A 68,838-nucleotide genomic window follows, 5' to 3' on the forward strand; every position below is an offset into this window, starting at 1 on the left:
AAGCGACGATTCTTCTTTGTTAGGAGGGATACCATCCCTAATGGGAAGGATCTGCCCAAGGAGTGGGCTACTCATGGTAGGATAGAGGATCCTGGAAGGATCACCATCAGACTTGTCTCTTATGATGAGGATCACTAATGTCTTCTTTGTCTTTTGTGTTTTTTCAGCTATATCCGTTGCTCATCTCAAGTTAACCCCTGCTGCAAGAGAGAGGGTTCTAGCTTTCAAGAAGCTTGATCCAGAAATCAGAAGTTTTCAAGTTGCCATTCAAGATTCACAGGAAGTATCCTCCGCATCTGCCACAATGTCAAGTAAGTATCCTCATTAAAAAGTAGTTCTATGTAGGATTTTTAAATTAGTTAAAGTACTTATCTTGTTTTGATTGTGTAGGCGCTGGGAAATCTGTCAAGTCTGCCTCCAAGTTTGGTATTGATGAACTCGCCAATGTCAAGCCTTCAAGGAAGAAGACCCCTGCTGCTAGTCCCTCTGCTTCAGCCCCTAAAGCTCCTATTAGGGGTAAGGGAAAGAAGAGAAAAACTTCTGAGGATCTTCAAGGATTCCCCCTGCTCCGCCAGCAGTTTCTTGATTACGTTAATGAAGTAAGGATCATTGCCCCTGTTGGTTATCCTACTTAAATATCCTGCTCGAATATCATGCCTGTATATCCTGCCTGTATATCCTGCCTGCTTCTTTGAGGATCACCTGGTCCTGGACTTACCTTTTTCCCTTTCCGCAGAAACTTGCTGAAATAGAAACCTACCTTAGCCACGTCGAGGATCAGGATCGCCAAATCGCCGACCTCCATGAAATGGGCGTGTTGAAGGATCTCAAGATAGTTGATCTTGAGAAGGAACTCCGGGCTACGAAGGATGAAGCTGCTCAAATGCTGGTCAACATGGATGGTGAGAAGCAGGAGATCACCCAGGATGCCAAGGTCTCCGCCGCAATAGCTATGTATAAGATACAACTGCAGATGGCTGAGGAGGCTCAGGATCCTGCCTTCGATAAAAGCTCATGGGACGTGGAGGGTTGGAAGGCAAGATTGGCAGAGCTGGAGGATGAGGACGAAGCTGAGGAGATCCCAATGCTGGAAGGTGGTGAGGCTAGCAAGGATCAGGGTGGAGATGGAGCAGCAAAGGTTTGAGCTGCAGGATTGGGCGATGATGGATATTTCGAGACTAGGCCGGAGCCCAATTTTTTAAGTTTGGTAGTGGTTTTTTTTTTTGTGGTTGTGATGTTTGAAACAATCTATGGTCTGTAACTTAAACAATAGTTTTTAGGGTTAAGGATCCTGGATCCTTTGGACAATAGGTAGGATCGCAAATGGTGGAGGGATCCTCTGTTTGGGGGATGAAGCCTTTGTGATCCTGCCGCCTTTAATTTCCTGCACCTGCTAAGACCGCATAGACAATGGAAACCCTTTGCCAACCCATGTGGATGGGCCACGTTTTGCTGGTAGAAACGTGGGTTGGCAATTTTGACAACTTTTGAAAGGGTTTAAGATCCTTTTGTTAATAAAATAACCTTAATCTTTCTGGTTTATCTTGTTTTGTTATCCTTTATTTATCTTCTTGTTTTCCAATTGTTTTAGAAATAATTTTGTTAGAGTAACAAAAGTTGAGCAGATCATGTTTAATAATTTAGGATATGATCCTAGATCAAATATCCTATCATTGAAAATTTTCGAGTAGTCTATTTCAAGGATCATAGGTTTAGTTGTCAAAGTGTAAGGGTTATTCAAGTATAATCAAAATAGTCAAGGATCATACCTGAGAATCCAAGTTAGGATCCTAACCTTTAATCAAGATAACCATAAGTGAAATTTTAACGGATAATAAGGATTAAGGATCCTTATTTGTTTAACTTCGAGAACCTGAAAAATGGAACATAACTTGGGACTAAGCCAATGTAAAAGATAAATTAATAGCTGGGGTCATGCCCAAAGGATAACTGGGGACAAGCCCAAAGGATCACTGGGGACAAGCCCAAAGGATAGCTGGGGATGATCCCAAAGGATAACTGGGGACAAGCCCAAAGGATCACTGGGGACAAGCCCGAAGGATAACTGGGGACAAGCCCAAGGATCGTATGTAAACTGGAGTATGGCCCTTACTGGCGACTATCCAATCTTAGTGGCATGAAAATGCCAAAACCTTAGCTAACGTGAAAACGTTAGAAACCTTAGGAACGAATGTATGGTACGTCTACCATTATACGTAGGATCCTAGGTATAGCCAGTACGATGAGGTTGTCAGCCCCGAAAGTGGGTACTGGTCCCAAAGACGTGAACTATACCAGGATCATCATGCGCTACTGGCGAAAACTGGGGACAAGCCCAAGGATAACTGGGGTTGAACCCAAGGATCTGTGGTGCTTTTGAAGATCTTTAACGATATGCTGAAGATACCTGGACTATCATAACTCAAATGGTCCGTGAGAAGAGGATGAAGGATGCATGATCCTTATCCTTAGGTAAAAATAAGAAAACGTAAAAGTTCTGAGATAAGGACTTTACCAGAGTAAGGATCACTGATATCGTCGGGATCCTTCGAGGATGCTTCCAATGTAAGGATCATATGCTTGGAGGATCCTGTTCACATGAAATATTTTTTTAAGTGAACGGCATTCCAGGCTCTTGGTAACAAATTTCCTTCCATGGTTAGCAATCTGTATGCCCCCTTTCCTGCTTCGGCTTCGATCAAGTAAGGGCCTTCCCACTTTGGTGCTAACTTCCCGTCAGCAGGATTGATAGTGTTTTGGAATGCTTTTCTCAACACCATATCCCCGACTTGGAACTTCCTTATCCTGACATTTTTATTGTAAGCACCAGCCATTCTTTGTTGGTAGCTTGCCATCCTTATCCTAGCCAAATTCCTGATTTCCTCAATAGTATCCAAGTCTTGAGCTAAGATTGCAGCATTCTCTTCAGGATCACGAGTACTTGTTCTAGCAGTTGGAACTACCATTTCTGTTGGGATCACTGCTTCAGCCCCAAATACTAAGGAGAAGGGTGTTTGACCAGTGGCATTCTTGGGAGTTGTTCTATCAGCCCACAGCACATAAGGCAATTCCTCTGCCCACTTCCCCTTCTTGGATCCTAGCTTCTTCTTCAGATTGTTGATGATGATCTTGTTGGATGATTCTGCTTGACCATTGGCTTGTGGATGGACTGGTGTTGATGTTATCATCTTAATTCCCCAACTGTCACAAAAGTTAGTGGTTCTGCTCCCAATGAATTGGGAACCATTATCACATACAATTTCAGAGGGAATGCCAAATCTAGTTATAATGTTTCTTTTAATAAAGGATATAACTTCCTTTTCTCTGACTTGGGCAAAAGCTTCAGCTTCTATCCACTTAGAGAAGTAGTCGGTCATGGCAAGCATAAATACTTTTCCACCAGGTGCTTTAGGGAGCTTGCCGACTATATCCATCCCCCATCTCATGAATGGCCAAGAGGATGGTATTGGATGCAAAAATTCAGCAGGCTGATGAAGGATATTGCTGTGTCTTTGACAAGGATCACATTTCCTAGCATATTCTACAGCATCCCTTTTCATGGTTGGCCAGTAGTATCCTGTTCTAAGGATCCTTGAGAACAATGCCCTGCCCCCAGTATGGTTTCCACAATCTCCTTCATGGAAGTCTCTCAACACTTCTTGAATTTCAGGATCCTCGATACATCTTAAATATGGTCCTGCAAGAGATCGTTTATATAATATATTATTTAAGATTGTGAATTGAGATACCTTTATCCTGAAAGCTCTAGGATTTTCTCCCATAGGAATCTCCCCGTGTTGTAAGTATCTCATGATTGGTGAGATCCATGATCCTGGGTAAGATTGAGTTTCTTCACTAGGGATCATTGCAGTATCCTCTTCTATTTCCATGGCCACCTGATTTTCAATAGCAGGAGCTAGGATATGGATGATGGGGATACTTATATCCTCTGGGATCTTCAAGGGTGATCCTAGATTGGCCAATGCATCAGCTTCTGTATTTTCCTCCCTTGGTACCTGTGTTAAACTGAAGGAAACAAAAGAGAGTGCCAATTCTTTGACTATCTCTAAATATTTGGTTAGTTTTTCTCCTTTAACAGCATAGGATCCATTAAAGTGATTAGTGATTAGTAATGAGTCTACATATACTTTAAGATATTTCACCCCCATATCCTTAGCAATTTGCAAGCCAGCAATTAAGGCTTCATATTCAGCCTCATTGTTAGTTGCTTGGAACTCACAGGCTATGGAGTGGGGTATTATGTCCCCCTGTGGCGATTTTAGTAGTATCCCGAGCCCTGTGCCCTTGACATTTGAGGATCCATCAGTGTGTAGTATCCAAGGATCCTTGGTCTCATCCAGCTGCTGGACTTCCAATTCTGCTTCCTTTTGTAGATCACTACTGAAATCAGCCACAAAGTCAGCTAGTGCTTGGGATTTGATGGCTGTTCTAGGCTCATATCTTATATCATGGGCACTAAGCTTTACTGCCCACTTAGCCATTCTTCCGGACATCTCTGGTTTCCTGAGGACATTCTTGATTGGAAAATTAGTTCTAACAACAATAGTATGAGTTTCAAAATAATGTCTTAGCTTAGTAGATGCCATAATTAATGCAAGAATAAGTTTTTCAAGGTGTGAATACCTGGATTCGGCATCAAGTAAACTCTTACTTACATAGTAGATAGGATGTTGTGTACCTTCGTGATCCTTAACAAGGACTGCACTTACAGCGGTTGAGGATACCGCTAGGTATAAGGATAACACATCACCTTTTCCGGGTTTCATTAATGCTGGTGCTGAGGACATATATTCTTTAAGGGCTTGTAAAGCATTCTCATGCTTTTCAGTCCATTCGAATTTCTTGTTTTTCCTTAGGATATCATAAATTTGTTTACATCTTTCTGAGGATTTTGATATAAACCTGTTCAGAGCTGCTATCCTGCCTGTTAGCCTTTGCACATCCTTAGCATTGGCAGGGGACTTGATATTTAATAGTGCTTTAATTTGCTCTGGGCTTGCTTCAATGCCCCTCTGAGTTACCATATATCCTAGAAATTTACCTGCTTTAACACCAAAGTGACATTTTGAAGGATTAAGCTTCATGTTGTAATTATCAAGGATATCAAATGCTTCCTCCAAGTCCCTTAGGTGATCCTCAGCTTTCTTTGACTTGACTACCATATCATCAATGTATACTTCCATAGTTTGTCCTATTTGATCTTTGAACATCATATTCACCAGCCTTTGATATGTTGCACCTGCATTTCTTAGTGCAAAAGGCATGGCAATATAACAATATAAACCGGTTGGGGTCATAAAGGCTGTATCCTCTTGGTCAGATGGTTCCATCTGAATTTGTTGGAATCCAGATGATGCATCCATAAAGGTTAACAGTTCATGCCCCGCCGTTGCATCCACCATGGAGTCAATGTGGGGTAATGGGAAAGGATCCTTGGGACATGCCTTATTCAGATCAGTGAAATCGACACATACCCTCCACTTTCCGTTTTTCTTTTGGACAACAACCACATTGGCTAACCATTTTGGATATTTTACCTCTCTGATCATACCTGCTCGAAGTAGTCTCTCTACTTCTTCCTGGATAATGGCATTCCTTTCTGGTGCAAACTTCCTCCTTTTTTGATGGATTGGTTTGATCGACCTGTCAATGCCAAGTTTATGAGTGATAATATCCTTAGATATACCTGTCATATCTTCATGTTTCCATGCGAAGGTAGATTTTCTTCTTTTGAGGAAGGATATTATGTCTTCTTTCAACTCGCCAAGGATCCCTGATCCGATATAGATTTTTGATTCAGGATCACTAGGATCCAAAAGGATTTCGTCCACATCCTGTTCCCTTGCCTCCAAGACATTCCTTGGAGGATACTGTAATTGCTATTGTTCCCTTGGCTTCGAGGTTGGCTTCATGGATGAGGTATAACAATCCTTAGCCTCCTGCTGATCACTGTCGATCTTGATTATCCCCCATGGGCTAGGGAGTTTCACACATTGATGGTAGGTGGATGGGACTGCTTTCATATCATGTATCCAGGGCCTGCCAAGGATAACATTGCAACAAGATAAACAGTCAATAACACAAAATTTTTGGTAATTATGTAATCCTTCCACGTAGATTGGGAGTTTGATGTCCCCCAGAGTTTTCTTCGTTTCTCCACTGAATCCCACAAGCACGGAGGATCTTGGTGTGATGTCTGATTCTAGGATACCCATTTTCTTTAGAACATCGAGCTGGATAATGTTTACTGAGCTTCCTCCGTCGATAAGGATCCTGCGGACAAAATGGTTAGAAATAAAGAGAGTAATAACTAAACTATCATGATGAGGATCCTGGATGTTAATGCGATCATCCTCATCAAACGTTATCGTCTTTCCTTCCGAGACACTTGATGTTCGAATAGGTCTTTCTCCATTATCCATTTTTGCTTCCTTTGCATGCCTTTTGGCTGCCGAGAAGGATGTACCACAAATATCTGATCCTCCGGAAATAAAGTTGATCACTTGTGCATTCGCCGGAGGGGCTGGAGCCTTTTCAGGGATCCTTGCAGGATCTTGAGTCTTTTGCTTTTTTCTTCCCAACAATTCTTTCAAATGTCCCTTGCTTAGCAGATATCCAATTTCTTTTCTTAATGCTATGCATTCTTCAGTTAGATGCCCGAAATCCTCGTGGTATGCACACCACTTTGACTTGTCTTTAGTCCCGGATGGTTTGTCATTCTTTCTGGGCCATCTGGCTTTTTCTCCTAGATTCTGCATTGCAAGGATTAGTTCATGATTGTCAACAGAAAAACAATATTCAGAAATTGGAGGATAATCCTCATCATCCTCTTCTTGGTCAACAGCATGCACGTTCTGGTTGTCATTTCTATGGTAGGATTTGAATTTATTGCTCCTGAAGGAGGATCCTTGCTTCTCCTGTTTTGAGGATCCTACTTGTCTCTCCTGGATCCTCTTGTCATCCTCTAGCCGGATGAACCTGAGTGCCCGAGTTCTTACTTCATCTAAGTTCCTGCACGGTGTCATAACAAGATCATCATAAAACAACGAATCCTTAAGCAGTCCCATTTTGAAGGCCTCAACAGTCGTGGCCATATCTAAGTTGGGAATGTCCAAGGATTCTTTACTGAATTTAGTTATATAATCCCATAATGATTCATTATGACTTTGAGTTACCCTATATAAATCACTAGTTAATCTTTCAAATTTTCTACTACAAGAGAATTGGTTATTGAATAAATTAACTAAATTAGCAAATGAAGTGATAGAGTAAGGGGGAAGACTTAGCAGCCATTTAAGAGCTGATCCAGTAAGGGTGGATCCAAATCCTTTACATAGGCATGCTTCCTTTAACTTTTCTGGGATTGGATTGATCTCCATCCTCTCCCTGTATTGTGCTATGTGCTCCTCAGGATCCGTTGTACCATCATACAGCTTCATAGTAGGGATATGGAACCTTTTGGGTACCTCTGCAACACAAATTGGTGGTGCAAAACGAGATACCCTATGGCTCCCATCTGCAATCTCCGGGATAGGCTTGACTACCCCTGGAACACTTGAGATCATATCCTTCAGCTTCTGTAACTCCCTGGCCATAGCATGATTGATACCTGTATCCTGCACGAATCCATGGTTAGTGGTAGGATAATTATTTAAGGTGTTACCTCCCATCAGGTTCAAGTTAGGAACATTGGGTGTGAATCCATATTGCTGGGATTCTGGGATAACGGAGGGACCAGTGGAAGCAATGGTCTGCATTGGAATGAAGTCCCCTTGATGGACATCTAGACTTCCTGTTTGCAAACTTTTTAGGGATCCTGGCATCTGGAAGGATCCTGGTATCTGAGACGATCCCGGAACGAAGGAGGATCCTTGAACCTGGGATGATCCTGGAACAAAGGAGGATCCTTGAACCTGGGATGATCCCGGAACGAAGGAGGATCCTTGAACCTAGGATGATCCAGGGACAAAGGAGGATCCTAAGCTCATGAAGGATCCCGAATGCTGGGCGTAGGATCCCGCCGGTTGAAAATATGATCCTGATGCCTGAGTCATTGTTGTTGGGCTGAAATGCACTCCTCTTGATCCACCCATATATTGTATGTCTGGGACCTCTGTTGGCTGAGAAGTAATTATTGGAGTATCAAAATTCAAAGATTTGGGCATTAGTGGGGAATGAACCTCTGCCGTTTTCTTTTGCCTTTTGAGATCTCCGATTTCTCTGAAGATCCTGTCATTAGTTTCATCTTGCTGCTGCATACGATCCCTCATCTGCAAAATCAAAGTAAATATATCACTAGTACTGGGAACAGAAGAAGTTAGAGCAGAAGATGATGGTTTAGAAGATATAGAAGTTGGTCTCTTCTCAGCATTTTTCTGAGATCCAGCTGGTGGTGGAGGCAAAGGTGGAATGCCAGTAGATGAATTGACTGCCGACATCGCTGTGGATGTATTCTTCAATGACGAAGCCATGTAACTCTTTGAAATGATTTCGAACAGAAAGTTTTCTTATGAATGAAGCACCAATTGCCCCACGGTGGGCGCCAAACTGTTTTGGTCAAAAATCACACAAGGATAATGCAACCAAACTCTAAGTAAACGGGGAATTATGCTTGGTTTGTTGAAAAAGTAAAGGATCACTTTAGTAAGAAATATGCAAATGACACAATGATTTATACGAGGAAAAAGCCCTTGATCAATGTATGATCTCCGGCATAAAAAACCTCGGGTGATGGCAACTACCGATCACCAACTTCAATATATCAAAATATGGTTACAACTTCGGATGATAATGAGCTGAGTACAAGGATCACTATCGTAATGTGTGTCTAAGCGTGTGAGACTTGTGTTGTATGTCTTCCGAATGGGGAAGAGTGTTATATATACAAGTGTAGGTGGCCTATTTTAGGTAAAAAGACTAATAATCAGCTCATTACCCCTTTAGAAATAAAAGCAAATCTAGCCCAAATTATCACCCTTAAATCATGCCAAGTTTCCATATCCTTCACAACGTCCATCTCCGATTAAGCACATGCTATAGTTGTAAAGACGCGTCCTTTGATTGTGATGCTAAGAGCGGATCCTGCTAGATGTGTGACAACCCTCACAAAACCAGGTATCCGTACGACCTAATTAACTATTAATTATTGCTTAATTACTGTGCTTTACTGTGTTTGCTGATAAACTGCTACTTGATTTCTGATAACTGTACATGTCTGCATCATACTTTGATTTCCGTCACTACATTATTTATTTACTGAACCTTAGTGACAAACATGATGCACAAAAGCACAGTAGCATTTGAACGGATAACCTATTGAACATGCTGATATAGCCAGCATCAGGCAAACACTGCCTCTAAAGGCCTGAATGAGCCAGAATTATTTTACTACACCCATAGTGTGTGTAGAGATACAAGGGTTGTATAATTGCGTCTCTAGGAATAAGATACAGAGATTGGATGTGCCTAAAACGTACTTTAAGCACGAAACACAGCACTTTTACCAACATACTAGCTTCTAGCTAATTAATAAAGTGCCAAAACATGAGAAATTATTCCTGACACTTTGCAGAATAAATTGTGTCGCTAAAAATATTATTTACAACGCTTAAAGGATATCTTAAGCACTTTAACGGATTCCTATCCGACCGAACAACCGGACAATACCCAGAACATAAAAATATTGCCAGGATTGTTATTGGTATTTTTCTGAGCCAGTTAGGGTCTCTGATTTCCCTAACACCCGCCTTTTAACGCATTAAACAACTAACGGGGTTAGACCTTAAAGTTAACTCACTTAACTTAACTAAACAGTAACTGAACGATCGAGACCCAACCGGGCGACCCCACCCCCCTTGGGCCGGTTCCATGGGGATGGAACTAGATGGTACACCTTTTTGAATTTTATATTGGAGTTGTGGATATCTAGACGTCTCGAGAACCGATGGACGAAAGCTTTGATTTTCTCTATATATACTCACACTCTCACACACACAAACACACACACTAAATCAACAACACTCTCTCTCTCTCTCTTGTGCTCTCTCTCTCGGCCGAACATAGCCACAACCACACATCCATTTTTCGGTTCAAGTCTTGCCATTCCAAGTGCACACTATTGTCGGGGATCACGTACAACGAAGCTTGGAGCAAACGGAAGCTAAAGAACCTCGTGCATTTGCTTTTATCCACGCCGTTTTCGACTAGATTCTTCCCTAGCCTTGAGCTAGAGGTATATTGTTTAAAACTCGTTTTTAATCGTATCTAAAGTGGTTAAAAGGATTTTTGACGGTTAAAAGTCGGTAACCCACTTCTTGAATCTTTAAAGTCTACTAAAACCCGAATATCGTTGGTTAAAAGCATATAACGCGTGTAAATGTCGTAGTATTTGAATATGTTGATTGTTAAAGCCCGATCTATGATGTGGTGGCTCTCATCATCATTTAACCCGACTTTGTTAGGATCACGTATCTTAACATAAGCTTGTTTCTAGCGGTGCGAGGGTTAAAAGGTGAAACTCCACCACACGGGAAACATGAACTTGTGTAAAAGTGTTTTAACATGAAAAATAGTATTTAAAACGAGCCGATCTACGTATGTACAAGTGGTATATTCGTAGGACCGGGTGTCGAGAAAATCATGTTTTACAAAAGTGGATAACATGTTAATAAAAGATGATTTCTATAAACTACAAGTGTAAAAACACTTGTGAAACGAAAGATCCGACAAAATAACAATTTTTATAAAAATTGTCGGAAGTTGTAAAGAGTGATTTGTTCCAAAAACGGGGTTTTTGCAAGACTAAACTATTTTATACATAGATCCACTAAATATAACGAGATCTACATAATAGTTTTAGAAAAACTACAAGTTCATGTAATATTGTGATTTTACATACTAGTCTACGAGTTTAATGTGTTGAAACTAGTCTGAAGTATCGGAAATTGATTTGGTTGATTTGAAGAATTGTTGAAATGATTTTGTAAAAGAAAATGATACGCTTGAAAGCGTGGCCACCTCCAGTTACAGGGGAAACTCTGGCGAAATTTTCTAAAAATATAACACTTAGGATTATTTACAAGTGTTAAACTATTTTGAGATGTTTTCAAACTATATTTCGCCATGACTTTATTTATTAAATAATCGGAGGTGGGATTTTCACAAAAATAAACGTGATAAATATTTATTCGATAAATATATTTTTCACAACACTGTTTATGATTATTTTGTGAAAATGTATAAATATTATTTTTCAAGTAAAGAAATAATATTTACTAACTTTGTCGAACCCAAAATAATAACAACGCCTTCACGACAAACATATAAGTTACAACGGTAATTACTATTACCACTTAATCGCCAAAACGTAACTTACGCTTTATTCGGAAATATTCATAAACGCATGTATTGTCAACGTATTATTTTGGAAAGTATTATATGAAGAGAAAATATATTATTTTTGAGAAAAATAATTATATTTTGGGAATGAGAAATAAAATATATTAAGTGAGACTTAATGTTATAAACACGCATGTATTAATTCTCCCATCCTTGGGAAGGAGATTTTCTACCAAGTATATACACGGAACGGTTGTCTAACCGTTTCCCAAAAATTAAACTATAAAGCTAAGGCACGGCCATCCGTCTAATAGAATTAGCACATGTAGGTCGTTGCGCAGCAGTTGGATATTTGGATTACTTGGTATTGTGACGCACTCACTGTGAGTTCATGTCCCCCTTTTCTCTTAACTGTTTTCAGTTTTATAAACTGCGGGGGTGAAATACATGTTACAATGATTATGATTACTTTACACATGGTATGGTTAGCGTAAGGAGGGTTACTTTTAGATCATGTGAATGGGTAGGCGTACACTTGAGGTCATTAATCCTCAGGGTAGGACCGAGGGGCAGGAGCGGTAGATCTATTTGGGTGTAGCGAGCCCAGTCCCAGGTCCAGCATAACGGACCTTGGGATGACTTTGTTCCCGACGCATAAATTTGCTAGGTTTGAGCCTTCCTACTTGCATTTACATATATCAATGGCCTTGCAAACCGTTGGTGATCTCTTTTTCCTTATTTGCTACATACCAGGGTTTTTGATAAAGATAAAGGTTTATTTACTCATTTTTCGCATGAACTCGCTCAACATTATTGTTGATTTTTCAACTTACATGTATTTCAGGAAATTAACGATCTGGCGCGGTATGGCTTGTTTTCCGCTGCATTAGGCCCGAGGTCATCCAGGGTTCGAGGCTTGTGACTCTTTCCTGGACAAGTCACAGTCCTTGAATCATGTTTATGTTAAGTTTGCATTTGTAATGTTTAGACAAGTCATGATTGTTGGGTGTTACACCCGTTAAGACAATGTTTTACTATTTTATTTTCAATGGATGATCTTGCATATTTTATTTCATATAGCTTGTTATGATTAAGCTATGGTATTAAGAAGTCACACCAAATTAACCACGCTTCCGCAAAGCCAGGGTGTGACAGCTTGGTATCAGAGCTCTGATCATAGCGAACTAGGATTCCTTCTCGAGTCTAGACTATGATCACTAGGGCTCTCACGAAAACATTTTCTGCATACCACTTAAGTCCAGATCCAAAACGTTTTTACAAACAAATGTTGAGCACATTTCATTTATTCATTATTAGGCTCAGTCCTGAAGACTGAGGCTCGGTCTTGGAGGCCGAGGCTCGATCTTAGAGATCGAGGTAGATGTTATTTATGTTAGGCTCAGTCTTGGAGGCTGAGGCTCGGTCTTGGAGGCCGAGGCTCGATCTTAGAGATCGAGGTAGATGTTTGTTGTTTTAGGCTCAGTCTTGGAGGCTGAGGCTCGGTCTTGGAGGCCGAGGCTCGATCTAAGAGGTCGAGGTGGATGATAGAGCAGTCTTAGAGACTGGGAGGAATTTGGCTAGTGGGACTAGGAAGGTCAGTCTAGGAGACTGGGAGGCTAGTGGGACTAGGAAAATTATTTGATTGTTTATTGTTGACTTACATGTCTATATGAATATATGATTGATTATTATACGTATGTGTGTTTGTGTTACACACGGCATGCCTTCATCATGTACTAGAAAGATGGACACTACGAATCCCATGACCATAGTATTAGACGACATAGTTTCATCGGAGCACGAGGTGTACGTTCCCGATACTACCGGCACAGACGATGACGACTCTCAGCCCTTTTTGCGCCGCCTGAATGTCGTAGTAGAGCCTACTGATGGCCATCTTGTTGGGAATTTACCCTTCGCGGTGATCCCTGTTCCTGTGCCCCTTGCCGCTTACCCTATTGTTGATATGCCCCCCTGGCGTGGCCTCTGACGATGATAACGATCTACTAGAAAGAGGACCCATTTGAGGGCGAGGCCCTATTGCTGCTGGAATTAACCTACTGCTTGCGGACGCTCCTGCAGGGGAAACTTATGCCCATTCCCCTGTGCCAGAATCATTTGAATTTCTGACATCCGCATTTTCGCATATATAGGGAGTGCAGCACCATTCACTCGACGCCGACCCTGATACGGCATCATCAGCTGCACCGGTTCCCACACACAGCTTGAGTTTGATCACAGTATTGAGGGTGATCTTGTTCTTCCACCTGGTGTTGATCCAGACCATGACCTTGAGTTCATACACTTAGACCAGCCCTTGGGGGATCCTGTAACCCCCTGTGATGGTTAATCCAGCTGATTTTGAGATGGAATTTGTTGATTCGAAGCCAGCCATGGCCCCTGAGCCAGGCGTTGCTCCTAACACCGCATTGGAGCATGACCTTGTTCATGCCAATGCACCTGCTGTTACTCCTTGGTTGATCATCTGCTTGGACGAGAGAAAATTTGGGGTAACTGTGCAAGATAATTTATTATTACGGGGGCCCACGTAATATCGACTTGTAGTGCACAGAAATCCTGGTGGACTCTGCGGGTCAAGCTAATGAAAACCAATGTAGCAGGAAATAACTCAAACACGAATGACCAAGGCGATGAAGCCTCGAGTTCATTCTATTTCAAACAACAAGCCAAATTGGCAAGCCTATGTGAGGGCTCAGAAAATTTATTTCCCCACCCATACATAGAGTATATTTATGTGTAAAATTGGGTGAGTACATGATGGCTTACGGTGCTATGCATCTTATAGACAATTGGAAAGTTGTCTAACCCACTTCATGCCATTCCGGCAGAAGAGAATGCCACCCAGGCGTGACACAAACACCAGTATGTTGCCAAGGATAGGAGCCGAGCTGCAAAAACGCAACTCACAGGCAATTGCACGACATGAAGCTCTCCGTTTTTAGCACGACAATGGCACTATTGGAAATAATCCCTAGCTGACCGCACCTATAAGCAGTTCCTAAACTGCAAGCCTTTGAACTTCGACGAAACAGAAAGCGCCATTGCATTTGTTCGTTGGCCCGAAAAGATTGACTCCATTCTAAGAAAGACAAACTGTTCGCCCCAAATGGAGTGATACCTTTACCTCCAGGTCATTACTAGATGGCAGACTCTCATGGTGGGACCATCATGTTCAGGCCCTTAGCACGGATGCTACTTATGCACTGAGCTGGGACGAGCTCAAGGAAATGATTGAGAAGAAATGTTGTTCTTGGACTGGAATTCAGAAGCTTAAGGTGGAGTTCTGGAATTTGAAAATGGAGAGACCCGAGATTCCTTAACATGTCCAGAAATCACACGACTTGCCTAGGGTCGTCCCCTACTAAGTCACTATTGTTGTATGATACAGTTATGTACATATAAGCTTGACATTGTGGTCTCGATTTGTGGTAATGCAATCGTAGTATTCTCATCACTTGTGATGTTTGATCTATGGTTTATGTTCTATGACATGAGATGTTATGTGGCTGATTTATTGATAGCATGAGATGTTATGTGCTGATATTGTTGAATACATACGTACATTTTACCTGCTACGACCTAACCTATGTGAAACATCTTTTAGAAGATGCCACCAAGACGCGAAATGCGCATGCCCACCTCAGAGGCGGAGCTTCAAGAGATAATTGCTGCAGCTATATCACAGCACGAGGCCCTACGCTCCGAACCTAGCAGAGGCACCTCAGAAAATAACGGTTGTTCCTACTGGCACTTCCTCAATTACAAGCCTCCGAAGTTCGATGGCACTCATAGCTTTTGTGAAATGGATTGAAAGTCTGGAATCCATCTTTCGAATGAGTGGTTGTACGCCAGAACAACAAGTCCCATACGTTTCTGAGTTGTTTCACGATGGAGCTCGATTATGGTGGAATCTTCAAGTTCGAATAATGGGCCTAACTACAGCATACGCGTTAACTTGGGATGAGTTGAAAGGAATAATGCGTAAGAAGTATTGCAACCAAACAGAAACACAGTGGTTGGAAGGTGAATTCCAGAGCCTGATAATGGAAGGTCCGAAAATGTTGGAATACATGCAAAGACTTCATGATTTGGCACGAGTAGTTCCGTACTTGGTGGAACCAGAATTGAGGAAACTAGGACATTTCATTTGGGAATTGGCACCTCAAGTCCTGAGCTTAATGACAGCATCTACGCCACCAACAACTATGGCTGCAAGTAAGATGGGCTTGGCACTCGTTACGGAAGCCATTAGACTAGAAAAACTTGCAAACCCTGATAGGGAGACTCAGGTAGAGTCATCTAGAAAGAACAAAAGGAAGCTTACCGAAGATACCCGAACAAATAATGATGAACAAAGATCTATTCGAGGTTGTTTTGACTGCGGAGACAAAGGGCATTTCAAGAAAGATTGCCCTAACAACAGACAGGCCAATGATAAGGTTTGCTTAGAAGCTAAAGCAAGACGTGCTGGGTGCAAATATCACCATGAATGTGGATGTCGGAAGCCTAGGTGCGGGAGGAAAAGGCATAACAAGGATGGTTGTGGGATGAAGAGTCCCAAACAAGGAGAAAATCGTAACAACGCTCAAGGTGGAAGCAGGAAAGGAAATGGCCGAGTGCTAGGATGCTTCCATTGTGGGGACATTGGACATCTTAAGAGAGAATGTCCGAAGTTGAAACAAGACCGTGAAAGAACACCCAGCATCGGAGTTTGTGAAGCATGCCAGGATCCAGGCGTGATTACTAGTACGTTCTTTAACAACCAAAACTTTTGCATCTATTTTGTTTGATACTGGTGCCGATCATAGCTTCGTGTTACTAGAATTTAAGAATATGCTTGGTTTAGCCGCTAGTAAGTTAGATACTCCGTACTCGATTGAATTGGCGAATGGGAAGTTAGTAGAAGCTAGTGAGGTGATTCGAGGTTGCGTAATCGAATTGGGAGAGCGTGAGTTCGCTCTAGATCTACTACCAGTCCAGTTGGGAAGCTTCGACGTGGTAGTAGGAATGGATTGGTTATCGAGTAACAAGGCCGAGATAGTTTGTCATGAGAAGGTCGTTCGTATCCCGACCGAAGATGGTGAGACCATTGTTGTTCACGGAGAGAAGCGTGAGACGCCGTTGAGGATTATTAGCTGCCTGAAAGCGAGAAAGTGTTTGCAGAAAGGATGTGTTGCTTTTCTGGCACACATTGTAGATAAGAAGGCTGCTGAGCCAAAGATCGAAGACATCCCTGTCGTAAGGGAATATCCAGAAGTCTTTCCTGAAGACTTGCCTGGATTGCCACCTCAAAGGCAAGTGGAGTTTCGCATTGACTTAGTTCCAGGCGCCGCGCCAGTGGCTAAGGCACCCTATAGACTTGCTCCGTCTGAGATGCAAGAACTGTCGACACAACTTCAAGAGTTGTTAGACAAGGGTTTTATCCGACCAAGCTTCTCGCCTTGGGGAGCTCCAGTTTTGTTTGTGAAGAAGAAGGACAGTAGTTTCCGTATGTGCATTGACTACAGAGAATTGAACAAGCTGACGATCAAGAATAGGTATCCTTTGCCAAGAATCGATGACCTATTCGACCAGCTTCAAGGTTCAAGCTTCTATTCAAAGATCGATCTTCGATCTGGGTACCATCAACTACGGATACAGGAAGAGAGTATTCCGAAGACAGCCTTCAGAACTCGATATGGACACTACGAGTTCCTCGTTATGCCGTTTGGGTTGACAAACGCACCTGTTGTGTTCATGGACATGATGAAACGAGTTTGTAAGCCATACCCGGATAAGTTCGTGATTGTATTCATCGACGACGTCTTGATTTATTCAAAGACGAAGGCTGAGCACGAGCAACATCTTAGAACTATTCTAGAGTTGCTGAAGAAGGAACAGTTGTACGCCAAGTCTCTAAGTGTGAGTTTTGGCTAAGAGAAGTGCAATTCCTTGGGCACGTGGTGAATGGAGATGGAATCCACGTGGACCCCACCAAGATCGAGGTGATCAAAGATTGGGAAACGCCAAAGACGCCAACCGAGATTCGGCAATTCTTGGGTTTGGCTGGCTATTATCGAAGGTTCATCGAGAACTTTTCAAAGATCGCTCAACCGTTGACACTCCTCACGCAGAAGGATAAGAAGTTTGATTGGGGAATCAAACAGGATGAGGCGTTTCAGATATTGAAAGATAAGCTTTGCAACGCGCCAATCTTAGCTCTACCAGAAGGCACTGACAATTTCGTGGTATACTGCGACGCATCGCGTCAAGGATTGGGTTGTGTGTTGATGCAACGTCAAAAGGTTATCGCCTACGCATCACGCCAGCTGAAAGTGCACGAAAAGAACTATACCACTCATGATTTGGAGCTAGGCGCAGTGGTTTTCGCCTTAAAGATCTGGAGACACTACCTTTACGGTACAAAGTGTACGATTTTCACAGATCACAAGAGCCTCCAACATATATTCAACCAGAAGGAGTTGAATATGAGGCAAAGGCGATGGGTCGAGTTGTTGAACGATTACGACTGCGAGATCAAGTATCATCCAGGGAAGGCGAATGTGGTCGCCGATGCCCTAAGTCGTAAGGAAAGGATCAAGCCCATAAGGGTTAGGGCTATGGAAATGATAATTCAAACCGACCTTTCCTCGCGCGTTCGTGTAGCACAGAAGGAAGCTCTCAAGGAGGAGAACCTTGAGGAAGAATATCTCCGTGGGATGGAGAAGATTTTAGTGCTAAACAGGGAAGGAACGTTGTGTTTTGAGAAAAGGATTTGGGTTCCTCTGTTTGGTGGTTTAAGAGAGGTTATCTTTGATGAAGCTCACAAGTCGCGGTACTCTATCCACCCTGGAGCGGATAAGATGTACCAAGATCTTAAAGATTATTACTGGTGGCCTAGAATGAAAGGCGATGTTGCTATTTACGTGAGCAAATGTTTAATTTGCGCCAAAGTTAAGGCGGAATACCAGAAGCCTTCGGGACTTCTGCAGCAACCAAAAATTCCCCAGTGGAAGTGGGAAGAAATCTCCATGGATTTTATTACGAAGTTGCCAAGGACGCCAAGAGGCCATGACACTATCTGGGTGATAGTGGATCGCTTAACGAAGTCAGCACACTTCTTGCCTATCCGCGAGAAGGATAATACAAGCAAATTGGCTGAGATTTACATAAGAGAGATTGTTACACGCCATGGAGTACCTCTCTCAATTATTTCTGATAGAGACGGGAGGTTCGTATCAAGGATATGGCAATCCTTCCAGGAAGCGTTTGGCTCAAAGCTGAATATGAGCACAGCTTTTCACCCGCAGACCGACGGTCAAAGCGAGCGGACGATTCAGACGTTGGAGGACATGCTGAGAGCATGTGTTATGGATTTAGACGGTAGCTGGGATAAGCATTTACCCCTGGTTGAATTTTCATACAACAACAGCTACCACACCAGTATTGGTGCCGCGCCATTCGAAGCTTTATATGGGCGCAAGTGCAGGTCGCCGCTCTGTTGGTCTGACGCAGGTGATAGACAATTGGTAGGTCCCGATGTAGTTCAGGAAACTACAGATAAGATCGCGCAAATCCGAGATCGCATTAGTGCGGCTCGTGACCGTCAGAAGACCTACGCAGATCTGAAAAGGAAACCTCAGGAGTTTGAGGTTGGGGAGATGGTTTTGTTGAAGGTATCACCCTGGAAAGGTGTGGCACGCTTTGGGAAGCGTGGGAAGTTGAATCCGCGCTACATTGGTCCTTTCAAAGTTTTAGAAAGAATTGGAACCGTAGCATACAAGTTGGAACTACCTGCCGAGCTGAATAATGTTCACGATACATTTCATGTATCCAATCTGAAGAAAAGTCCAACTCAAGTTAACGTTGCTATTCCTACCGACGAAATTCATATAGACGACACGCTCCACTTTGTTGAGGAACCTGTCGAGGTCACAGATTGGAAAATAAACAAGACCCGCTGGAGCAGTGTCAAGCTCGTCAAAGTTCGCTGGAATGCTAGACACGGTCCTGAATTCACCTGGGAGCGTGAGGACCGAATGAAGGAGAAATACCCTCACTTATTTCCTGAGAACCCTGCTTCTACAAGCAGAATTTAAAATTTCGGGACGAAATTTATTTAACGGGGGGAGAATGTGACAACCCTCACAAAACCAGGTATCCGTACGACCTAATTAACTATTAATTATTGCTTAATTACTGTGCTTTACTGTGTTTGCTGATAAACTGCTACTTGATTTCTGATAACTGTACATGTCTGCATCATACTTTGATTTCCGTCACTACATTATTTATTTACTGAACCTTAGTGACAAACATGATGCACAAAAGCACAGTAGCATTTGAACGGATAACCTATTGAACATGCTGATATAGCCAGCATCAGGCAAACACTGCCTCTAAAGGCCTGAATGAGCCAGAATTATTTTACTACACCCATAGTGTGTGTAGAGATACAAGGGTTGTATAATTGCGTCTCTAGGAATAAGATACAGAGATTGGATGTGCCTAAAACGTACTTTAAGCACGAAACACAGCACTTTTACCAACATACTAGCTTCTAGCTAATTAATAAAGTGCCAAAACATGAGAAATTATTCCTGACACTTTGCAGAATAAATTGTGTCGCTAAAAATATTATTTACAACACTTAAAGGATATCTTAAGCACTTTAACGGATTCCTATCCGACCGAACAACCGGACAATACCCGGAACATAAAAATATTGCCAGGATTGTTATTGGTATTTTTCTGAGCCAGTTAGGGTCTCTGATTTCCCTAACACCCGCCTTTTAACGCATTAAACAACTAACGGGGTTAGACCTTAAAGTTAACTCACTTAACTTAACTAAACAGTAACTGAACGATCGAGACCCAACCGGGCGACCCCACCCCCCCTTGGGCCGGTTCCATTGGGATGGAACTAGATGGTACACCTTTTTGAATTTTATATTGGAGTTGTGGATATCTAGACGTCTCGAGAACCGATGGACGAAAGCTTTGATTTTCTCTATATATACTCACACTCTCACACACACAAACACACACACACTAAATCAACAACACTCTCTCTCTCTCTTGTGCTCTCTCTCTCGGCCGAACATAGCCACAACCACACATCCATTTTTCGGTTCAAGTCTTGCCATTCCAAGTGCACACTAGTGTCGGGGATCACGTACAACGAAGCTTGGAGCAAACGGAAGCTAAAGAACCTCGTGCATTTGCTTTTATCCACGCCGTTTTCGACTAGATTCTTCCCTAGCCTTGAGCTAGAGGTATATTGTTTAAAACTCGTTTTTAATCGTATCTAAAGTGGTTAAAAGGATTTTTGACGGTTAAAAGTCGGTAACCCACTTCTTGAATCTTTAAAGTCTACTAAAACCCGAATATCGTTGGTTAAAAGCATATAACGCGTGTAAATGTCGTAGTATTTGAATATGTTGATTGTTAAAGCCCGATCTATGATGTGGTGGCTCTCATCATCATTTAACCCGACTTTGTTAGGATCACGTATCTTAACATAAGCTTGTTTCTAGCGGTGCGAGGGTTAAAAGGTGAAACTCCACCACACGGGAAACATGAACTTGTGTAAAAGTGTTTTAACATGAAAAATAGTATTTAAAACGAGCCGATCTACGTATATACAAGTGGTATATTCGTAGGACCGGGTGTCGAGAAAATCATGTTTTACAAAAGTGGATAACATGTTAATAAAAGATGATTTCTATAAACTACAAGTGTAAAAACACTTGTGAAACGAAAGATCCGATAAAATAACAATTTTTATAAAAATTGTCGGAAGTTGTAAAGAGTGATTTGTTCCAAAAACGGGGTTTTTGCAAGATTAAACTATTTTATACATAGATCCACTAAATATAACGAGATCTACATAATAGTTTTAGAAAAACTACAAGTTCATGTAATATTGTGATTTTACATACTAGTCTACGAGTTTAATGTGTTGAAACTAGTCTGAAGTATCGGAAATTGATTTGGTTGATTTGAAGAATTGTTGAAATGATTTTGTAAAAGAAAATGATACGCTTGAAAGCGTGGCCACCTCCAGTTACAGGGGAAACTCTGGCGAAATTTTCTAAAAATATAACACTTAGGATTATTTACAAGTGTTAAACTATTTTGAGATGTTTTCAAACTATATTTCGCCATGACTTTATTTATTAAATAATCGGAGGTGGGATTTTCACAAAAATAAACGTGATAAATATTTATTCGATAAATATATTTTTCACAACACTGTTTATGATTATTTTGTGAAAATGTATAAATATTATTTTTCAAGTAAAGAAATAATATTTACTAACTTTGTCGAACCCAAAATAATAACAACGCCTTCACGACAAACATATAAGTTACAACGGTAATTACTATTACCACTTAATCGCCAAAACGTAACTTACGCTTTATTCGGAAATATTCATAAACGCATGTATTGTCAACGTATTATTTTGGAAAGTATTATATGAAGAGAAAATATATTATTTTTGAGAAAAATAATTATATTTTGGGAATGAGAAATAAAATATATTAAGTGAGACTTAATGTTATAAACACGCATGTATTAATTCTCCCATCCTTGGGAAGGAGATTTTCTACCAAGTATATACACGGAACGGTTGTCTAACCGTTTCCCAAAAATTAAACTATAAAGCTAAGGCACGGCCATCCGTCTAATAGAATTAGCACATGTAGGTCGTTGCGCAGCAGTTGGATATTTGGATTACTTGGTATTGTGACGCACTCACTGTGAGTTCATGTCCCCCTTTTCTCTTAACTGTTTTCAGTTTTATAAACTGCGGGGGTGAAATACATGTTACAATGATTATGATTACTTTACACATGGTATGGATAGCGTAAGGAGGGTTACTTTTAGATCATGTGAATGGGTAGGCGTACACTTGAGGTCATTAATCCTCAGGGTAGGACCGAGGGGCAGGAGCGGTAGATCTATTTGGGTGTAGCGAGCCCAGTCCCAGGTCCAGCATAACGGACCTTGGGATGACTTTGTTCCCGACGCATAAATTTGCTAGGTTTGAGCCTTCCTACTTGCATTTACACATATCAATGGCCTTGCAAACCGTTGGTGATCTCTTTTTCCTTATTTGCTACATACCAGGGTTTTTGATAAAGATAAAGGTTTATTTACTCATTTTTCGCATGAACTCGCTCAACATTATTGTTGATTTTTCAACTTACATGTATTTCAGGAAATTAACGATCTGGCGCGGTATGGCTTGTTTTCCGCTGCATTAGGCCCGAGGTCATCCAGGGTTCGAGGCTTGTGACTCTTTCCTGGACAAGTCACAGTCCTTGAATCATGTTTATGTTAAGTTTGCATTTGTAGTGTTTAGACAAGTCATGATTGTTGGGTGTTACACCCGTTAAGACAATGTTTTACTATTTTATTTTCAATGGATGATCTTGCATATTTTATTTCATATAGCTTGTTATGATTAAGCTATGGTATTAAGAAGTCACACCAAATTAACCACGCTTCCGCAAAGCCAGGGTGTGACAAGATGTCCCTGCAAAATAACATTAAATTTAATGAAAGCAACTGTTAGCATGAGGATCCTATGACGGTCCGTGATCCTGATCCTGGAACTCCGCTGAGGATCACTATCTGCCAAAGAAACAAGGATCACTGGTTAGGATCACGTGTAAAGATCATGTATTATAAAAATCCAGCCCTAACACTAACGATTGTTCTCTTTGAATTTAATGTTGTTTTGCAGGGATTACGAGTTGGACCTGGTCCTGGCAACGTTATTAAGGAATCTTTCACGTAAATCTCGCACATACATCACCGGAAATAGACGTTGTGGAGAATATGGAAACTTAGCACATTTTACGGGCAATTAGTTAGGCTAAATTTACTTCTATTTCTAAAGGGGTAACGAGCTAGTAGTTAGGTGACTTGCCTAAAATTCAACCACACACGCTTATATAAATGGCACTCTACAGCATTCATAAGACACAACACATTTATCACACGCTCTAACAGACGATACTATAGTAATCCTTGTACCTAGCTCGTTACCATCCAAAGTTGTAAACATTGTTTGTTATATTGAAGTTTGGTGATCGGTAGTTTCCATCACCCGAGGTTTTTTATGCCGAAGATCATTCATTGATCAAGGGCTTTTTCCTCGTATAAATCCTTGTGTCACTTGTGCAATTTTCATTTAAGTGATCCTTATCTTTGTTCATCATATCAAGCATCATTCCCCATTTACAAAGAGTTTGGTTGCATAATCCTTGTGTGATTTTTGACCAAAACAGTACCTCTCAAGGATATAGAGGTAAATGAACAACTCAAATTTGTAGAGAGACCTCTACAAATTGAAGATAGGAAAATTAAGAATCTCAAACATAAGAGATTAGTTCTGGTCAAAGTGAAGTGGGACTCCAAAAGAGGACCTGAGTACACATGGGAACTTGAATCAGAAATGCAAAGGAAATATCCACACTTGTTCCAGTAGATCTCGAGGACGAGCTCTAAAACAAGGTGGGGAGGATATAACAACCCTCAGTAAAATCGATGTCCTCCTAATAATTTTTACACCCTAATATATCTTAAAATGTCTCAACATGTCTTTATATGCACCCGTATGTGAAAACCGAATCCAAAATACAAATATAACATATAAAATAAATTAAAAACAATAATTATTAAGTTGAGGCGGGCCGCATTGACCTCACCTCAACTTAACGCGGGCCGCATCAGGGTATAGCCAGACTTCGCCAAAACCTTAAGTTCATGCGGGCCGCATATGATCTCGCTTAAGTCCATGCGGGCAGCGAGTGCCCTGAATTGTGGCACAGCCCTGGGCCGCCACGTGGCCCAACACACGGCGAAGCTATACGATGACCGGGCCAAGCTACGCAGTTGACCGGAGTCAATGCGGGCCGCGTAAGTCCAGCCCATATCCCACGCGGGCTGCGAGGAAGACTGATTTCAGCCCTATAAATAGCACGCATCGGGTCTTCAGTCCGATCGCTCAAATTCTTTCTTTCTTTCTTAATTTTCTGTAGTGGCGTTACTATACCCGGGCATTATACCCCCTAAAATAGCGAGGTTCTGCTACGATGTAAGTATTATAACCCCTGGAGACGTATTAGATACGCTGCCCGATTGATCTAGGGTTCCGTAACGGCTGTCGTGGTTCTGCCCGACGTAGTCGTTGGAATGCCGTCTCGGGGAGGGTATTACTAATGTTAAAAAGGGTTATTATACTAACACACGTGCATTTGTGTAAATTATAGATATTCACCAGGAAACCCTAAAGAATAACCTAAGACAGCAATGTGAGTAATCTCCTTTTTGTTAACAGTTTTTACAAAACCTTAACCTTTTTACAATGCAATTTAGCAGTGATTGAGTCTTTGTAATTCTACAATTACTGCCGGTATGTTGGGGTTTTGTATACAAAATGTGAGTAACGTTACCATTGGACGAAGAGTTAGCCAATGTGTAATATGACCCACAAGTCAGGATTGACAGTACTGAATGAGTAATTGGGTAGATATAAACATTGTAATCGCCCTCAATACTGTTTAAATTAAATTAATATTTCTTGATTAAACTAGGATTCACTCACCAGTATTTCCCACTGACAAAACCTTTTTAAAACGCGTTTCAGGTAACACAATGTGAAAGTCAATTAGAAGCCAGCTGGACAGCACTGAAGGCTTGGAAAAGTGGCTATAAAAGTTACCTAAATAAAAGAAAGCGTTTATTTCAATAAAGTGGGATATCCCTGTAAATCAGTTTGTAATAAAAAACTTGGGTTTTACCCATTTGTTTAATATTATAAAATATGGTGGTTTACTCTGATTTAATATTTCCTAACTACGGTCCTGATGAAAATTTTCGATGCCAAATAAGTAATTAACATGATACCACCGAAACTGGCTCACGGCCGCCCGTTCCCGGGAACTAGGGATCTGGGGCTGTGACAAAAGTTATGGAGGCATCGAGTTTCTTAATCATCGTGTGAAACGACTATTTGATGATAATGACACTTTTCATAGAATATCTTGTCCATACACTCTCCAATAAAATGGACGTGCCGAAAGAAAGCATAGACATATTGTTGAGACGGGTTTAGAACTCGTTTTTAATAACAATCTTTCTCCATCATATTGGGTACATGCTTTTAGTATCGCGGTCTATATTATTAATCGCCTACCCACCAATATTTTGGAAGATAAATCACCCTTTGAGGTGTTATTTCTCAAGCGACCAATTTATAATAATTTTCGGGTTTTTGGTTGTCGTGCTTATCCTTATATTCATGACTACTCGACACACAAATTAGCTCCGCGGAGCTTGACATGTATTTTTATCGGCTATTATACCCAATACAAAGGCTTCAAATGCCTTGACCCGAGTACCTCGCGCATTTATATCACCCGTCATGCTCGGTTTGATGAGCACACCTTACCATTAAATGGGGATACCTCCACCTCAGACTTATCTTCCCTACCTTATCGCATCCAGATTTTCCAACCACCATTCTTTGTCGTTAAGATTGTTAAAAAAATAGTCAGAGGGAGTTTCTTGTTCTTCTTTCACCACTACATCTACTGGATGAGGAGTTTCTTGTATCTTCTCTTTTTTTACTGCTACATCTACTGGAGTAGGTTTGGCTCACACATCTTAATTACATGTGGTTACATGATCCATCTTCCATTTTGCTCTTTGTCTCATCCATAACAGCTTCCTAATTTCTTTATAAGAGAAGTATGAACAAGTGAGTAAAAATGACCAAAATGTGTGAATTAATAACATAAAAAATGTGTTGTAAAAATATATATCTATGGGTAGGAGTTGGCTACAAAGCCTACTTTTCCTACAAAGTGTAGGACATGTTCTCCTTGTGACATGTGCCATTTAGGTATTTTTTTACTAAAGGGCATAATGTAATTGATTAATTAAATTATTTATGGAAGATTATCTTTTAAACAAAAAATGAGATTTTTAAGGAAACAAGATATCTCAAATCAATTCAAAATTCGGCACTTACTTTAAACTACGAAGATCGATTTCTGATGCATATTTTATTCGTTTTTTTCTTGTTTTTTTTCAGTTGAATTTACGGATCAAATAAATGGTGATGTACAATGCAATGGTTGATTGCGTTTTACTGGTTACAGGTTCATCACAATGTGTTATAGCTTTCGTTTTTTTGCTTGTTAACGAATCATGTACAAAACATTTCTTGATGATATGTTTTACCAGTTACAATCTTTTATGAACAATTTCTTGACGATGTATTTTACCAGTTACAAGTTAATTCACGATGTGTTATAGCAGTTTATGTTTTTAGGAAAGAGATGTATTTGTAATTATTGATGTTGTGTTTTTTAGGAAGGATATATTTTTGTAATTTCTTGATGATGTGTTTTACCAATTATAGGTTAATTCATGATGTGTTATACCGGTTATTATTCACGAATGACATGTTTTTTTTTTATGTTTTCTTGACGTTGTGTTTTATAATTTTTGGGTTTCTTCACAATGTGTTATATTGTATAACACACCACACAAGTTAAATAACGTTGTGTTATATTGTATGATTCACGATGTGTTTTCTTGGATTTCTTCGCGATATGTTATATTGTATGATTCACTATATGTTTTCTTGACGTTGTGTTTCTTCATGAAGGTAGAGAGAGAGAGACGGATGGGGGGGGACTTGCGAAAAAGGTGGAGAGATTTATGGTCAAGATCAGTTATTTATTTAAAACAAGCTAAATGACACATTTACCCTCAATCAATTAAATCATTCAATTTTTAAGACACACATAGTACCGAAATGTCACCAAGATGATCTAAACCATCAAACACACTCATTCAATGGTTAAGATTGTAACGCTTCCCATTTTAGTATTTTCCTTATTTAGAAAGTATGTTTGTATCTCTGTTTTTGGAAACTTGGAATTCCATTGTATTCGTATTTCCTTTTCAAATGTTGTAATCCGAGGCGTTAATCCTAATAAAACTCGATTATTTTATGCATCATCTTATACATACTTGTGTTATACATGCAACTTGAATACATACTCAAATATGCAAACTCATACTTGGAATACTTACAATATTAGTTTATACATGCATTTTACTTATACTTATACCTAAACATCACACTCGTATGCTTGAAATACTTAAAACCGGTTGAAATGCGTGAAAACGGTCAAACTTAACCCCTTCAAGCGACTGGACATGTCTCTTCGTGCGACTGGACAGGTCCCTTAGTGCGATTGACTCACTCGCACCAAACACCCTTTGCCCCTATAAATACGAACTCATTTCCTCACTTGTCACTTTCCCACATTCCAACTCTCTCTAATATCTCTGCACTTTCAGATTTCGGACAAGGCATTTCAGAAGCTCTTAAGTGAGTCTTAGCTCAATAACTCATCATTTTTCTACTTGATTTCTTATACTTTTCTTCTATTTTCATCTACTTTTCTTCAAATCTTCACACTTGGCTAACCTCTTGGATGTCTTCACAAGGCTTGCCTTGGCAATCTAATGATGAAACTCAGCACATGGGGGTCCAAGATAAAGGTTGAAGTTCTACTTTATTCAAACTATTACACTTTTCTGTTTTGGAACTTGGTGAAATCTTGAACCCACCGAGCTCCCAGCTAACTCTATAGCTGTGGGTTAGTGTTGTGAACATTCGGTTATCCGTTTACGTCAGTTCTGAGTTCTTCGTTGCTGATTCTAATGGGCAAACCAGGACCCATGAAATCACAGTAACTTAGTGTCACAACGAGTGCCTAAAGAGGATATATTTTCGTGTTTACATATATACTTTTTATACTTTCATCCCGATCCGAATCCTCCATTCAACTCCAATGACTCACACCTACGTTTACCCCTTGTAGGGTAACCTCGGTGTTCCAACGTTCTCAACCTCTGACTCGCGGATCTTAACAAAGGAAACTTTGCAAAACCATGAGTATACTTGACCCCGTTTTACTTTTTACACATTTTGGGTGCAACATATTCATGCTATTAAACTCACACATACACACATACTTGATGCTTATTCACAAACAAACAAACAATCATTCATACATGCTTAATACGTTATACTTTAATTCATACTTGCTGGAACATTCTTATGTGGTATACTTGTCATTAACTTTGTACAACCCTCCCTTCACATGTATAGTTCTATAGGAGTAACGCACTGTTAGTTTCATTTTTAGGCACGTTTTATAGCATATTAATATTAAAAATTCACCACATATCATGCATGTTTCGTAGTCATACCTCGTTATTTTGTGAAACGCTTGTTTTTTGTGGAATGGAATCTACTGTGGTTGTTTTTGGTTGATACTGTAGGTGTGGAGCGCTTGCTAAGGATGACAAAAGTTTCGAGACGAGACAAGCTAAAACAAGTGCGGATTGAAAAAAAAAAGAGAGAAAGAAAAGAAAGTTGTTCAAATCAGAATGGCTTAAAAGTGAATTAGAAAAGTATAAAAAAAGTTAAATACTTTGGCAACTTTAGTGGACGTTGGATTTCATACAACATTCTAATCTATTATTGATGGGCTCGAAAAGTTGATTTTCATAGGCTAATTTACATTGAATTTGGACTGGATGATTATTGTGAGAAGTGGGCTTATGAAGAACCAGGTCATATGAGTTTGGCAAGTGGAGATAATATATCATCATCACCAACAACTTTCAGAGAGAATCGGGACTGGATGGCTGGAACGAAGATCGCAAGAAAGCATTTTTTTTCTTTTGTGATTTCTAGAACATCAATTAATTCGTCAGTCATTATTTCGTAAGTTTGAGTTTTTGATGATTAGTTTCATATTAATTTTATTGTTCTAGCCACCATGTCCGGCTAGACTTTTATAATTTCAGCATCGGGGCGTATTTTCTTTGTTTTGGTTTATGAACTTATGTGAAACAGTTATTTTAGATTCTATGTTTTAATGGTTTGTTTATATGATTCTTGTTTTTATACGGATTTGATCCAGAAAATATTAGATTGTTAGTAAACTTGATCAACTTATTAATTTTTCTAATAACGTTCAATCAATTTTTAGAACTTTGATAAAATTTTAATTTTTGATACTAGGAACAAAATAATATTTTGAGTTTGTCTATGAACCCAAATTGTTATAGAATTATATAATATAGGTAAAAATTCTGAACCGTGTGTGTGCTTGATTATAATCGACACTTCTATCACGCAACCCGCATGCTAAAATCCGAACTGCGTGAGCTTAGAGTAGCGGGTTGGCTTTAATCAACGAACGGATTTTGGTTAGACATAAAATAGAGTGGAGGTCCGAACTGTGTGACGTCTAATGTCGATACAAACTATTATTCAAAAAGGATCATTGCACCGTGACCGTTAATGATCGTAAGTCGTACCGAATTAAGAAATTGCCCTGATGTTGAAATTAGTTTTTAACATCTGAATTTTATATTCACTTAAATTATAGCATTTCTTTTTATTCCTACAAAATCTAAAATTAAATATTGATTTTACATACCAGTTTAAACTAAACCCTTCCCCCCCCCCCCTTTCAAAATAACTGTATTTGTGTCTAAAACATTTTGGCATAATTAATTAATTAATCTGTATCCCTGTGGACACGAACCTGACTTCCATTCATACTATTTTTAGTGTGTCTAAGTAGGTTTATTTTATATTTATTTGTTGGATTCGACACCCAACACCACCTGTATTCTTGAGGTCATGTTAAGTTAAAACAGAACAGTCCTATCGTTGCTACGATAGGATTACGCTAGCGGTAATCTCTGGGTTGACAATTATAGTTGCATGTTAGCCGTATGTTAATTTTAGATAACAGATTTTGCCATGTTGATTGTTTAAACATTTTTATACTTATGCTATTAGACAAACTTGTATACTCGCCAATGCTTTTGTATTGAACTATACTTTGAAATGTGTTTCAGGAAATTGAGGACGATGATGATGAAATCTACTAGGGATGACTAGATACACACTTTAGAAATCTAGTTTTGTTGTATAAGTTTCGAGAATTATGTTGTATTTGTTTTATGAACTTGTTGCACTTTCTGATTCAAATGTTGTACTTGACTTTTATCTATGAAATGAAATTTTGTTCAATTAAATATTGTCGCAAATAGTGTTATGAAGTCTCGAGCAATCTTGTTTTCATCTCACACCGATGTTTCCGCCATCGGTTGAGGTGTGACAAAGATCACTTCCTACACTTTGTAGGAAACACACTTTGTATAGTATTTTTCACCCATATATCTATAATGTATTTGCTTAAACCATATAATGCATTAAAAAATTATTACATTTAGATTCAAAAGCAGTTCGTCATCCACAACGCAACATTTCCTAATAAACAACATTTCAGGTGTATACTCCGTCTTGTCTAAAATTTTTGGCAGAGTGTACTAACATTTTTTGTATTTTCGTGTGATATTTCTCTTGATAATGCCACATAAAGTTGACCATACGAAAATACAAAATCCGGAAGATAAACACCAACATGGGGAATCATTTGACACTAAGATTCGTCTATTTTAATGGAAAAGTTGAGATGAATTGGAAATTGTTTTATTTTCAGCTTGAATGAGAACATGTTGTTCTCAGAAAGATACAAAGGTATTATTTGCAAAAATACTCACTTTCTTGTATGATGCCAGACAACTATGTCTGCATCAATAACATTGCATTGAAAGCCTCTACATATCAATCTTGTGTCATGTGATGGATCGATATTTCTTAACAATATTACGGGGCAACGGCTTTTTTTAAAAAGTTTATGAGGTCACAAACCACTAACAATTAGTGTGTTTAAGAACTCGAGCGAATATAAGTTATGGTTGGATGCAACTTTATATGTGTGCGCATGTGAACCGTAGTTCTAATAGGTAGATTAACGTTTGTTTGCATTTTTGTAGGGAAACCATAGAAAAAAAACTAATCATACTAAAAGGTTACATACCTATCAAGAATCGATACTGATTGGAAGCCATCCGTAGAGTATTTTAAAGTTATTCGATACAAATGAAGTAAGATAGATATAGATTGTAAAATCCTACTACAAAACTAAATAGGAGGAGGTCGTGTGTTATGTGGGCTAATTTGAATATTTGACTAATAAACAAGAAAATAGGATGGCGAGGGTAGCTTGCTAATTTAAATATCCAAATACTAAAAATAAATGTAAGAAGTCGTGCGTTTATATAAACAACTTCTAAAATTATTTACATTTCCTAATAATCGTTAAATATTACATATTTAAAGATATTTTTTGTTACATATGATTGTTTAATGTTTTATTATATATCCTTTGTAAATACACACCACTAATCCTAATTGTATATATATATGATCAAATGGGATAATAGACTAGATTTAATATTTGAAGTTTGACAAATCCTAACTAGTTAAAGCTATTATCATTAGGATTTATTATTGAGTATACTTGTATCATTTATACAACTAAATCGAATCATAATCCTCTGTTAGGATCTGAGTTTCCATTTATGTGCTTTAGGTTAACAATTATGGATGAATGATAAAATAATATGGAGTTTTAGCGGAACTATATGATCACTGGAGAGTTATACCAAAAGTGTTTTATATTGATAATCAAAAGATTACAATTACAATAATGATAATACAAACTCTTCCTCAGCTTGATCACTCAAACTGTTCGTACAAAAGGATGTCAAGTGATGTGATGAAATAGATCTCTAATAGGTGAGATCTATTTATACTAAGTATAAACATCTGTTTGCTATCAAGTCTAACGTTACCCTAATAGTGGCATCTAACATTCCTAACAGAAGATTCCACGGATGTTAGAAACATCTGATCGAATTTACAACTGTTCTAATATAGCTAATATTCATTCTAAACTAACACTGTTACATTGAAAGGTCTGTTCTTCAAACTGTTGTTGACATGTTCTAAACATTTGTTTAGGCCTAATAGATGTTTGGCTTCTCCTCTAGTGCTTTGTCTTCAACAGGGCTTTGTTCTTCTTCGATAGAGCTTTCAAGTCTTCAAACTGATCTTTGCTAACGTCAAACAAATGTTCTAATTAGTGGTTCAAGATTCACTATCTTTGGGAAGAGTATGCATCATTATATGTTTGTTTCTTGATCTGATTAGCATGTTTTGGCTTTCAGAAATCATCTGTTCTTTTGTAGGTCCAACAATCTCCCCTTAGACCAGATGATGCCAAAACTCAACTTTAATTGATCAATCTTTGTTTCTCATCAGCTTCTCTCTAATCTGCCCTTTGAATTGTAACTCAAAGTTTAGTAAGTAGCTATCTTCTGGATCCCTTTCAAGTTGAGGACCAAGTAGGTCTTGCAAATCTTCATTCTTAAGGCCAAAAGCACTATTCATGGAGATCTTTTGAACTTCTCCATTAGCCCTTAGCAGAGTTAATTCATGGTTTGTCTTATCAGACTTCCATTTTAGAATTTTAAGGCTAGATGGATTCCCCGAGCCAAAAGTTATTGAAGATGAGTTTGGGGAAACTGGTCTTCCCAATATTTTTACCAAGTAGATCTTCTGGATTTGCATCTAGATGCCCATACATAACTCATTTATGATTCCTTCTTTCCTGAGCTCATATTGATACATTTTCATATCTTCTTTTGACATCTCTTTTTTATCTCTTGAGATAGCTTCTTGCAGCTGTTGAGATGTTCTTTGCATATGGAAGCTCTGAAGGACCAACTAAAGTTTTTATGGGGAAGTCTATTTGTTCATAATCTGGCTTTCTTGGGATTGAGGGATCTTTTTCTTTTTAATTCTTAAGCTTCTTGTAATTTTTTGTGATTGTTGGCTCATCCTATTTTGCCATTGATTTCATGGTGCCAAAGTTGGCTGCAACCATTTCTTCCGTCATCCTCTTCAACTACAGGGTCTTTTTGTCATTTGGCCTTTTTCCTACTTTCCACTTGGGAGGTGTTGGTTTGAGTTCTAGATTGAAGGGCAACTTTTCAATCCTTAGCATTTCATCAAGTAAGGATTTAGTTGACCATCCTGCAAATTGTGCTCTTGTTGCTTTATATGGCTTCTTTTTCATGATATGATCAAGATAGTCTTCTCTTAATAACCTTCTGAGATCTGGATCTTCTACAGGCGCATGAGACAAATTATTGCAGACATCTTTAGCATAATCTTCTAAGGCATTTACCTTTTGGAATTCTTCAAACAAGATAAATGTTTATTGGTTCTATACTTTTATTTCCGAGTTCAATTTTCAACTAAAATACGGTATTCATTGTGCATTTACATGACATTCAGATATAAACTTTATAAAAAACAAATAACATTAAGAATAAGTTTTATTTCTCATGAAATTTTGAATACGGATATCCATGTTCAATCCATATATTCATTGGAATCATCTATTTTAAATGAAATTAATGTGTGACACATGTCATCCATTGAAAGCGTCTACTTTTTCATTTTCCCGCCTTTTTCTACTTATCTTATATTAATTAAATAAATAATAAATTGATATTCAGTCTTATTCTAATTTGAATGTCGAATACAATCCTTCTATCTTTCTAATAAAACATAATCCTCAAATTTAAATTGTTAATTTAAGATAATTGTAAATTAAACAAATTATTTATCACGAAAACTAAATTGTGTATTACTATATTATTTATTTTTGTTTTCATTATTAAAAAGAATTATTATATCGATCTTCGCAATCACCATATCCATCGCATATCGAGTATATCCTTTAGTTTTATTAAAGATATAACCTTTTTTATTATTTGGTATACAAAGTTAGGGGTAAATTACATTTTTCATCCTTTATGTTTGTATCGGATTGCAATGGATGTCCTTTAATTTCATAATTACAGTTACAATCCTTTATTTGTAAAACTCATTACATCGTACGTCCTTTAGCCCCAAGTTGTTTAAAAATTTCAATTAAGTTTGATTAGTTAAGGTTAGTTTAGTCATTTACCAACTTAATTAAAGAAAAAATTGAAACCCACTTCATCTCTTACCTTTTTCATTCTTTCTCTTTTCCATTTCTTCTTTCACCATCATGGCACCACCACCAAATCCAACCGCCACCATCACCAAATCCGACTCCCACCACCAGCAGTCGAGCACCACCACCATCCAAACCCCTCCCTATCTCTTTATAATCTCTCTTCACATAACATCATCTTCCCCAAGCCAAGCTAAAATCATAAATCTCCATTAAAACCCATTACCGAACCTACAAATCTTCATGTATACACCAAACATAAATTAAACATTTTATCAATATATATAAATACCACCTATACTCCTCTTAAACGCTGTAATAATTACACATAATTTCTAAGGTTTCGGTTTCTAATTCGATACTCCAGAACGTTAATTACACTATCGAGGGTTTTCACGTCATGATTTGACCTAATTCGTACATCAAGTGTCTGATCTGTTAGAATTTTGGTTAACAAATTTAGGGAAAAGATGACGTCAACAAGTGTTATTGCAATTAGTCCACGTAATGAGGACTCAATTTTGCTCTCATATGTTAATAATCAAGATGAGATTACGATTCATTTGGCTATATCTGGTAAAGTGGTTCCTATGTAGGTTTCAGAGTCAGATTCAAGTGCGCTGGTGAAGCTTCAGATTCAAAGTTATAAGGGGTTTGTTGTTAAGAATCAGAAGTTGGTTTGTGGAGGTAGAGAGCTATCTAGGAGCAATTCTTTGGTTAAAGATTATGGTGTTAATGATGGGAATGTTGTACATTTGGATTTCGGATATTCAAGTGATTAATGTGAAGACGTCGTGTGGGAAAGAGTTTACGTTTCAAGTTGGGAAGAATCATGATGTTGGGCATGTGAAAAGGCTGCTTGCGAAAGGGAAGGAAGGGTTGGTTGATGTTGAGGAACAAGCAAAATATGATGTTACAAGATGTTTGTAGTGTCTGATTCAAGCTTTTAGAGATTAGAGATTAGAGAGAGAGAGAGAGAGAGAGAGATAGAGAGAGAGAGAGAGAGTAAGAAGGACAGTAAGCTTTTAGAGAGAGAGATGGGGAGGGGGGTTATTTACATTTGTGTTTAAATATTATATTCTATTATTTATTAAATACTATAAAAATAAAGTAAAAAAGACTAAACTGCCCTTGTCTGAATAGACTTAACTGAAAATTTTAACATGGTTAGTGCTAAAGGACTAACGATGTAATGGTTTTTACAAATAAAGGATTGTGCTTGTAATTACTGAAGTTAAAGAACATCTATTGCAATGTGATACAAGCATAAAAAATGAAAGTGTAATTTTCCCTAAAATTAAATTCACTCAACCCGTGTAATAAAAGGAGTTTTTTTTAAAGATGTAACTTTTTGTTATTTACTATAAAAAATTACGTTTATGCAACCCTTGTAACACACGAGGTTTTTAAAGATATAATTTTTTTTATTATTTGGGATATAAAATTAAATTTATTCAATACGTACAAAACATGAAGTTTTTAAATATATAATTTTTTAATTATTTAGTATATATAGTTACATTTATTTAATTCATTTAACACATATAGGGTTTTAAAGATAATTCTTTTTATTATAGGTTTTAAAGATACATTTTTTAATTTGAAATTGACAATGTTGCAAAGAGAGAGGAGAGGAAAAACTTGACACATGTTTTTTGAGTCACTTATAGAAATGTGACTTCCATCGAATTAAAATTTACGCTCGTTTAAAGTTAGTTTCCTTCGGTTTGCTAGATTTTACTAGTTTCATAGTCGACACTCGACAAGTGACTGCCGATAAGTTAGGTTCTTCACTTTAAAAAAATAATTAAGATGGAAAGTAAAAAAAAAAAATAATAATAATAATAATAATAATAATAATAATAATAATAATAATAATAATAATAATAAACCTCACTTAATCACCTACTTTTGTTTTATTTTTTTTTTTTTTTGTCTTTTGATTATATATTCATTTCTTTTCATCATATTAAAGTTTGAACTTAGTAAATTATTCAATCACATTCAATTATGATGCGATTGGACACCACTTCTTTAGTGTATGCATGAAACAACGTAATCAATTTCAAATAACGGTCATATTTATTTTTTGAATTTGTATCCACAGGGAAACAGAAAACAATGAAAAAAATTAGAAATATTTAGACACAACTTAAAGATAAATATGACAATTTAATCGATAAATTGCTATGTGATACTTAAATTACTAGGTTGATCGAAGTTTTTAACCTTGCAAGTTATGAATGTATATAAAAAACCTCAAAGGGAAAACAAATATTTCATTTTTTGTTTAAACAAAGTTAGACCCCTAAATTACTCCCCACCTCAAAATATGAGTTTTGGTCACTCTACATCCAAAAGAGGAAAACCCTCTTGACCACTGCCACATGCCTAAGAGGTTGTTTGTTTACTTCTTAAAGAGACTCTTAATGGTTCAGACCTATTACTGGTTCCATGGGCGTAGCTTTGTGGGGGCGGAAGGGGGCGGCCGACCCCCCGAACTTTTCGTTCTTTAGTGGAGAGTATGTAGTTTTCGTATAGAATTTTTTTGGTATATATGTTTTTGACCCCTCGATTTTACAGAAATTTTTGGTATATACGTTTTCGACCCCCCGGTCGGAAATCTCAAGCTTCGCCACTGACTGGTTCAGCACTTAATGGTTCAGATTGTTTGTTTCGAAAACAGATGTCTGAATGGTTCAGAGATTTGCCTCTGAATGGTTAAGCATTATACAGAGTCTGAATTGTTAGGAGCTCTAATCTGAATTGGTTAAACATTTGTCTTTGAACGATTAAACATTATACTGGCTTTTAATGGTTTAGACCTCTTACTGGTTCACCACTTAATGGTTCGGACCTCTTAATAGTTCAGCACTTAATCATTCAGATATTACCAAATAGCCCCTAAGTAAACATAGGTTGGGTCACTCCTCATGAGGAAAACCCTCTTGACCTATATATTTCATATTTAAAATGCATTTTGCTCCATGTTGGGATCTATGATGGGAATCTAATCTTTCATTTATTTGTTTTTTTAATTCAAACTCATTCCCTAACTTTTAGTTATTATCATCGGTTTGTGGGTATAATTGTTTATATAGTCCAAGAAAAATCACCCATTTAGACGCTTATCACCCCAAATTCCCTCTACACTCAATTTTAAAAACTAATCTTATGATTATGATTTAGGTTTTACCCATGAAAAGAAAACCCTAAATGTAGTTTTACCCCACTCCTTTCACCCCACCACCTTTCACCATCCCCTCTCTATAAATACCTAAACACTCTTAACTCCATCAACCCAACATCCCCTTCACCATGGCCACACCAACACCACCACACCTCCTCCTTCTCACCCTCTTCTTATCACTCCTCTACATCACATCCTCCACCGGCACAATCGGCATCAACTACGGCCGTATCGCCAACAACCTCCCGAACCCAACTCAAGTCATCCAACTCCTAAACACCAACGGCATCACCCGCATCAAACTCTTCGACACCGACCCAACCGTCCTCAACGCCCTCTCCAACTCCACCATCTCCGTCATTGTCGCCCTCCCCAACGAACACCTCTCATCCGCCGCACAAAACCAAACCTACACCGACACATGGGTCCAATCCAACATCCTCCCCTACACCCAAACCACCAACATCACCGCCATTGCGGTTGGAAACGAAGTCTTCAACGACCCAAACAACACGACGTCGTTCTTAATACCCGCCATGCAAAACATGCATGCCTCGTTAACAAAATACAATTTAAACTTAAAAGTTTCCACACCGGTGCCGCTAACCGTATTGGGTAATTCCTACCCACCATTAGCCGGTTCGTTTAAACCCGGAGTTAATCGAAACGCTAATCAAACCCATGCTCCATTTCCTTAGGGAAACAAACTCTTACATCATGGTAAACGCTTACCCTTTTTTCGCTTACGCGGCTAACTCGGGTAAAATCTCGTTAGATTACGCGTTGTTCCGTGATAACGACGGATACATTGACGATCAAAACGGTGTCGTTTACAAAAACTTACTAGACGCACAACTTGACGCGGTTAACTCCGCAATGGAGGCGTTAAATTTTAGTGATGTTAAAATGGTGGTTACGGAAACCGGGTGGCCTTTGGTTGGGGATCCGAATGAAACCGGTGCGGGTGAAGAGAATGCGGCTGAATATAACGGGAATTTGGTTAGGAGAGTGGTTACCGGTGGTGGGACTCCTTTGAGACCGGATGATCATTTGAATGTTTATTTGTTTGCGCTTTTTAATGAGGATTTGAAAGTGGGACCCACTTCTGAACGGAATTATGGGCTGTTTTATCCGGATGGACGGAAGGTGTACGATGTGCCGTTGAGTTTAACGGCGGTGGTGAATGGTAGCAAGGTTGGGTAAGAGTGGAACGTGTGATTGTCTATTGTAAACCTCGTACGTGTGGTAACTTGTTAGTTAAAGGCTAAAGCTCAATTTAAATTATGATTAAAATGTGTAATTTGTACAATAATTAAGTTCGTTTTATTGTGAAGCAGGGTTTGGCAGTTGCAGGTTTTCCAGGAGATATTGAGAAAGAGGGTTGAGTTCTATTGACTTGGTTTAGTCTTGAGTGGATTGATTGAATTGTTGAAGTATTTATTATTAGTTGATAATCCGTATTTATTTTTAATTTTATGTACCATTTTACACACAATAATCATGAGGAATAGTGCCAGCCAGCTGGCACCCCCTCATTGTTCGATTCATTTTGTATTTAACTTTTAAATATTCAGTTTCGTGACACCTTCTCATTGGTCGATTCATTTTGTATTTAACTTTTAAACCTTCAGGTTTGCTAATACACGGGTTCTGCTCCTCTGTTTTTAAAAAGTTTTCTTCATACAGGTTAATTTTTTTATATGCGTGTTTAGTCCTTCTGCTTAAACTTTGGTAGTGTACATGTTTAGTCCCTGTACTTTTATTCTTTTAAATAACTAATTGTTGCTTTTTATGTTTTACTTTTAAACCTTCAACTTTGTTTATATACGTGTTTAGCCCCTTTGTTTTTAGAAAAAAAAAATTTTACTGGTTAACTTTGTTTATATGCATGTTTTCCTTCTACTTTAACTTTTGGTAGTGTACATGTTTAGTCTTTCTACTTTTATTCCTTTTTGTATTTCAACTTTTAGCTTTTTCCCTTTGCTACCATAACGAATCAACCCGAGGGAATAGTGACCGTTAGCTATTGGTGGACAACCGCTGCTACTCTTGGCCTTTAATAAAGTTACTTTATAATTCCAAAACTTTATAAAAACAAAAATTCATTAACACGTATATTTTAATTTATGTCTAATTTTATTGAGTTGTGTTATGAGTAGTATGTACATGTACCGAGAAATATTCCGCTTACCGCCTCACAACGTGGGCTGGTGTAAACTAGTTATGGTACAAAAATGGACTACGGATCTCAACCTATAACGTAGAGTGTTGACATCGGTTTTGAGCTTCTTTATTTTCGGTGTTTCTTCTAAGGCTCATACCATATATGTTTAATATAATAATAATAATTTTCATTTGTGTAGGATTTTTTTTCCTTTCAAATTTCAATCATAAGTGGTAATTGGTTAAGACTAATAAATATGGATGATTATGCTAACACTCCAACACTAGAGTTGACGGGTTGAATTGTTAAATCCAACACAGTCCATATATTTGTTCATGTTAAATATATCAATCGTAAACTATGCATATCTAAAACAGTGTAACCCGAAAACAATCCTTGTAACTCGTTTACCTAAGCTAGTCAAACAATTTGTTGGGATAAATATGTTAAAATATTATAATATGTATTTTTGTTTTAATTTCAAACAAGATGACATGTAAACTATGTTGTCAAAATTGCTTTTTTTTTTAAATAAATTCACAGTAGTTATTTCATTCCAATCATTAGGGTAAATTACATAGGATAGCAAGACAAATTGCTAATATAACTTTAAAAGTGATTTTAGTTTAAAGTGCTTATTAACATATGATTTTTCTAAATATATTTTTAAAAAAAGTGTTAGGATTAACATTTGTGGTGAAAAGGGTAAAATGACCAAAAAGGATAGTATAAGCTTCCATGTTTGCTTCTTATTTTTAAGGATGAGGATAGACCGATAATTTTATGATCAAAAAGCCAAAAGTTATTTAAAAGGCCACACTACTAGAAAAAAGGGTTTTTGCTACCTCATTTTCGGTCGCAAAACGGTGGGAAAAACCCTTTTGCTACCGTTTTGCCACCAAAATTTCGGTAGAAAAAACACACGTAGCAATTGCCCTATTGCCACCTATTTGCTACCGCTTTGTTTTTTGCTACCGTTTTTGTTACAGTTTGTTTGCCACTGTTTTGCTACCGTTTTTTCTCACCATTTTGCTACCGCTCCCTTTTGCCACCGCTTTGTTACCCATTTTTGTCACCATTTTCGCTTGTTTGCTACCTTTTTTTACACCATTTTGCTACCGTGTTTTTATCACTATCACCATTTTGCCATTTATTTATTTATTATATTTGCTACCTTATATCTATTTATAAGTACTAGAATTTAAAATGTAACCATTTATGGAATTTGAAAATCATAACAAATATCCTATGTTGATCATAATAAAACATCCAAATCAAAACATCAAATATGTTGGAACTGCACTTTTGTGATGAATCATACAAGCCAAAACCAATCACTCCATATTTCTCCTTTTGATCTAGTATCAGCTACCCCCGCCCTAGCAAGAATATCCAACCATGGAGGATCGATTCCTTTCTGAATTATAACCACAAAGTTGTTATCGATTCCATTACAGGCCTGTAGACCGTCACATGTAATGTATTTTAATAAGCAATACAAAGGAAAAAGGAAAATGGAAAGTTCAAATATCAATTAATACCTTATTTTTTAGTTCGATTCTTTTTCCACTCTTTCATCAACTGCACGCCTCTCTGCAGCAACTGTCGCTTCTCTTTGCTCCGCATTTGAATAGAAAACTCGAGCATTTATTTCGCTGAAAGAACAAACTTAGTGTTGTCAAGTGTCAAAATTAGTAGCCGAAAGAGATAAACAAACGCATACGACATATCTTAACTTCTACACGGTGAAAATGTAGCAATTTTCTGCATGCCTCTTCATATCTGGATGCCTGAAAAGAATAGTAAACAAATAAATAAAGGTTAAGCTAATCCTCATTGTGAACTCGCAAAGAGAAGTTTAAAATACAAACTTACATCAGCCTTAAAAAGAATAGTAAAGTACATAGAAGGTCCCTGTAGCTGACCAAATAGTTGCAGCCAAATAGCAACTGCATGAGACAATGGAACCACGAGGCATTAGCATAGATTTCTTTTTAAGTATTTCATCAAAAAGAAGAAAAATTACCTGTTACCAAGATTGGTAAGACCTGTATACTCAGGCCCGTAAAGTGGTTCAACTTCCTGTCCACTTTCTTGAATCCGATTCCAGTCAAAATTGGTATTCTAGTCAGGTTCCTTTTCGGCAGTTGTCATTTCTGTCTGTATTATTTAAAATCACATATCAATGTCTGAATGCCATCATCCAACTACTGTTTATGAACACAGCCACCGAAACTTGAATACTCGACATCTACATTAGAAGATGTCAAACTTTTTAGCATGCAAAATGCTTTATGAAAGTATTAAGTGCAGCGAAAACTCACTTTAAAATGGGCATCGAACCAGCTACCAAACCCACATAGCCATGTGTCCTCTTTGGTAATTGCTGATGATATGCTAGCTCCAGCTTTGAGAATGTCATCAACAGTAACGGTTAAACTATCGGTCTCTTTCAAAATAGCAGTTGTTCCAACTACTTGATCTGGATCCTGGTTGTTCCACATAGAATTCTACATGTTTAAGACTAAAGGGTATGGAGAGGATGGGCTTGGAGGGGATGAGCCGCCACGTAGGCGCCACGTAGAAGTGGCTTAGAGGGGATGGACCTAGGGGGTGGGGGATGAACCCCTTTATGTATATATATGTATGTATGTATAGGTATATGTGAGAGAAGAGAGGAGAAGAAGGTCCGGCTACCCCGGCTGTGGGTGGCCGGTTGTGCCGAGCCGAGCCCCGGGGGGCGGTGTGGGGGACCGGCGCCGGTCCTAGCCGGGCCTCAGCCGGCCCCCATACCTTCTAGTCTAAATAATAGTATCCTTTAGAAATGATTAAAGCGCTATAATATAATAATAATTTTGTTTGGCAGAAGTATTGTTTAGTTAAACGAAAATGAACTACAACATATAGCTAACAAGAAACTGGTCAATTTGTTATGCGAAAATGAACTACAACATATAACTAACAAGAAAGTCAAATAATTAACAAGAAAAGTCAAAGCATACACCTACACTTTGGGCATGTTTGGGTAAGCTTTTTGAAACAACTTATTGACTTATTGGCTTTTTGAAAAGTCATAAACTCTAAAATGATGTTTGGCAAAGAGGGTATATGTGAAGGGGAAAAGCCAATAAGTCAATAAGTCACAAAATCCTGACTTTTCCAAGAAGCCAATAAGTTAATAAGTTGTTTCAATAAGCTTACCCAAACATGCCCTTTCTCATCTCGAACATGCTCTGACTTTAGAGATAAAGACTTCTCCATAGAAACTAGGCAAAGGACCTGCAATGTAAAGGGCATTTTAGACATTTGACATAGGATATAAATTAAAGAATCATGGTACTAGATTAACATTCACAACATCGATTATTTTTATCTATAATAGATGATTTTTTATGATGTCCATGATTCTGTTTTAAGAAAGAACAATTGGTATCATACGAAAGATTTATACGAACTATAATTATTATTTTATATAGATTTATATATAACAGAATATATATACACATATAAGTATATAAGATTTAGTTATACTTTCATAGTGTAAGGTTCATTGGGGAACACTAAAAAAGTGGGGAACAGCGGGGAACCGACTCAAACGAATTCCGATTGGACTCCAATCGGAGTTCGTTTGAGTCGGTTCCCCGCTGTTCCCCACTTTTTTAGTGTTCCCCAATGAACCTTCCCCTACTTTCATAATTCTATATATAGTAATTATTAATGAATATATATTTACTGTATTAATTAAAATTTACATACACCGTTTAGGCTTGCGAGCCGGCTCGAACTCGATAAGCGAAGTTTGGGCTCGCGCTCGCTACTAAACCAACTTACTTTTAGAGACTAGCTCAAGCTTGTTTAAGCTCAGCTGGTTTTGAAATGAAAACAAAAGCGTCGATCGTCTTTACTTTTCAAAGCTTATAAACATTCTCAGAGTATAAAAATCAATTTGGTATGAAGAAAAAACTAAAAGTTCCTTTTGATTTTCCCAAAAGGAAATCAAAGTTCACCAATTTGTTTATTAACATTTTTAATGATCACACACATGAGATTACACAATTGACCAGGAGAAAGTCAAAGAGTCTCAGATGCCACAAAAGAAGAGACAGAAGACACACAAGGGAACCAATAACGCCTTTTGCCCGTCGAGGCGCATAGGGACAATGTAAACAAAAAAAATAGCCAACTTCTGCAAAAACAACTCTGAATCAGTTTGGAACAACTAAAAATGACCAGGAACCTGCCTAAAGCAGACTAAACCATGTCTAAGAAAGCTAAAAATGACATGTGTACACTGTGCACCTTGCTTGTCTTGGGCCCTCGCTTTTTAAGCCCCTTGCGCTTAGGCAACATATGACTTTATGAGATATCTGGGTAAGCTAGTAATGCATGTGTGTTTCAAAGCATAAGTAGTTACTAATGTGTGTTCCTTCCCGTACACTCACAAATTACATTCACATTCTACAATACAAGCAGAAAAAACTAGATCCTCCTAATTACATGCATAATTGCGTTCCTGAAGAGGTATGGTCCCAATTCCCTGCATACATGGCAAGGACCACACCACTTTTCCATCATACATGGCACCAACATCAGCAAAATAATTCAGAAGCTTCTAGAAGCTTCTGGAAAACATCAAGGTGGCACCAAAGATGCTCCACCCGACAAAAAGGACAATACATGTCACCAGTCACCGAACGCCACATAGGCCTACGACAAATCAGGGAGCAGAACTGACGACGCCAGTACAACGTTTCCAACATGGGCAAATGTGAGCGCGCCACGTGTACCACTACACAGGCCATGGCAGAGGAGACCAAGAGCATATTCCCCTTGGTCGGACAGCTGGCGCGCAACCACAGCTGGCACGGCTGCTCCTCCCTCCTCCATCCTCCGGCTATAAATAGGACCCTTCATCATTCAGGTTGATTATCTTGCTCTCTATTCTCACGTACTCAACACACACTGTTTATTCTCCCTCAGAACAGTACTTATTCTCACGCCGGAGCCTGGTTAAGAGGGAAACCTCCATATTCCCCTCTTAACGAGACTAACGGTGTTGCTGTTTTGCAGGATTCAGGTCGTTTCTACGAGTAAGATAAGAGATTGAACCCACAGAAGAAACAACCCGGCAGATTAACCTTGGTATTACTCTGTGTTTCATCAGTTCCTATTAACATAATCAACTCATAATCTTACCAAACCAACCTATAACTACACTAAAACTACTCTTAACTATATCCTAATCATAACAGGCATTCATATCAACAGAAAGATTCTAGCATAATGGTAATCAAATTATCACATCAATACAGATCTGACAAAATCAAACCACATAACCAAACCCTAACATCAATAGTGATGAGATCTTACACCAGGGGACACCGAATCAAGTCGATCTAAACCGAAGAAGCATACCTGAAGTAACATAGATGAAACAAGTAATTACCTCTCCTTCAATTGAGATAAATCAACAACTAAAATAGAGAATTGATAAACATATATATGATCAATAAAAAAACAGGTTACAATTTTACAAATCATAAGAAGCAAATATCCAAGTATACTTTACAAAGTCGCTCTAGAACAGTAACAAACATCACAGGAAACACTTTAACCTTCATTACAATATTGCATCTCATAACCCTAACTTCAATTTGGGGAAAATAATGATAATTAACTAACCAGGTTTAACCACATGACGATTGGTTAATATAATTCCATGATTTTTATCCACAACAAACCCCGTAGCGTAGCTCTCACCAGCCAATTCGGTATCAAACGCACGACTCGCGGTGGTTCGAAGCACCACCACCGCCGGTAGCGCCTTCCGCCAGTCCTCAGCCGTAGCTAGGTTTTCTCTGAACAAAGGATCGATCTCCCTACACTATTAATCCTTCGATCCTAATTTATCTGATGATGAAGTCATCTCTAGAAGTTTCGAGATGTTTAATTGTTGATCAAGCGGTGGTTATTGAGCGGTGAATTAAGGCTAGTGTGTGAGGCGATCTGTGTTGAAAAGTTATGTGCATAAGTGGTGGTTATGAGGCGGAGTACGGTGGCCAGAGTTGGAATCTATGGTGAGAGAGGTTGGGAGTTGACAATGAGATAACCCTAGCGATGTGAGTGTATGTGCCGAAGTGTATCTTTACTCTTTTTGTTTGTGATGTTAACCCTAATTAGCGATGTGCGAGGAGAAGCGCGCTATCTGACTTTCAAAGTATCAAAATTTTGCTACCGTGTTTTTTGGTGGCAAATTTTGGTGGCTATTACCGATTATTCTAGTAGTGCCAAGTTTTTGTGGCTTTTGAAAAATAGCTTCTTACTTTTTTCAAAAAGCCAAAATGAAAAACATTTTTAGCATTGTCAAACACTTTTTTAACTTATTGGCTTTTCGGAAAAGCCGATAAGTCAATAAGTCATTTTCAAACTCAGTCCCAAACAGATTAAATGATCAAACATGACGTGTTTATTAAATGGGTTAGATATAATTAAAAAATCTAACTAATTTCTTTTCATGTTTTTTTTTTTTTTCTGTGTATCCTGGGACAAAAACATACAACCATGATAATATGATATACTTCATAGTTAATATACCCAATAACGCATATTGGGCCATGCTAGTTATTACATATAGATCACAGCATATCCAGTGGCCCAAATGACACAAGTATAATCCCTTGTAGGCTTGTACCATACTACCATCTTCTTCTTGAACTTGCGGCTTCCCAGATGTGTGTATACTCCAAAAAGGTCTCGGATATACAAGGAACTTTGCATCACCCACTTACCATGTTCCATGCCGTTGCCGCAACATAACATGAGATGAAAAGATGTTCAGCCGTTTCTTCCTTATCTCCACACATTCTGGAAGTTACTTCACCCCGGTGTATATTTCGTTTAGCAAGAGCGACAAATGTAGGTAACCGCGCTTGCTCCGCTCACCATCCATATATATTAATCTTCCTAGGCATGTAGGGTTGTGAATTCCTATACGACATAAATTTAACAAGTGGATTTAGATTTAATTAACCACACTTACTTCATTCAGTTTAAACTCACGACACATTTAGCTAAACATATCAACCTGACGGATTGACTCATTTAACTCTTATTAACTTCTAATATTATGTTTTGTGTCATAGTTAAATCGATTGAATATTATATACCACATTAAAAAGAAAGAGAAATAAGTATCGTGTTTTGTAAACTAAAAATATTTATTATTATTCATATGCTTTTATTTTTGTGTTCTCAATCGCCTGATGTGATGCGTAAAACACAATTACAAAATTTTGTGTTGGGTTCGACCAACCACATTTGAACACCGCCAATTTAACATCCTTTACATTTATTAGGCCATCCGTAGTCATAAAGCTCCTTGTGGGGCGTTATACTACACGTGTCATGCAACGTCACACGGGGGCTTTATGGGGCGTTATATCACTAGAGCCCGTAGTCATAAAGCCCCTACCTATCATTACCTAATTATTAATTTTCAATTTTATTAATTAATTATAAAAACCTTGCTTGTTTGTGATTGGTCCAAACTTTGAAAACATCCCCTATACCCGGCACTATATGCATGGCGCATCCCCCCTTTTTTGTCTCATAAAGCCTTCGTAGTGGTGTTTGGGGCTTTATAGGAGCTTTATGTGGGTGCATAGCGCCCCACTACACATACACTTAGAATTTTATAAACCTTACAAATAATTCTTTTGTAAGTTTATCAATTTAAATTTGCAACTTCCTTAAACCATATAAATTCAAGTTAATAAGACATAGAATTTTATAAACCTTATAAATAATTCTTTTGTAAGTTTATCAATTTAAATTTGCAACTTCCTTAAACCATATAAGTTCAAGTTAATAAGACAAAAAGAAAACATTGTTAAATTAAAGAGTTAAATGTCATTTTTGTCCCTGTGATTTAGGACATTTTGTCAGTTTAGTTCAAACGTTTCATTTTTTGCCTGTGGATCCAAAAAGGTTTCATCTTTGCCATTTTAGTCCACTGGGTTAATTTCATCCATTTTTTCTTTTAACGAGAAGGGCAATTCGGTCATTTTATATGTAATTCTGTTAACTAGAATGGCAATTCGGTCATATAAAATGATTGAATTTCACTTCTCATTAACAGAAAAAATGGATAAATTTAACCTAGTGGACTAAAATGACAATGGTGAAATCTTTTTAGACCCATAAATAAAAAATAAAATATTTGAACTAAATAGTTAAAATGTCACAAACCACATTAACCCAAAATTTAATTTCCAAAAGGAATAATTTGCATGATCAAGTATACGACGTGTGATAGAAATAGGTGAACCACGTACTGATTAGTCAAAAGAGTTGGGATGAATTCAGACGTGAAATGAGAGAGGCCTCGAGCCCCGATAAAACAAAGAAGAAGGGGTCCACGAAAAGCCAATGGGCTGGGTGCTGGTAGACTGAATGCTAGCTGACCACTCTTTTCTGTAGATGAGGGACCATGATATGGCTGGCTAATGGCTGGAAGGACTTAAGTGGGCCCCTAGTCATGGCTCATTATTCAACCTTTTTTTTTTTTATTTTTTTAACGTGAAACTAACCTATTTTTAATTATTTTTAGAATAAACTTGCGTTTTGCTCCCTGTAATTTGGTCGTTTTAATAGTTTTATCTTAATCCTTTAAAAATAGTCATTTTACTCCAATAGTTTACTATGTTTTTTTTTTTTTTTTTCCATTTTGCTCCCTGGTATTAACTCCATCTAAAATGTTTGTTAGTTGGAAGGGTATTTAGGTAACTTCAAGTATAAAACTAAAGGTATTTTAGTAAAATTACAAATAAAGATTATATATAGAATATATAATAATATATATAACAAGTAATATATTCCACTCCCTGAATCCTCAAGAACCCTCATCTTCTTCCCCATTCCTTTATCTCCTCCACCACCAACCAATCGTCGTCACCTCTAAACTCCAACAAATCTTTCACACCCTCAAACCCACCTACAATAATGGCGAAATACGGTGAAGGAGACAAGCGTTGGCTCGTAGAAGACATACCCAACGGAGCCAACGTCCACAACTGGCACTTGACAGAGACCGACTGCCTCGAATGGTCAAAAAATCTGCTCACCAAACTCATCGTCGACCAAACAATACTCGCCGGAGAAGGTAATTTCTTCAATCAATCTGATCCCGACGATAAATCGTTGCTAATTGTTGATGGGATTGTTGAGATTCCGTACATCTCCGATGAGAACGCCGATGAGGATCCGGATCTTCGGGTTATTGTTAAAGATGAGGGTCCGATTGGAAAGAGGTTAAAGGATGCGTTTTTAGCTAAGGGGAAGGAGTTTGTGTTAAAGCAGATTAGGGTTTATGTTGAGGCTATGGTAGTGGTGGTGGTGGTGATGTTGGTGGTGGTGGCGGTGGTGGTGGTGGTGGTCTTTCTGTTGATTTTGTAGAAGGAACTGATATCGAACCAGATAGCACCGGTGGTGGTGGCGGTGGTGACGTTGGTGGTGGTGAAGGAAACAACTGGGGCGGTACTGGCGGTGGATCTGGTGGAGACGGTGAAGGACCATCAGACAACAGTGAGAAGGAACCCAAGAAGATGGCGATGTCTCAGAAGCTAACGATGGGCGGTGTGTTGGTGGTAGGTAGTTGTAGGAGGTGGCTGTGGTGCCAGGGGAAAGAGGTATTTTTGGATACTAGAATAAAAATTAAATTCTTATATATAAATTTACTTAAATACCCTTTTTTAACTAAGAATTTTAACTTAGTGCCGTGGAGCAAACTAACGATAAAACCGAAACATCAGGGAGTAAAATGGTTATTTTTAAAGGATTGTGGCAAAACCATTAAAACGAGCAAACCATAGGGAGAAAAACGAAAGTTACTCTTTTTTTTAGGAGTAAATTGCTAAAATCATCCTAGAGGTTTGGGAATATTTGTCATTTTCATCCAAAACAACTTTTTTTACCATATAGTCCTTCATTTTTAGGATTTTTTGCCATTTTCATCCAAACGTCTGACTTTTTTGCCAAAAACGTCCCTGAGATCTGGGATTTTTTTGCCATTTTCATCCAAATGTTTGATTAAAAAAATAAAGCAAATTAGATGTTTGGATGAAAATGGTAAAAAAATCCAAAAGTGAAGGACTATATGGTAAAAAAAAAGTTGTTTTGGATGAAAATGGCAAAAATGCCCAAACCTCAGGGAGGATTTTAGCAATTTACTATTATTTTTAGAGTAAATTACGATTTTGGCCCCTGTGGTTATATCACTTTTACTCTTTTAGCCCCAAAATGAATCTTTTAACATTTGAGCCCCTAAAGTCTTTTTTTTCTAACCCTTTTGGCCCCTAACACTAACCCCATCCATTTACTTAGTTAAAAACTTGTCATGTGCCCCTCACATGAGGGGCATTTATGACAATTCACCTATTATCATTATTAAATTTAAAAAAAAAATCATAATCCAAATTCACTCCAATCTTTCCTTAAAAATATCATCGTCCAAATTCACTCCAATCATTTTCCCAAAATCAATCAAACTCATAAAATACTTCTCCCAATTCATGTCGTTGCATACCAGATATACGTTAATTCTAGATAACAAATTTTTCCATGTGGATTTGTTTAAACTTTTTATACATATGCTAGTACTTAAACTTGTATACTCGCCAATACTTTTGTATTGAACTATACTTTGAAACGTGTTGTAGGAATTTGATGACAATGATGATGATGATGATGATGAAATCTAGTAGGATGGATTAGAAACTCATTTTAGAATTTTAGTGTTATTGTTGTATTTGTTTCATGTTCCTTGTTTCATGTTGTTGTAACTTGTTTCAAATGTTGTACTCGAGTGTTTATCAATGAAATGAAATTTGAATTATTAAATATTGTCGCATAATAGTGTTACGAAGACTTTTACAATCTCGCTTTCGTCTCACTCCGATGTTTCCACCATCGGTTGGGGTGTGACAGAAAGTTTTCGTTTAAACGTCACAATTAGGGGTGTGCATGGGTCGGTTTGGGTCGGTTTTGACAAAAAACCATAACCGCGATGTCGGTTATTAGATAACCATAACCATAACCGATCGGTTATGGTGGTTATAGTTATTTGGTTTTGATGGTTATAGTGGGTCGTTTATGGGTGGTTAACCGTGTATTTAGCTTAGCTAAAAATAGCTTAATTTTTTTAACATGGAATAAATTGCTATTGCATATATGTATATATTAGTATATTGCATAGTATTAAAAAATACATATAATCTATAATAATAATACCAAGTATTGTCAAATATTCAAATAAAGTGATATGAAACATTCCAAAAATTCAAATAAACATTCAACTAAAACCACAAAATGATATGAAAAACCCATAAGTACAAAAAATCTTCAGTCAAAAACATCAAATATTAAAAATATGGTGAAAAGTCCTAAATCCTACAAAGATTTATTACATGTCGGTTTGGTTCGGTTATGGTGGGTATGGAAAAAATAATAACCATAACCAACCCGCTACTTTCGGTTTTCAAAAAAACCATTAACCGACACACCGGTTTTTTATTTGGTTTGGTTTTTCTGGTTCGGTTTTGTCGGTTAATTCGGTGTTTTGCACACTCCTAGTCACGATTGTGGGATTCATGGGCATATGGCTAAAGATTGTACCCAACCGAAATCCGAAGGAAGCGCAATAACTACTGAAGAACCATGGAATGTAGAGGCTCAAGGTGCGCAACTAAAAGAGCTATCAACACTTACGGTAACAACAGAGCTAATAACAAATAAACTTGATGATTGGATAATCGATTCAGGATGTTGGAATCATCTAACTGGCGAGAAAGAAAAGCTGAGTAAGTGCAAGAGGTACACTGAGAATCATGTGGTAGTCATCTTAGATAAGTCAAGACACCCAATCGCAAACATAGGAGAAGTCTGGTTCCATACGGATGGTAATAAAAAAGACTTTGTGATGTAAGACCTATTCCATGTTACGAGTGTAAAGAAATGGTTCTCCGTGCCTTAAATTACTTCAACAGTCATTTGTCTGAATGGAGTGATTATTGTTGATAAATTTGAAACCCACGAAGAGTAAATGAGTTGCGCCTTGCATTTAATACATCCTACACACTCTACTTCCCTTCATTTACACATAATTCTTTGAGTATTTGTTTTGTAATAGCAAATAACCACACAGTTACCTTGTAATCTTTCAAAGTGATATAAACTTAAACATTGTGTACTTTGGTTTCTTGAAAGTTTGATTTCTATTTTCGCACAATATCTTCTATCTTGTTGAAATCAATTGCCATTTTTGTTAAAGATTGTTTATCTGGGATCAACAAGGTGCACATACATGTGGTGACCAGAAAGGACCAACTCACATCCTTCGAGCAGTTACGTCGTATGCTATGTGGATTTAACATGCATTTTTTGGTGTCCCTGGTTTAAAAAATGACATCAATGTCTTTTGAACAGTCGCCTATCATTGAGGATCACATAGAAATTTGTCGTACGCTCTATGGATTTAACATGTATTGTTGTCTCATCCTACATAATATGATTCTGGAGGAGGAGGACAAAACGGTTCGTCATGATTATGATCCGCAATTGGTAGAATTCGAACAACTAGGTGTAATTATGGAATAAAGGATACAAATTCTGCATATATGCGTAGCTCATAAGCACACCAAGCTCTAATGGCGGATTTGGTCCAGCACGCTTAGATGAGATGACGAAATGACGAAGACGTGGAGGACACGTGGTGAAAAAGGGCTTTCTAAAATGTAGTCTTTTTTAATTAATTTATTAATGTTTTATTAATTATTGACTAATTATAACAAAAAGAAAATATTTTAAAAATAGAATTAACCAATCAGGTAATCATGAAGTAATTAATGAAGAGGGGATGAACCACTACACCATTTCAGTAGGTGAAATGACTAAGATGACATGGAGGACACGTGGTGAAAAGGGGCTTTCACATGCTCTTCCACTACTCAATGGTCTTAGAGAAGATGCTCGGTGGAGTGCTTAATTTTTATTTTATGTACTTGAAGTAAATGTAATCTATAATACTATATTAAGAGAACTGGGCTTTCTACCATTTTCGTAATTTTGCCTAGGTACAAATCTTGTAGCACCATATACAAATGAATCAAGCCATTTTAAAGGGGGAAAACTTGGACATTCTCCAAAGTTTTAAGACACTTTGAGGGCAATCAAGACATTTCATCCATAGAATCCATGCCCACTTATGTCTTCCATTAATTGAACTAAATTAAGGAATTAAATAAAACTTTTTATAATAATTAAAGAAATTAATTGATTAAATTAAATGTTAGACATGCAAAATTTGAGATTTTCATGATTTAATAGTATGTATAAATTACATTGTGTACATATTTTGAAGTAACATGTACAAGAGAGCCAAGCTATTTTAGAGAGAGTAAACTTGCACATTGTCCAATAAATTTAAGACACTTTAGGGGCATTTTAGGGATTTTGGCACCTTTTTAAATAAAAATAATTCAAAAAGTTATGGGTACTAATAAGTAATGATCATTAAGGCCATCATTTATTGAATTGATGAGGAAATTAACTATTAGCATTTGAAGGGTTTAGCCTTGCACTAAGGCTAGAGGGTATGGTGATGGTCCTCCAAGGGAGGATGATCCGCCACGTAGGCGCCACGTCATAGTCCTCCCAAGGATGATCCATCCCACAAAACGAGAGGGTATGGGAGGATGATCCTACCCCACCATTTTTATATTTTTTATTTTTTTAATCTTTTCCTTTTATTGGTCCATCCCACAAACCTACCCCACATTTTTTTGTCTTTTTGTGAGCGTCGCAATCGTCGAGTTGGTGCCGGAGAGGACGGGGACGGATGGGGGCGGGCTGGTGTGCCGGGCGTCGCCGAGGGAGGACGAAGCTGACGACGGAACCATACCGTCCAGCCTAATCTATATACAAACCAAAAGCCGTAACTGATATTGAAGTTAAAACCCTTAAGTAAATGCTAAAAACACTCATGTGTATATAATATATATTCCGCTAGGAACATGTGTTGTATGTTCAATTTTTTGCGAGCAATGTTTTATTTTGTTCATACTGGGAGATATAATTACATGCACATTGTTTTTCTGATCCATTGCAAAGAGAACATGAATTAAGTTTATTTGTCTAGACTTTTTCTCAACAGATTTTTTTTCGAAAGTGGTTAGTAGTTTGTAGTTTTAATATTTTTTTTCACAAGATATTTACTGTAATTTAAATGCTATTGAGTGTTTAGTTTATAGTTTTTATATCTTAATAGTTATCTACTATCCTTTTTTTTTTCATTCGGTGGAATGAAGGTAAAGGCTGATAGAGATGAGTCGTCTCAATAAGCAGCTATGCTTGCTGCACAAGATGTTTCAACAAGATGCAAGGTTTTTACTTGTTTCTTTTAGTGTCTTGCTATATGGTAATCATAGCAGTTTGTTTTTGTTTGATACATTACAACTAACAAATTTTTGTTGTAACAACTGGAGCTTGGAATCAATGCCCTCCACATAAAACTATGGGCAACTGGAGGTAACAAGACAAAGACACCCGGTCCAGGTGCAGAGTATAAGAAATTGATCAACCATACTTTGTCTATTACAATAAGCCATATAAACACAAGGAGAGAAAGCTAATTCTAAGGAATACATTTAATTACAAATATATGCAAGACTATAATGTGGGAGACAATCACTTAAACGGTTTTGACTGATTAATGTGATGGACTTGATTTTCTCTTTGATCATCTTGAGTTAGTCATTTTCCTTAATATGCTCCCACAAGATAGACGACCGTAGGATAAGTCCAATCTTGGTTAACATTGGATGAGTGTGGTATTTAAGAAAGAGAAGAAGTTGATGAAGTTGAAGATGTAAACGGAGATGAAGTAGATGAAGCAAAAGAAGATATATTTTATGGTTTTTTTATAGGGTGAATGCAATAAAAGATAGAAGATCAAAGGCGGCTTTCATCCGAAGAATGATGATTGCGACAGTGATAGGATTATAGGTTTTGCAAAACCTAACTGATATAGATGGAGAAGTTGTGTTTGAAGAAGTAACCATGTCTAATGGTGATGTAGGTCGAAGGTTTTATTTTATTTTATTTTTTTTAGGAAAAGATGGATGGAAAATGGATTGTAGGTGACAGAAGGTGATGGATTTTGAGGAGAGAATGATAGTTGTGGCAGTGATAGGATTAGAGGTTTTGCAAAACCTAACTGATACAGATGGAGAAGTTGTGTTTGAAGAAATAACCATGTCTAATGGTGATGTAGGTCGAAGGTTTTATTTTTTATTTTAGGAGAAGATGGATGGAAAATGGATTGTAGGTGACAGAGGGTGGTGGAGAGGAGTAATATTGTGATTGTAAGAGATATTACTTGAATATAGAAAGAAGAAAGGAGATTTTGAAATCTACAGAAGAAGAGAAGGTTCGGGATGTTGAAGTGGGAATGGAGGAGAAGTCATTGCTAATGGTAGACTTGTTTAGGAGTGTTGGCTAAAGAAATGATGGTTGCAGGATCAAGAGCTTTTCGGTGGAGATAAGTGCTCTGATACCATATAAGAAATTGATCAACCATACTTTGTCTATTACAATAAGACATATAAATACAAGGAGAGAAAGCTAATTCTAAGGAATACATTTAATTACAAATATATGCAAGACTATAATGTGGGAGACAATCACTTAAACTGTTTTGACTGATTAATGTGATGGACTTGATTTTCTCTTTGATCATCTTGAGTTAGTCATTTTCCTTAATACACAGTTTGCCCTCAGAGCTCTTGCCCGTTCTGGCATGAAGATTGGTCACATTGGTATGCTTATATTCTTTATTTTTTTATATACGAATTTTTGTATTTGTTATTTTTGCTCTTTGAAGAACTTTATTTATGTTTAAGGAGTAGTTGATAAGTAAGTTGTATGTTTTGATGATGACGGAGGACGTGACACCAATTCCAACAGATAACACTCGTCAAAAAAGTGGGAGAAAAGGAAGGAGGTTATGATATGTTTTTTGTCTACAATATGTTTTCAAAGTATCTGCAATTTAGATTATGGTTGTCTTCAACGTTTGTAGGTTATTTTTATGTTCTGGTTGACATTTGGGGTGACATTCATTTTTGTTGAACTGCTTTATATTTCTGTTTAATGATATTCTAATATTTACTTCATATATAGGTTTTTATGCTTTATTTTTGCTTAATCAGAAGTATTCTATGTGCAGTTGAGGTCAATATCAATTCAATGGATGTCAGTGTGCTTGAGATCTGAACCTTATTTATCGAATCAATTTGAGAGTTTCAGAGTGTGTTAAAGAGTTGAAACGTTTTGAGGATCTTATCAAATCTGTCTGTTCATTCTTTATATTAGTAGACTTCAGTTGACTTTCAATGTATGTTGATGTAGTAGAGATTTAGAATTTTACGATTAAAATGGATGTGTAAAAGTTCAAATTCTTTTATCTTTCTTTGATGCCGTTGTTGAGGTACATAATAGAAAATATACGAAACTTACATAAATTCATGTATTGAATATCAGTTGTGGTTCGTAATAAACATAATTGAATCTGATATTAGTCGAGACACCCGCTGCAACGCGCGGGCCTTCCCACTAGTTTTCAGTTACATATTTTAAGTTTACAGAAGATTGAAAGGGTTTATATAGGAGTGTTTTTAAAAAAATTACAAATTTTTTGAATCAATGTCGAAATGATAGTAAAGTGACACACCTCCTTCCCAATTTCATCAGTACCGAGCCAACTGGGGTAGCGTACATGTAACATTCCCAAAATTTTTATTTATATAAAATATATAAAAACTTATGTTATTAAAAGGATGCATCATGGGTAAATTGACCAATGGAAATATGAGATATTTTGGGCAAGCGTAGGAACCATTTAATAATAAAAATACATTATATTTGAACCTACTCTGTTTTTAATGAAACTTAGACCCAAATGTAGACAAAAGTATTCTCATTCTAATGACATATTCGTTGTTTTATAAACCGTCATATTTTAGAAGTTATAAGCGCCAAATGAGTAAAACAGTTAAATTAATTATAATATATATATTATATAAAATAATAATAAATTTTACTTAACATTGAAGTTTGAATACGTGTCCAACGAAATTACACATTTCGTGTTCTTCACACCTACCTCAACTATATATATATATATGTATGACTAGGTTTTTACCCGGGATTGCTTCTCGGGCTCGGGAAAGTTATTTAGATTAATTAATTACTATTTGTTATTAATACGACCACATTACATCAACCATCTTATTCTATTCAACAAATTGTCTTAAAATCATGGAAATAGATCATGAACCGATATTATAGATCAAACAAAAGCACAACAGGACCACATGAATAACATCGTTTCCAATTTTACTTCAATGCACTTAAATGATCGGGTGATTTGGGATTTTGTAAAAATGTTTGTTCTTGTACTTCTTAACAAAATAAGATGTTCACCAAAATTCAAACAGATGTTGACCAAAAGTAAATCAAATGTTCAACATAAACACTGAATCTATAACAACAGATACTACAGACACTGATTATATTCAAACTACTGATACATAAACATTGATTCTTCATTCCACTGTTGTAATCTAAGCACTGATGTTAAGGATCAGTGCTATCTTCAAAGGGTGATCAGACCTTGAATGACAATGCTTTGATCTTCAACAATGCTTGGATCTCATCAGTAGTTTGAGCTTCAATTTTTATGCTTCATCAGTGGTTGGATTCCAATGTATGTTGAAGCTTTGCTGAGCTGTCATCTTCAAGTGCCATTTTCTTCATAGCCTCTTTAAAATATCCAGCTTCTTGCTCTTTCTCTTCTGTATCAGTCAACTTTTGCCTCTTTCTTTGGTTTAACATAATGACAGAGGTATCTGATGATGTGAACAGTGGTTCAGAATTGTGGACCTGCTTCTTTGACATGTTAATAGTTTTGTAATCAGGCTTCTTTGGAAGGCTAGGACCTGTTTCTCTCCTTTTTCTCAGCCTTTCATAAGCTTCATCAGTGTACTACCTTGTCTATTTTGCTATGGCCTTGGCAGGTGCAACCTTTGCATCAACCAACTCTTGTTTCTTTCTTTTATACTCCAAGGTAAGATCATCAATAGCCTTTTTGTATTTACGCCAGTTTGGTGCTGACCTTTTCATGCTTGGATCTCTTTTTACTCTTTCAATTCTATTGAGTTCTGCTTTGAGACCAACAAGTGGCCAATCTTGGAATTGTTCTTCCTTAGCAGGGTAGAACTTCTCACTCATGATCAGTGCAAAAATGTCTTTTCTCACATCTTTATGCAGGCCAAGTTCTGGTGGTAAATTTGACATTTCTTTACTCAAATCTCTAGCATAGTCTTCCATGAGCTTGACTTTCGTGAGTAAAAACTGATAATGACTTGAATACACATTGTCATTTTCTCCTTCGCATTCAACCCAAGCTATTATTTGAGCTTGTTTAGCTTTTAGTTTTAGATATTAATCCATGTTTTTTGGATTTCTAAAACCAAGCAGAGAAGGGAATTTCCTTTTTGAAGGATCATCCACTGTGTAGAACTGCCTCATTTCATTCTTTACTGCATGGACTTCCAGTAGATAACTGGCAGCTGCTGGGGTAGTATCTGCAGAGTCATATCCTTGAAGAGCTATTGGATCTTTGATTGGATTGACCAATTTTGGAGGAATGACAGATTCAGGTTTGGTGATTTTAGAAGGTACAGATGAAACAGGATCAGGTGTTGGTATGTCATCATCATGCACTTGAAGATTTTTTCTTCTAGTATACACACTTTCAGGAGGAGGTGTTTCTATTTGAGGTTTTGGAGCAAACAGAATTATGGCTTGGGAAGGATTGTTAAACGTGGTAGGTAATTGACTAACAGTTGTCGAAACAACTGGTGTCTCAACCACTGTTGTCACTACAACTGTTGATGTATCAACAATTGTCTTTTGCTTTAAGGCAGGTGGTGAGTTTTGTGATGATGGTTTTGTTTGTGGTGTTTGAGTAGTGATGGTGTGTGTTTGACTAACAGTTGTTGAAACAACTGGGGTTTCAACCACTGTTGCAATTACCACGGATGATGTGTCAACTGTTGTCTTCTGCCTTTTAGCAGGTGGTATTGGTGGTGGTGAAGGGATTTTTGGTAATGGGGATAAGGCAGTGGATGTAGTGTGTGTTGAAGTGGTAGTGGTGAAAGTTGTTTGGATAACAAATGTTGAAACCACTGAAGAAGCAACAACTGTTGATACAACAGGTGTTTTAACATTTGTTGGTTTGGAAGATTGATGTGTGGAGCTTTTAGAAGGTTTGGGATTTTGTTTTGTGCATTTGGGAGTTGTGGTTTTGGGTTGTATGACTTTTCTAGTAGACTTTCTTATGGGCTGAGGATTTTCTAGATCCTTTGGCTCAGAAATACCCTGTTCATTCATCTCCATAAAAACTCTCTTCTCATGTTCAAACCTTCCTTTATCCTTTTCCTGCATATCCTTTTTCACCCTTGCTTTTGCATCAGCAATGGCATTTAAGGTTACATCAACCTTTTTGGAACCATCTGGCAAGGGGATGTGTGCAAGCATTGTTGAATTATCTGGTGCAATGTACAGACCATCTTCATATCCCTTTTTCTTCAACTGCCTCATTTTCTCCGCCATTTTGGCATTATTTGGTGGTGGTTTGTCCACAAAGATGATAGAGGGAGGAGCAGTGCCAGTGGTGTTCATAAAGTGAGCCTTCAGGGTTTTTATATCTGCCTGGGTGTCTTTGAACCTGGCTTCCATGATATTTCTGATATTTTGAAGCTGAATTTCATGTTGCTGATCAGCATTTGCTCTTTGTTGGTGAAGCAGAGGTTGAAATAATGCCCAAAGGTCAGTGGGAGCAGGTGGTGCCTGCTGTTTTTGTAACAATTGTTGCAGTATGGTTTTGATTTCTGCAACAGATGTATCCAGTTTGTTAACCCTCTCCATCAATTTTCGGTACATTAAACCATCATCCAATTTAATGGGATCATCTAATTTCCCACCAGATGTGGTTGTAACAGTGGTTGACTGAGGGAGACTTTCCCAAAAGTCATCCCCTGTTGCCCCTTTTTCTTGGAACTGGGGACTTCTTTCCTCAGCAGAGGTTACCAATCTAAGCTCACCAGTGTATACAGGATACACACCAGTATTTAGAAAGGTTCCCATAGAAGAAATTGCCTTCAAGGAAGTCTGATTAATGAAACTACTGTCCAAGTGTAAATAAGTGGGTTCAACACTTGTAGTAGCTGCTTCACTTGAACTACTGACAGGAAGTACTTGTACATCCTGCAGTGTAACCTCCTCAGGTGTTGTTGGTGGGTTAGCAATGATAGGGAGCTCAGACTCAGTCACTTTCTCTGGCATGCTCTCAGTGATAGGTGGTTGAGAGGAACTGATTGCTATTTGAGTTATATCAACTGCATCCAACAAAAGTTTTGTTTGTGGTGGAATTGTAAAAGTGAGTATGGGAGTGGAAAGAGGATTTGCCCCGGGCAGTGGGCTGGGGATGATGGATTAACTGAGTCCAAAGCAACATAATTTGATGTCCCTATTCTTACAACCTGTTCTTTTTGAAAAGAAACAGGAGGAGCTTGAGGCTCAGGTTGAGATATTTCTACCATCTGCTGTGAGGAAGTAACAGCAGTGGTTTCTGGTGACTTTTGTGTTTTCACCGGCAGTTGGTCTGGGATCTCATCTTCCAGAGTTGCCTTTGTTTTAGGTTTGAGGGGCTTTTGTGTTTTCTTTTGTCTTGGTCTTTTGGTGGATTTAGGTGTGGGTTTCACAGCAGTTGTTTTGCTGCTGTGATCACCTTGAGCAGTGGGCTCAGCAGCAGGTGCCTGAGGAGCACTGGTAGCTGCTAAAGTCTGCTCAGGAGTCTCTGCTTATGTTTTGGACACTTTTGATAGCTTTGTAAATGTTAACGGTGTAAGACCATTTATTTGAAAAGATTCACCCTGGATGAGTACATGAGCATCATCCTTTCCAAATTTCTTTCGAAAATAAAAGCTTAGGAACTTGGAAATAGTAAAAATGATTTGCTATCAACATTTTTTACCAAGTCATTAAAGATCTCCTGTGAATAGTTAAAGTTTTCCCCATGCAAGATAGCATATGCCAGGTATTGGATCTTTAATGGAATTTCATTGAAAGCAGTGGTCTTATTAGAAACACACATTAAGAGGGTATGAAACAAAAACCTTGGGGCAGGGGGAAAACTGCCTTTTTGCAAAGTGTCTTTTTTCATTTGCTTTGCATACCCTCTTTCTAAAAAATCTGTTTGATACTCTATTTTAGGGAAAGAAGTCTTACCTTTAAGATCATTGAGTTCAAACACCTTAGAGATGGTTTGTGGTGTGATTTTAACATCAACACCCTTTATCGAGGAATTGATCGCTATGGGTGTTTTATCTTGATATTCAAGTTTTGCATTTTTCCAAAATTCCCTCTGGGTTGCCAAGTAAATCGAAGCATCAGAAGTCAACAAAGTTTTGTACTTTGAAGACGAAAGGGCATCTATAACGGAATTGAATGTTTTAGTGTTACTTGGTTTTGTCAACGGACCCAAGTAGTTATGGGGAGCTTTGTATCGAATTTCTATGACCTTTTGACTGGATTTCCTTTTAACTGATGAAGACCTTGATTTTGCCATTTGAGGAAGAAGGACGATGAGGAATTTTGAGAGAAATGGAGGATAACTGCTTTGAAAAAGGAAAATGAATTCGATTAGACAGTTAAAAAGATGTTTGGGGGTTTTGATCAGGGTTTTATAGCAGAAAAAGTGAATGCTGAAGTGGCAGCGGTTACAAAAGATCTGACGGCTATGAATTGTCCACGAGCCAACCCCTGATGAGTAATGGAACACAGTTGTTTTATAAAGACACTGATGGAATAATAACAGTGGTTGCAATTATTACAATGAAAACAGTTGGAGACTTTAAGTTATCAGTGGATAGCCTGAAAACATTTTAATGCTTATAATTCACAAAAAATTTTCATTTTAACTATTTTTAAGATGAATGTTGAGATTTTTAAAATAAAGTATTACATATAATCAGTTAGCATGCTGGGGTGATGTGATAAATACCGTTGTATATAAACAACCTAGTAATATGAAATTTAACAATCTAACAGAGTATAAAACACTGATGTGATAAATATGTTAACATAAACAAAGGTAGAATATCTGCTTTTAATTTGAACAACTTTTGTTATTGGGCAGTGGTTCGTATTTGAGTTTGTATAGCGTTTGTCTCGAGAGACAAACTTTATGAACCACTGCTACACTAAACACTGTTACATAAGAAACACTGATAAATAAATAATAAAGTTGAATCCGCTGTAGTTGCTGAAACGCAGCTGCTACTGAGCAGTGGCTTTCCTTTCGTTGATCAGCCTTTAGGTACATAAGTGGTTGTCTTTAACAGGGCTTTGTCCTCAACAGTGGAACGCTCTCATCAGTCTTTAAGTACATCAGTCTTTATTGAACATTTGATTTACTTTTGGTCAACATCTGTTTGAATTTTTGGTCAACATCTGTTTGAATTTTTGGTCAACATCTTATCATGTTGTGCTTTTGTAAGATCTATAATATGGGTTCATGATCTAATTCGGTGATTTTAAGACAATGTTGTTGAATAGAATAAGATGGTTGATGTAATGTGGTCTTATTAATAACAAATAGTAATTAATCTAAATAACTTTTCCGAGCCCGGGAAGCAATCCCGAGTAAAAACCTAGTACCGTTATATATAAACATCTCAGTGATATGAAATCTAACAATCTAACATAGTATAAAACACTGATGTGATAAATACTGTTACATATAAATACTGTTAACATAAACAAAGGTAGAATATCTGCTTTTAATTTGAACCACTTTTGTTGTTGGGTAGTGGTTCGTCTTTGAGTTTGAATAGGGTTTGCCTCGAAAGATAAAATATAGCTAACCACTGCTACAGTAAACACTGTTACAAAAGAAACACTGGTACATAAATACTAAAGTTGAATCCACTGTAGATGATGAAGCACTGCTGCTACTGAGCAGTGGTTTTCCTTATACGGATTGATCAGGCTTTAGGTACATAAGTGCTTGTCTTTAACATGGCTTTGTCTTCAACAGTGGATAGGCCTCATCAGCCTTTAAGAACATCAGTCTTTATAAGGAGCAGTGGTTAATTATAACAGTCCTTAGCATGATCAGCTGTTATAACCACAACATAACCCTTTGAAAGGAAGCATTGACACTATTAAACCTCTGTTGTCTTACCAAACAGATGTTCAGACACAATTCAACATCAACATAATTTAAATCTTACTCAAACACTAAATAATAAATAAAAATAAAATACAACATAGATTCATAAAATTAAATTTATTCATTTATTCATGACCTTAAAACTAAAAGTCCAATAATTACATGACATACTGAACAATAATAAAGTTCAAATCTAAGAATAACAGTAAGAATTAAGAAACTTTAGTTTCAACTCCATCGATTGCTGAACCTCTAGATGTATGTACTTCAGCATCGCCAAGAACTGCACGTCTCTATCACCGCACTCTATATTACTGACAACACAAATAACAAACAAACCTAAAATGCAAAGGTCTCTTCTCAACTGTTGTAGCACATCTAAGTTTTCAAGATATTGCACGAATCTATCAATACTTTCTATAAAACAAGAAATCCCAATGACAAACCTGACGCAAGAAAACCTGACTTTCGATTTAACGAAAATCGAACAACGCAACTTTTCACGATGTTGCAACAATGGTACTGCAACATCGATATTTAAAGGTTGATGTGTGATGGGAAGCTTCATTAAAACGACGATGTTGGAACAATGATACTGGAACGATAACATGTTCAACAAACATTGGAACAAAGAAGTGTAATCGAAGATTAGCGCCTAAATCACGAGAAAGATGCATTCGAGAGAGAGAGAGAGATACGCACACATATATGAGCGAGCGAGATTTGAATGTGATAGCAGATAATTATATCTTATTTATAGGATTAGAATATACGGTTTGAATTTTGAATTTTGAATGTGGGAACTGATAATTATTAAATTATCTTATTTATTGGGAACTGATGTTTATTGGTAATCGACAGTAGTATATATCCTTATATCCTCCTTTATTAAAATATTAATTATTAAATATTAAATATTAAATATTTGAATTGTTATGCAACGTAGGAAAAAAAAAGAGAGAGAAGGTCAATTGTCATGATGACTTTTCTGTAATTACTGATATTATCAGTAATTACTGATCTGGTTTGAAAGCAACTGTCATGATGACTTTTCTAATTTTTAAAACATAATAACCGTCAGTTTGAAATTCACATTTTGCATATTTTAAATTTCCAAAGCTCAAGAAATTAGCATTAATTACTGATTTGATTTGCAACAAATAGTCATCAAGAATTTTTTTTATTTTTTAATATAATTTTAAATTTTATGATCAAAACAATGTTGGAGGAAATCTTACCTCATTGGTATGTAACGATGACGTAAAATGGTAATTTCATTGTAATTCTAGTTTTTATTTGATAATTTCAATCTATCACTAGTTAACACCATCAATAACAAAAAAGTGAGCAGTGGCTGTTTTTTTAGGAAAACCACTGATGGTCAATATCAATAGATGTCAACAATAAAAAAGTGAGCAGTGGATATTTTTCCTATCAGATGATACCCAACACTTTTTTAAACACTGATGTTTGGACAGTTAATGGTCAACAGATTTTGAAGAAACATATGTTTCGCCTTATATATCAGTTATCTGGACTTAAACAGAAGTTTGACCTTAAACAGATGTTTGCCCATAAACAGAAGTTTGACCATAAACAGGTGTTTGCCCATAAAGAAATGTTTATCTGGTGGTTTAAACCACTGTTGGGTTAAAATTGTTTTTGTGGAGGTTGAAGGGGATTGAAACGACTGTTGGGTTAAAATATTGGTTTTTTGGAGAAGGAACATGCTTAAAATGGTGGTTTAAAACCACTGTTCGGTTAAAACTGTTCAACCTAACATGTGTTTCCATTAACTATTGACGAAATTGCAAACAGATGTTAAAATTACATAGAATTCAAGAAAATGAAACAATAACTTAAAGAACTATAATTTAACACATAATCTAATCGGGCAAAGCAATCTATTATATGAGAATTCACTGATTCTTACAACATGAAACAAAACATCATCATCTGCAATAATCAGATGATCAAAATGCAGTACATGAAAACGCTTCTTCAGCTGTTGAAGAGTAGCCCTTTCCTCATATACTTAATCCTTAACTTTGTTCATAAAGAGCTCCTTTAAAACAAACTTTATGCTTCTTTTAATACAAAAAAAGGCAGGAAACACCATTACTCTAGTAAGATAAAATCTTATCTTAAAACAATAGCAGATCATTTCTTGCGTTTAGTAGGAACTACTGTGGGTTCTACATCATCATCTTCTGCACAAGTCAATTATAATCATCATTTAGTCATAAGCAAAAATTATTTTACCTATAAATTTAATAATCTTTCTTTGTGTTTAATTAAACTTTATGCTTCTTTGAATACAAACCTATAATAAATCGCAGCAGATTGTATGAATTTCAAACAACTGTGATTAGACTGAAATATAAACCGAGAATTAGAGTATATCACTTCAAAATTAAAAACTCAAATTTGAAAATCGGAGTAGCAAAAAACACATACTTTAAACGATGTTGGAACAATAATACTGGAAACAACCGTAGAACAATCATCATCATTATCATCTGCAACAGATCGTTGACAATCATCATTTAGTCATAACTCAGATAACAAAACTTTAATAAAAATCAAAAACAAAAACACATAGCATGATTATGGCAAACCAGATATCAACAAAAATCAACAGATGAAACCCTAATTTCAAAAAGAATAATCGGTGAACATATTCACAGATAAATAGTCAACAGATGTTGTACTCATATCATAACCATTAAGAAAAATCAACACAAATCTATAAACATACAAATCAAACCTGAAGATGAAAATATCTTCTAAGAGAAACACCATAGAACCATTAGTCGGCGCCCCATCTCTTGATCTAACTCTCGAACGAAACCCTAGCAATGGTTACATGAAAAGACCCAAAACACAAAGGATTACTGTAAATAAGAGGAAATCATGAAAGTATTTCAATAAAAAAAGAAGAACAAACCTTTTGATAAAGTAATGGATGAACAAATGAAGGATGTACGCCAAAATCTAATTTACAGCGTTTGTGAAATTTGAATCGCCGGAATATAGAGAGAGAAGGAACCCTGGGCATTTGTAAAAACCTAGTTTGTAAAGAAAGAGGAGAAGTGAGAAGAGAGGTATATAAGGAAAAGGGCAGTGGTACTGTTGGGCGGGAAAAGAGAACTGAGGATGCCCTAATTAAGTGACACGTGGCCCAAATAACTTTCATTTATTATATATAATAGATGTCTTTCATAGAGTACTGCTAAATTCTTTTCTCCATATCGCTTTATCATTCTATATACTCTATATCTTTTTGGTTTAGTAATTCACCCCTATAAAACTCTAAAGCCCTGCCCTGTTTTAAGTATTGTAACCCCTGATTACTGATACCCTGTCCGACTAACGTAGGGCCACGTAACGTATGTCAAGGCTCTGCCTAAATTCGTTGGGGTTCTGTCTTGTGACATAGGGATAAAGTGGAATTGGGTTACTATACTTAATGTGAGTGCATTATATATTTTACTAAATAACCCAGGAGCTATACCCAAAATATAACAACCCTCCTAAAACACCCCTGACACCCTACACTTCCTAAAATATACCCGTATGCGATAAACGAGCCCGTATACCTTTTATATTAATAAAAATAGAATAAAACAAGTTTTGGTATACGCTCGCGGGCCGCGACAGAAAGGAGGCCAGACCGCACCAGAGCACGCCACGTGTCCGACGTGTGTGGGGTCTAGGGCTGACTCAGCAAGCCTATAACGGGACACGTAGTCCCTGGCTGGCCGTGTAGACCCAAGCCAAACCTTACGCGGGCCGCGTAGAACTCGATTTCAGGCCCTCTAAAGTGGGAGCTCGGGCTTCAGTCTCAATTCGCTCACATCTTTCTCTCTCACTCGAATTTCTGAATAGTAGAAGTGATACTCGGGTATAATATCCCCCTAAATAGCGAATTTCTGCCTCGTTGTAAGTATCATAACCCCTGGATACGTATTAGATACTCTGCCCGATTGATCTAGGGTTCCGTAACAGCTGTCGTGGTTCTGCCCGACGTAGTCGTTGGAATGTCGTCTCGGGGAGGGTATTACTAATGTTAAAATGGGTTATTATACTAACACGTGTGCATTGTTTATTTAATTAGATTATAACCAGGGAGTCACCAAGGAAAGCCCTATAATATCAATGTGAGTAATCCTTCTTTTTGTGTAAACCTTTTTGTGAGTAATCCTCTTTTTGTTAAATGTTTTCACAAAACCTCACTTAATTAAATATATACTAAACAGTTATTGAGTATTTGTAAGAATACAATTATAGTGGGTATGTTGGGGTTTTGTATACAAATTTGTTACTGGCGTGGTAACATTCCACAAGTTGAGTATGACAGTACCACTGATGTTAATTGTTATATCTTGGAAACAAATGTAATTGCGGATGCGCCCTCAATACTGTACACTGTGACTTTTTATTTAAACTTGATTAAACTGGGATTCACTCACCAGTATTTCCTGCTGATAAAATTTTTAAACACGTGTTTCAGGTAACTTAGTGTGAAGCCAATAAAAGCCAGCTGGAGAGCACTGAAGGCTTGGAAAAGTGGCAATAAAGTTACCTAAAATAAAATAGATGTTTTTATTAAACAAAATAGGATTTATTCCTATGAAATTGTGTGTACTACAAACTTGGGTTTTACCCATATGTTTAATGTTATAAAATGTGGTGGTCTACTCTGATAAAATATTTCCTAACTACGGTCCTGATGAAAATTTCCGCTGCCAAATTAGACAATACCCGATACCACCAAAACTGGCTCACGGCCGCCCGTTCCCGTGTTTGTACCAGGGGGACGGGGGTTGTGACAGAAGGTGGTATCAGAGCCATGCCACTGGTTCAAGCCAAAGAAGTGTTCTGCTGACACTTAAGTTTTAAATTCTGTGTTAGGAAATAACTTATGTAATTATGTGCTTTATGTTATTTGACTATTTGTTAGTCTACAGTATGGGTAAGCAAAGAATTTCAGACATTTATCGTCAATTAGATAATTCACCAAAAGATAAGGGAACCTCATTTCAACCAAATCGCTCAGGATACTCAGTAGATACTGAGGAAGGAATATTTATTCGTAAAGCACAGTCTGAAAAACCATCTACCACTAAGAAGAGAAATAGGATTATTAGAAAAAGTTAAGAGAAAATAAAGAAAATAAAGAAGTCACAACCAAAGGAAGTGATGATCAATAAGGAAATAAATACACAAACTCAGGAAACAGGAAATAACCCACTAGGGAAAGATGAATTAGATGAACACTGGGTAAATCTCCATATGTTAGCCACTACAGCAGTAAACGCTAACTTATATTAAATAGTTGAACCGCCAAACCAGTACCAGCACCCATGTTACCTATGAGCTAGAAATTTTAAAGAAACTTTTCCCATTAGATAACAACTTAGTAGAGACAGGAGATAGAATAAACCTTACAAAAAAAAAAAAAACATGTTGAGCATAATACTCCTATAACCTAGATAGACTAAAATAAGTTATGGATGCATAATCACTAGTATATTTTGAACCCCAGTTGTAGTTGTAATATATATATATATATATATATATATATATATACTACTTTATAAAGCATATCCAAAGGATTTCTTAAAGTCATAAAAATTTCCTTAAAACACTCCTAAAGCATGATGTACAATCCTTTAAAGCACAACATAATTTGGTTTTCCTATTCTACCCTCACTCACAAAACAAGGCGGAGAACAA

General features: G+C 37.4%; 1 protein-coding gene, 2 long non-coding RNA genes and 1 pseudogene across 5 annotated transcripts in view; 3 read left to right on the top strand and 1 right to left on the bottom strand.

The window, feature by feature from the left end:
• Nucleotides 1-37,688: 37,688 nt before the first annotated feature.
• LOC110928134 lies at nt 37,689-39,062 on the top strand (annotated as a pseudogene).
• Nucleotides 39,063-41,294: 2,232 nt separating this feature from the next.
• Nucleotides 41,295-42,846, bottom strand: LOC110928133. Its single transcript, XR_002586162.2, has 4 exons — nt 42,074-42,846; nt 41,776-42,000; nt 41,625-41,698; nt 41,295-41,539 (listed from the first exon to the last, which is right to left on the bottom strand). It is a non-coding gene; the product is annotated as an uncharacterized LOC110928133 (long non-coding RNA).
• A 5,785-nt stretch (nt 42,847-48,631) lies between these two features.
• Nucleotides 48,632-50,645, top strand: LOC110930210 (activator of 90 kDa heat shock protein ATPase homolog 2). The gene is made up of 2 exons (XM_022173458.2): nt 48,632-49,435; nt 50,465-50,645. Exon 1 carries the CDS (start codon nt 48,750-48,752, stop codon nt 49,200-49,202), a length of 453 nt encoding a protein of 150 aa, XP_022029150.1. The 5' UTR covers nt 48,632-48,749; the 3' UTR covers nt 49,203-49,435; nt 50,465-50,645.
• Nucleotides 50,646-68,778: 18,133 nt separating this feature from the next.
• The window catches only part of LOC110930209, a 3,394-nt gene continuing 3,334 nt past the window's right edge, over nt 68,779-68,838 (top strand). The window contains exon 1 of one of the 3 annotated variants that reach the window (XR_004872399.1): nt 68,779-68,838. This exon is cut by the window's right edge and continues 151 nt beyond it. This is a non-coding gene — a long non-coding RNA (uncharacterized LOC110930209). The other 2 variants (XR_002587713.2, XR_002587712.2) reach the window with 2 other exon arrangements.

The sequence above is a fragment of the Helianthus annuus genome, chromosome 11, assembly GCF_002127325.2.
Source record: "Helianthus annuus cultivar XRQ/B chromosome 11, HanXRQr2.0-SUNRISE, whole genome shotgun sequence".
In the NCBI taxonomy this organism is placed as follows: domain Eukaryota; kingdom Viridiplantae; phylum Streptophyta; class Magnoliopsida; order Asterales; family Asteraceae; genus Helianthus; species Helianthus annuus.

Coding starts and splice junctions, on each gene's coding strand:
- LOC110930210 (XM_022173458.2), top strand. CDS start 48,750: ATGGCGAAATACGGTGAAGGAGACAAGCGTTGGCTCGTAGAAGACATA.